Source organism: Larimichthys crocea, chromosome XXI, assembly GCF_000972845.2.
Source record: "Larimichthys crocea isolate SSNF chromosome XXI, L_crocea_2.0, whole genome shotgun sequence".
NCBI classification, from domain to species: Eukaryota; Metazoa; Chordata; class Actinopteri; family Sciaenidae; genus Larimichthys; species Larimichthys crocea.
This window is the reverse complement of record NC_040031.1, coordinates 974,598-1,044,980: the sequence shown is the minus strand read 5'-3', so window position 1 is coordinate 1,044,980 and position 70,383 is coordinate 974,598. Positions and strand designations below refer to the sequence as shown.

Here is a 70,383-nt window from a genome sequence, read left to right as displayed (position 1 = left end):
ATGCTTCAGGGTGGGAACCACACATGCAGAATCTAAAATATACATTTTTTTTTGTTTGTTTACATTTTTCTGTTTACCACATTATTCTTTGTGTTATTTCACAGTTTGGATGTCATCAGTGTGAATCTACAATGTAGACAATGATACAGATGAAGAAAAACCATTGAATGAGAAGGTGCGTGGAAACCTTTGACTGGTACCGACTGTTTTAATTGGAAGGAAACTATTTATGGCACGGAACATGAATCAGATTATTCTTTTGAAGCTAATTATTTTAAGAGGCACACTTCACTAGTAATGTTTGATTCTGGTTAAAACGAGGTTCAAGAAGCTAAATGTTACCATTGAACTTAGAACTTGTATCATCAAAAACAGATGGTATTCTTAGCATGAACCATATTAGTTCAATAGATACTTTTGTTCTGAATTAATTTACTAGCAGACAAGTTTCCATAAGTAAACTCAAAAGAAGTGTTTAAACGTTTCACCGCATAACAATTTTGGAACAGAGCTGAGCAAGTGCTACTGAAGGACAGAACTCTGACCATAAAGATCATGCAGATCATCAAAGTGGTGTCAGCACAACATCTGTTTTTAATTATTTTTTATTTTTATTTTTATTTTTTATTTCATGGGCAGCCTCAGTGAGAATCAGTTGTATAGGACCGTTAGGACAACCTTCAACATTGAGTCATCACGTGAGCGATGTGGTAGGAGTGGAAACTAAAAGTGTGGTGCCTTCATTTGAAGTCGTCTTGTGACCGTACGGTGACATTTGCACACTTCGTATGACTAACTTCTCTCGATATGTTGTAAAATGTTGAATATTTTTTGATGTTTTATTTTGAGCAAAAAAAGTATGAACATGACATTTGTGTATAGTGGTCCTTGCTGTAATATATTTGCTAGTCATTATGGTACAGTACCGGTGTTTTACTAATGCAGGTAGTGATGAGATGGAAAAGAGGATATATTTCTCCACAGATGTTTTAACACTCATATGAGGCACTGAAGTATCAGCATATTTTAATAGTTTATCCCTTGTTGTAAGTGCTCCAAGTCAAAAGTCATCATATCAAACTGAATAGGTTTTCTAACCTGTTCTCTCAGGTGATTTCTCAGTGGCCCAGAATGTTCTCAATGAATATGATATTCAGAAATGTGAAGCGATGTGTTTCTCATGTCATGTTTCTTAAGTCAGATATAATTTGTACTGTTGAAATATTAAAGAAAAGGATGTGCTAAACTGGTGTTGACATAGCAAATGAATCATGTTTGAAGCAGTAAAAGTACAAGGCAGATTACTCAAAATGGTGTTTCAAGGTCTTTTTAAAGAGTTTGGGCCAGTTCGAACAGCTTTTATATTATTTCATTGATGACAAAGTAAATCCACACAGATCTTTTAGAGTTGAACTTTGACACGTGAATTTGGACTATTGACCAACTCAGAAAACATCTTGATGGTGCTGACTTTTGAGGAAACAAAAAATAGAGTTAAAAAAAGACAAAGCCATTACATTAGATAAATGAATGATGAATTTGACTCTGCCAGAGTACAAACTGCTTAAAAAAAACCCTGCATGATTTACAGTCCATCATGGGACAGGTCGTTTTTTCCATTTCTGTCCACCTTCCTATTTTAATGAATTCATCTATCTGCACAGGCTGTAGACTGGCTCACATTTCACTCATACTGTATGTGACCTCAGCCATATTTTTACCCTTCAAATCTGTTTTGGTTTGTTTTAGGACACAGTCACATGCAAGGCATAGTCAGAACACTAGAGACTGTTATTGGAATGAATCAAATTATTATTGTGGAACGTGTCATTTTGCGGGGGGTTGTGACGCTCCAAAAGTTTTATCCACCGCCTTACGTGTAAAGTGAATGGTAAAAATGTGTGCATGTGTGACTGTGTCCGTACACACTTGAGTACAGTTACTGTGTGTTGGGCTCTGAGGGCTGCCAAGACACTCTGCTGACTGGCCCTGCAAGCCATCACCACGTCGTCAAACTACAGCACCACCTGTTTCTAAACAATGTGCTAATGAATTTTGCCGTGCTATGTTCTGGTCTGACTGAGCAAAGCAAGTACTTGTCGAATCATCAAAAGCTGTGTAAAATCTCCGCCTCCGTTTAACATTTCTGACATCAGAATTTGGGTCAAATTTGTCCAAATTTACCAAATCAATCAGCTAAACAATCCCATTTCACTCAGGGATTGACCCGGTGGACAATAGGCAGGTAATTGTGAGATTTCTTTCAAAATACATTAAATATTTTGGAAAATAGTTGCTGAAAATGTGAAAAGACTGAACGATAAATTACTGAAATGTGGAGTTAGAGGTTAAAACAGTTTTTCACCAGTTTTCAGTCCAGGATTTTGTGGGCGGTCCTAAAAAGTGGCTTGATGACACACCGAGGCCACCCTGAGCATACCCTGTAACCCTAGCAAAGAGATCATCTCGCTCAGTGTTTCGAAGTTAGTCATGTCTTTTACTGAACTCATCTGACACGTTTCAGTCGCATTATTATTCTTACTTTAGACAGACTTTAAGAAATTAAGTGAGCCTGGTTATCCTAATCTGAACATTTATTCTCTAAATCTAATGGCAGGCTTTTTACTCTGTCTTTGAGTGTATGTGAAAGAGACAGCACTTTATTTTACAGATTACAGCTGAGGTGTTTGTCTAGGGCGATGCTACTGCAGTGACTTGATTGGATGAACTGCAAGTTGTATTGTATTAGAAGTTATGGCTACAAGTTAGAAATGGATTTTCCCTGAGTTTGATATGTGGAACGGTCACAGGACCCTCAGTGTTTATTGCTATGGAAAACACTGCAGCCAGTTCTGTGAAATCAGCTGTATCAGCTGTGCTGTAGAGTTCTGCTCATATAGTCATCACTATAATTTGCCATCGACTTCATTAGGTGACGTCTATTCTTTCTATTTCGGTCGCGTGCTCTCACCACATATGTGAGACTTGGTGGATTTAGTCCTGGGCAGCAAGGTGAAAAAGCTTGTATAACTACTATACATTTTTACATAAGGCCAAACAATTGCCCCCCCAAAAACATAAATACCATGTAGCAACTGCCTATGATGACCTATCATCCAACTAGCTACTGCAACTTGAGCAACAGAGCAACACCTAATACTGGTAAACTAGCTTCACACTAGCTACCATTTTTAAAAGCCCTAGGTAATGTGTACACAATGTCACCCCCGTCCTCCAGAACCTCCACTGGCTCCCGGTCCCACAGACCTGGCCCCCTTCTACACCTTCCTGCAACCTCTGCTACTCTGATGCTAACCTCCTGACTCCACCACACAGAACCAAGCACTGAACCTGGGGACGCCAGAGTCTTCTCCGTAGCTGCTCCCTCCCTCTGAAACTCTCTCCTCCTGGCACCGACCTACCCACCTTCAAGTCCCTGACACAAACACTCCTTTTTAAAACAGCTTTTAATGTTTGCCTATGCATTTTTGGTGTATTGTTGTGATGATTCTAGCAAAAACAGATTGCTGATTCGAGCACTATAAGGACACATGAGATTCAGACAAGTCTTTAGAATATAATCAGCTTTATGATGTTATATTTATTTTGTATTAAAGCTTTATCTTGTATTAAAGCTGATGGAGTAATAGTCGCGTTTTGTGGTTTAGTGGTCTTAAAAGTGTTGTTCTTTCTTTATATTAATTATGAGTTTGTGGCTTTGCATGCTGCATTTTGTCCGTCACCAGCAGCTGTGACTGAATGCTCCCCCACCCCCATTCAGTTTGAGTCACCCTTCTCATAGAGAAACACTGGACCAAATGCTTTTCTGCTTTTACGGCTGTCAGAAATACTTCAGTGACAGAAGTGTCTTTCTTCTGTATTGTTTTTAATATCTCCTGCTCGCTTGTGCATTTTTACTCAAATATTTGTCATGCATTTATCTTTTATCTAAAAAAAAATACTTTTTTTTAATATAATGAATGTATTTACGACTTAGTTTTGGCAGACAGTGTATGTCAGTCACTTGGCAGCTATTAGGTAACTTAACGTTACCTAAGCTGTGAAAATCAGGCTAACTTTGGTGCTGCACTAAGTGATTGGCCAACGTCGCTAACGGTTATGTGAGACACTGAGGTGATTATCAGAATAATCAAGAACACTATATACAAAAAGACACAGTAAATACTAAAAACTATATTTATAGTGACAACTGTAAAAACAATTAAGTCACAAACTTAAGCATGAAAACACACTGAGCTGATAAGGCTGAAGGCGAAGGTAACATTACTGTAGAGTTGACAAAGTAGACAAGTCTACGAACCTGATGTTCATAAAATGGATAAGTCAGACTACATTGTGCATGTAGAATACAACATGACTGCAATGGCCTTGCTGCTTGGAGCTCAGAAATATGGTATGCAAACAGATATTTATCATCAGTATAATGAGTAAAATTTTTTGTTCTCAAATATCTTCTTTCGTTCTACCCTTTCCTGTTTTTCTTTCTGCACAGAAGACCCTGTGTGGTCTTAGTTCAGAAAGTCTTCACTCTTCTCACTTTCCTTCTCACTGACCCTCTCATGTTAACAGCTTCTTAATAGCATCCACTTAGCGTGTCTTAAATGTCTGTCTTGAAACTCCACTGTGACTTTTTCTACCCTCCCACCTGCTGTCCCCTCAACTTTCCTCACTGCTGTTCCTTTCATCGAAAAGCTCCCTCAGTCTCAGCTCAGAATTGTTTTATAAAGTGAGCCTAGCAGTGTTCATATATAATATGTATTTAAATAATCTGTTTATAGAGGCGTACAGTATCATGACGATTTGCCTCCTTTCTCCTCTCTGCTTTCCCTTCAGCAGCTTCCTTTTGGGAGTCGGGGGGCTCGGAGAGGGGGAATATTGTAATCAGTGAAACAATCTAGAAGGAAGGGGTTATTTATAATGGTCAGATAGGGAGGAGATTTGAGGGTGAAGGGGGGGTCAGATATACTGTTTCAGGTGCTGGTGAGCCCATTGGTCTGTGAGAAAATTGACTTCCATAAAGAGAAAGATGGGGTTTCCTTTGCCTTTGGGGAATGCAATATATACCAACAGATAATGCCAAAACTGAGCCGCTTCCCAAATCTGTTGCTCCATCCTGTTTCCAGCTTCGACTAAAAGGTAAGAAACCTTATTCTTTTTTCTGCTTTTGGTTGTTTTCTCTTGTCAAAACACATCTGTGGTTCTAAAACAAACCAGTGCATGCGGACCTGTTGTTGAACAGTGCTGCTGTTGACTGAGGTGTTTTTGGATGTTAATATGGTTCATTTTGGGGGTGAAGCGGTCTGTGCTGCAGGTGTGAAGTGCAATGTGATGATGTGTGTTGGTGTGTATAGACTCTAGAGATGGAAAGTGATAGCTCCAGTGTTTATTGCTGAGTCATCCCAAGCTGTTAGATAGATTGAACGAGTCAGAGCTCTGATCTGGTATTTAACCTGACAGCTTTGTTTAAGAAAATTGTCTTCATGACTTCATGTGTGATTCGGTTATATTCACAAAATCTAAGAAAATACAAAAGGCAATAAATAAAAAAAGCAGAAAGCTCACTATGTTCCAATACAGTTATTTTATAAATACATACACATACACACAGTACACACATAACATTGTTAATAAAGTAAATATAGTTAGGATCTACATGTGAGCTCCTGGTCAAGGTATAACAGGACATTGTTATTTTTTGGCAGTTTCTCTCCACCACCAACCTTTCAATGTAATAAAATATCTTAGATGCATTTTGCATATGGAAAACATGCATATGTGTAAATAGATTTAAATTTGACTGATGACTGAAATTAACAGTAGATTATGTATTTGTTTGATACTTGCTAAACAACATTTAGGATGTCACAGAAATATATATTAATGTTTTGGATTATATTTAAGGCCTGGAGATGCCATCAAACTAAGATTTCCTGACTGTTGGGTCTGTAGCTGCGGTCAGGACAGGAACAACTAAGCTGGAGTGGTATCAGATATTGAGTAAAATGTTCATATGGTGATTTACAGATTTATTAGTCAATTTTCAATATGTTGTAATGAAAGTTTTTATGTGATTGCCAAAGATTTGTGAGAAGGTCAGAGGAGATTATCTCTGATTTCAGATCTGACCTGTTAAAAAGTGCTGTAGAAATTACAAATGTCATATGCTGATGATACTCTGCTTTACATTAATAATATTTTATTTTAATAAGTTTATGTTTCTCAGCAAAACCTGCTTATGGCTATTTCTATGTATTATGTATATTGTGTGTTGTGTGTGTAGCAATTGTGCATAAAAATTGTGAAAAAAGTCTTTTTGTAAAACAGTATCTGCTTGCTGCTGCAGTATCTATTCCCCGGCTTTGTTGTTGGTAATTTGGACAATGCACATACTGTATTTATTTTAATTTAAAGATACATACACTGGTTTTGTTACATTGAGTGTGAATATTCCATTTTTTATTGCTTATGTTTTTTTTAAATGCCATCATGGACTGAATTTCAAAAATGTCAGTTGGGGAATTGTGGAATTTAGAGGCTGTGAAAAACAACAACTGATGTTTGACTGATGTGTTTGTACATAGGGGTGTCCATAGTTGTTCTGCAGAATTTTGATCAGTGCCGATTTTTTATTTTTTTTTATTTTTTTGCAGTATCAGTTTGCTGAAGCCAGATCCATTTCTGATCCTTTTCTGATCCTTTTTTGTTTTTTATTCTTTAATAGTGTAGATCCACACAACATCTTAGAGAAATATTAGATCAGAAGAAAAACAGGATTGCAGTACCCTTTAAAAATATGTATATATATATATATATATATATATATATATTATATATTCACAAGTCTCTATCCCATTATTGTGACATCTTTGGCAATAGGGGAGAGCCTTTAATGCTTTGTACTTAGTTTGGATGCAGTGATTGTTGATCTAGATTATTCTACGCGGTCTCTATTTTCAGAGGAGATGGATATCGTCTCTATCATCATGTCAGAGATGTTTGTTACACCAGAGGAGGTATCAAATGTTTCCTGATAATCTTCCAGAAGACAGATCTTTCATGAGAAGGATGCCCAGGGGGGGACAACTGGACCCCAGATCCTTGTCTTAAATTTAGACTAGAGATTTTTCCTCAAGGCAAATCACTGATGCACCCAGTTGGTGTCATGTTTCCTTTAAGTGGATTTATTATTTCGGAAAGACTGAGCAGAAGTATTTCAGTCCTATTTCTCCTCAGCCTGATCTTGCCTCCACATTGTTACCTATGTTCACTGTACACCACACAGTTAATAACTTTCTGTGCTTGTAAATTACTTTTCTGAATAATAGCCAGAACGTTTGACAGCTATTATGTCTGTGTGCCTTAAACCTAACCCCTTCATTATTTCAAAATGGAAAATTATGTTTTTCTGCAGGTCTGAAGCCAAACAAACGCCAAGATGTCAGAGTGAGTCATTCATTCATGTATATTTCATTTTGGACCCATAAATTGAAGACAAACTTCAAAATGTCAAACTTTTGAAATTACTATATAATATCTAATTGGAAGAACCATATATTGTATGTAAAACATGACTCTCCATATAGAAGTGTTACAAGAATTGAGATTTGTTCAAATGCACATAAAGAAATCTCCCAGTTAGTGAGTCCTACAACAAAATCTTTCGGAAAATAATTCAAAAGAACAGAACAATTTTCTTTTTCATATTTCCAATAAACAGTAATTCATTTTCTAGAATGACAATTTTCTTTACATAGTGGTTAAGTTATAGTTTATTTTTTCTAAATCAGAGATTTGTTGTAACAAATTGTTTCCACAAACCCTTCAGGAAAAAAATGTCTTCGAGTCGCAAGCATCATCTGAAGGTAAAAAAATTCCTTTCATGTTTTACAGTGCATGAAGCAAACTGAGTAGTAAACTGAGTGGTAATTTGACTAAAGCGGTGACGAGAGATAACTTTTACTGCTCATTGTTCAATACAAATGTTCATTGTGCATCAGTATGTGATGTTATGTGACTGTTGTGTGGCAGAGCTTGATGCTGTCCATCGCCAAAGGTTTACTGGAGGAGGAAGAGAGGGAGCAAGAGGAGGAGAGGATTAGGTACATGGATGAGAACTGTCCCCCAGTGTCCATGCCTAGGAGTATGCAGGAGCTGCAGGTATGTCCTGTATTGCAGTTTGTAGTTCAATATTGATATTGACTGTTGTGACATATTACTGATGTATATGTGTGTGTGTGTGTGTGTGTTCAGGCACTGTGCAGAGAAATCCACCACAAGATCGATGTGACTGATGAAGAGAGATATGACCTGGAGATGAAAGTCAATAAATCCAACAAGGAGGTAGGACTTTTTAACGACTTAACCCCTCCACTGGGTCTGTTGACAGAAACTTGTGTTGTGCTCTAAAACATTGTTCAAATTCACATTATTTTAAAATCTAGTGGCAGTGTGTCATGTTGAATTTTGGGGAAATATCTAAACAATTCAAAATACTTATCATACTTCAAAATATCACCCTATAACCTTCTTCTACTCCCACCCCTAGGACACTGGACACTCATAGCTCCATTTCTAGATAAATTGACTCTTTCAGTGGCTTCTCTCATGTCACTGACATAATCTTAGGCTATGTTTAAAAATGACTAAAATTCATATAAAAACTTGTCCAGTCTAAAATGGTTGAGTGATATTTAGCATTTTTGATTGATTTTGCTAGGCCCTAGTATGTTAGAAATATCATTTCCCTGATGACATCCCATCAGAGGTTCAGTAAGCATACTGTTTGTTGTAAATCCAGAATTTTCCATTGTGGCTTCTGATTTCCAGATTGACGACCTAAAGATCAAAGTTCAAGACCTGATGGGAAAATTCAAGAAGCCCGTCCTGAAGAAAGTGCGTATGTCTGCTGACGCCATGCTGAAGGCTCTGCTGGGCTCCAAACATACAGTCAACCTGGATCTGAGGGCCAACCTGAAGCAGGTCAAGAAGGAGGTCAAAGAGGAGGTAAAGAAACAGAATCTTATTTTTTTTTAAAACTGGTTTGTAGGGACACATATTTTTTGACAGAAGCAGCTGGGTTAGCAGACCACCATATGAGGATCGAGTGGAGCTCTCTTAATGACGTCATCTCGTTGTCGTGTCCTCTTCTTCTGTTCTGACACCTAACTAGTGAATTGGGTCCATGAACCAACATGAAAACATCCATATTAGATTATTTGTTGAAATCCAAGGCTCTTGTAATGCCATACATCCTGGGCTCATTTTTGGGAATAAAATCTACATACTGTAGAGTGGAAGACATAATAGTTTTCATGCCGTTAACCAGCTCTGATTTTTGCTCGTCTTGGTTTTTCAGGATAAGGAACTGCGTGACGTTGGTGACTGGCGTAAAAACATTGAAGACAAATCTGGCATGGACGGGAGGAAGAAGATGTTTGAGGCCGAGGCTTAGATCAGTATTTTATCTGCCAAAAACTGCATTTGCTCTTAACAAACCCGCAGTATTTTTACTTCCTGTTTTTCATTGGTGGTTTAACCAAAAAGCCATTTAGATAGCACAAATTCACTTTTTAAATTACCTTGTAAGCTGTGGGAACAGCAGTTTTACTGACAAAATAAAGAGACCAGATCTGCTGAAGGAGCCATTTTGTCTTGCTTACTTGAAATTTCATTGGCTCTTTGTCTTCAGAACCAGGGCAATGCTAACTTAATTAGTTACTGTACTGCTCTGTCAACAACTCCAAAGCCTCCATACCACCATGTCACATACTTCACACATGTAGAAATAGAAAGAATAGAAGGTAAATTTACTACTACTATCAAATTGTTAAACAAAATACATGAGCTGTTTTAAATTTTAAAAATGTATTAGTAATTATCAAAAGTTACATGTCATCCCAGCCCTAATAAATTTAACTGAGATACAATGCAAATCGACGTCTATTTAGCTTGTAAGAATGTTAAAAGCAACACAAGCAACATAATTCAACATTGAGCTACAGACCGAGTCTTGTTTCTTGGTTGTTACTGTTTTATGATGTGTAAAGCCTCTGATGGTGTCAGACTAACCACATCTTAAAACTTAATGGAGACGTATTTTGAGACAGAGAGAAATATGATACCAAGGAATTTGCCCCCTTGATTTAACTCTGTTAAGTATATTTATTGTCTTACTGGTGACTTTTAGTGTCAGACATGTAAATTGAAGCACAGATCTCTTTCTTAGTGAGTTTTCCATTTCATCTGAAAACGGATCTGAGGTGAGTGAAGTCTTTTTAAAATGATGTATTGTCTTAATTTAAGTTTGTTTATGTGGTCTAGTGTATGCATATAAGTAAGTATATACGTGACAGATGGTTAATAACATGCTATAATGTGGTTGTAAGCAGATATGAGTGTGCAGAATGGTTTATTAAAGGCATATAAATAGGATATTTATTAGCACTTGTCCTATATATCAGTTTAAACCACATTTCAGGCATTATAGACTGTGTTAAACCTTACACCTTTAAAATAAACCATTGATGTGTTTTTGGCGTTTATCAAACTCATCAAGTTTACAAGTAGGTACAAACTGTAATCCAAATATGAAGAAAAGATTCACTCCTTTATCAAAATCTAGAAGTTTGGTAGCTACCCTCTATCACATCAACTCCAATGAGTGATGTAGGTCAAGTAAGCATAATGAACTATATACATTATCAAGCTCACAAAGTCATTTAGAAGAGCAAAAACATCTTTTGCCATCATTGAAAAAAACCTTCAGTGTTGTTCTTTGCTCTTCTTTCAATGAAAAAATTCTCTCAGATTTTGCTAGCATCATCTATGCTAACCTTTTTAGCAGCTGCCATTGTTGTTTTTTCAGTGACCAGTCTCACCTGGTGTTAGACCACACCTGTAGCTCATGCTGCATCTGCAATTAGTTCCTCATCGAATGGTCACTGGTCTGACCCACGGTGGTTTGGACACATAGCTTGATTCTTGCATGATCTCTTGGCTTCATTTTCTCCAGAGCTCACCTCCCTCCCAAGGTTAGTCTACAGTTACTTTTATAGAGCTACAAAACACACCAAACACAGACCCTCCAGGAATTCGCAATGTTGTGATTTGCAACTTCAACTTCAGTGAATCTCAGGTATTCATGGTATTGCAATTTTAACCAATCACTGCGATTTTTCCGCAACTTTGACCAATCATTGGCTTGAGCTGATGTCACTGAAGTCGGCAAACTGCCTTCCGCTTCACTTCCGTGAACAAAACTGTGATAGGGAAGAGCCTAGCACCGAATCCCCATCTGACAGCCGCATTTCTTCCACGGCAGTGCACTGGGTCCGCTTGGAAAGGCTCCACCTCCTCCAGCTTTAAATTTTAAAACATGACGATTCTGCCCTCCAGATTTTTAAGATGATGTTACTACTTCATACATTCAGCTGTTAATACTCCTGTACTTTTACCTAAGTGAAATCTTGAATGTTTATTTTTACACAGCAATATTGCTGCTAAGTACTTCTTCCACCATTGATATCCTCACAGAAAAAAACTTTCTCACATTCTCCTTGGAGTGTGACTTTTGAGATCACAGCCAATGCCCAAAAGCTTCTTCTTGTGCTATTATTAATGCCTCCATGTCTCCTAGAAATATGTTTATATGCAACTAATATGTTTTTATATTTACCTTCAAGAGCATGGAACATGTACAAAGTCGATGACAGAAAGATGTTGGTCAATTACTATTATTACTGATCAAAAAATTGCAAGTGACAACTTTGCTAACAGCCAAACATCAAGTGCAACAACACAAGACATAGCAGCCGGCTAATATTACTCACTAGTCCGACAACAAGAAGCCCAGTTCGGCATCTGTCCAGATCTCACCAACGACTAAAAGTCAAATTTACTCTTGTGACTTTTGACATTTTGTTTGGTCACACTCTTCTTCTCCATCAACATTCTTTTTGGCCTCTTCCCCATTAGCTATGTTTATAGAAGCTCCTGGATCCGGTTATATTGCCTTCTCAGTTGGCTCTGGTTCTGTACCGTTCTCCTAACCCCCCCAACAGTCCAAAGCTCCACAGATCCTCAAGTGCTCTGAGCACTCAGTCCAGGCAGTAATGTTATATAACTTGCATTAGCTACAGAGTTGCACGATACCCATGGTACCCACGGTACCCCACAGTGCCAAATCATAACGGTTCCTACTATACTAGAAATTCTACACAATGGTACTACCATGGATTACTATACTACCGGTGCCAGTTCTCACTGCATGCTACTCCCTTGTAAACAAACCCACAATGCAACTACTGCAACCGAACTACATTGGCTACATTGGCTTGCCTGTTACTGGTGATGTCCAGGGATATGATAGGCTGATTGGCTGTCATGCCCAGACGCACGCACGGCTTACAGTCACAAACATGAGACAACATACTCACCATGGTAGAAGCACCAGGCCCGAGCGGCGAGTCTGCCGCGGCGTCATCGTCAGTGGAAACACTAATTTTGCTCAGAAAACCAAACTCGTGGTTTCAAACTTGTTTCAGTCTAATTTTTACTTCACCAGTATTATGTTTATCATGCACCAAACAACATTATAAGTAATTAATAAGTATTTATAACTTGTACAAATACATTGCAGTTCATAAAAATAATAATAATAATAAAAGGCTGCAGTATCGTGATAATATCCGGAACCATGATACTTTATCTGGTATAGTATCGTGGTTACTCATTTAGGTATTGTGACAACTCTAATTAGCTAACAGCAACTACAATTAGCAGCAGGTTAATTTGATGTCCATCAGCATACTAATCACATAGAGTTGATGTGGAGTAGCCAGAGTAAAGACCAGTAAACATCCATAAAATATGACTTCCTTTCCCGAATCTTTACAAATGTGGCAGTATTTCTCCTGTTCATGCTGGATATTAAGAGACTTCCTCTTAAAGCAATTTACATGCAGTCTTTGGTATTTTGGTGCATAATGGTCACAGTAAACATGGTTAAGTAGAAAAGAAAAAAATATATACATGATGAAATACAGAAAATGAAAAATGTGCAGTTACTCCGATGAATATATACAGTGTGCTAAAATGGAAAAAAAGAAAAGAAAGAAAACCAGGCAGCATTGCGTCTCTCACAAAATGTGCTGTTGCATATAAACAGTATTTCCAGAAGACACGGTTGGATTAATGATGACAAATTGATGTTTTTGAATGTACACAAAATTAATAATCATACTGAGACAACAGGAAATTCAAAAAACTAAATATCAGTTGTATGAGTCTGTTGTGATCAAACAATATTCTAAAAACATTGTTTTAATGTGAATATGGCACTAAGAACTAACAGATTTTGAAAAGCTTGAATAAAATATTGGATCTGGTGGAAACAGTCCATCAGTGAAGAGCTCTAAATTTGAACTAGAAAAATATAAATAAATATTGTGGAAAGATTGTAATTTTCTGTAAATCGATATACCTATAAATCATTTTAGTTCACATGAAAAGTTTATTAGTCTTCGCTGTATCTATCATCAGTGTAGTGACACAGATTTCATCCAGAAGCATGTCAGTGTGTTTTCCTACCATATCAAATCTATAAATGATTTCTATGTATTTCTAAATATTAACAGTTGATTACTAAATGCCTCTGTGGGTTAATCACTTTCCTGCATTCTGTATTCTCAGTGGCAGAAGATAATACAAATAACAATCTTAAAGGGTGGGTTATTTATAATGAGGCGAGCCGAGGAAGGGGGCAGATGACACTGTACTGTATTTCATGACCTTGCCAGCTCATTGGTTTGACCAGTAATCCACTTCCATAAAGAGAAAGTGGAGGATTTAGAGGGCTATCACAGATTGCAATATATACCTTCTTAACACTTCGCCTGACCGGGACTCAGTCTGTATCTCTGTGACTCAAGCTGACACCTCTGCTCGGTTAAAGTAAGAACTCTTTCTCTGCTTGTTGATTTTGTTTTTGTAGATGAAGTCTAAAAGCATGGAATATTCAGGTTGTTTACATGCACATTCTTTGCATGGCAGCAGTTGTAGGTACTTTGTCTTGTCGGTACGGTTGCTAGGAACTTCTGTTTTGTTTGTTCGTAAATAAATGATTGTTAGAGGAAGGTTATAGAAAAAGTTGAAATCTTTGGTGCCTTTTGAACTTTTGCAGAATATCTGACATTTACTCACATGGTCATGCGACATTGTGGCGTGTGACAGGATGGTTGGCGTTCAACCAAGGTGTCAGTTTGATCAGTTTGTAGCGACAGTTCAAGTTTTTTTTGATGGTTTGGGGAGTTATTTATTAGGAATGAAGTGTTTTAGCAATTTACGCACTTTGTGGTTGATGTTTAATTGGTATTAGATTACTTTAATAATGTTGCATAAGGTTCAATTGTACAGAAAATGTGTTTCCTGTCAAGTTTCTTTAATTATGACAACTTACTCTTGTAGTTTTAAAAAATTTATAAGGTTAAGGTGTTAGCAACGCTTGAACATGTCTTCCATCTGCTGCGGTAGCAAACTGGTGATCTACAATCTGGTGACGTGGCACACTGAAAGCCAACACCACTACAAGGTTTTAACTTGTAAATCGATCCCTCAGTGTTTATCCTCCTGTCAGCACCAAGGGGTTCGGAGGAGAACCTGGTGTAATCTGTTGCGGCTGCCAACTTCAGTCTCTGTGTTCACTTTACACTTCACTCTAATCCCCACACACCAAATTTAGCCTGTATTCATCCCCTACATTTAAATGTTAAAGCAGCATTAAAGGTTTATTTCCTCTTTTACTAAACACGATTCCAACAATTGATGCACTTTTATGTCAGGATTTGTTTCAGTTGTGTGGATGCTTTTGTAGAAGTTTTTTATTTAAGCAACAGTGACGTTTATTGAGCTTTCACGACAGATTTTCAGTTTTTTGGCCCTTTTTTGGTTTTCAGTAATTTTGCGGACCTGAAAAAGAAGATTTTTTTTAAGATATACTTTTAGTTGCATCTTTTTGCATTGGATTTAGATGCTCTTGTACCTTCTTGTCTGTATTTCTGTCAGTGTGAAGCAGATGAACAGTACATGCATCTGAGGTCAGCCCAACAACGAGTTATTTTTGCGCTATGCTCTAACATCTTGTCCGTCCGAGGGATGGTCTGTGGTGTTGGGTTACTATGAACCATTCCACCCCCCCTCCAGAGACAATCTACCTATAACATACACACACACTTACTTAAGAGAAGAATCAGGGCCCAAATTTAACCATGAAGATATAATTCCATCTCCAGAGCAACATGCTGTTATGTCCTCAGAGTTTCAAGTTTCCTAAAATATATTGACACCCCTGGAGATACCCCGTTGCCTATTATTGGTTTACAGATGACAGCCATTTGTTCCTGGGCCAGCTATGTGTTTAAGGATGCCTACAGTGGTTGTTAGACGTCTTTTCTTTCAAGACGTACCCGCTGTCATCTTTTTTTCTCCATAATGAAGATGTTAGGAACAGCTGTGGCTCCAGGAATAGAGTCTTAATCCGCTGCTCTATCACAGCTCTTAAACAAACAGCTGCAGGCAGCAACTATCTGGCCTCCGAGTAACTCTGGAAGTGGCCTCAAAGTCCTCCAGCTGGGTACTTAAAGGCTCATTTACCCAGTCTACTAGTATCTATAGTACATTTACATTTAGTACTATGCTTAAATTTTGCACTTTACTTGAGTATTTCCATTTTATTCTACTTTACAGTTCCACTACATTTGACATTATTGTACTTTTTACTTTGTACTTTTTTTGTATAGTTACTTGGTGCAAGTTTATATTTAAAAACATATAATACATATATTAATTAAAATCCATTAGAGATTAAATTAGTGGTTATTAACCTCGTCTTGTGACCACTGAAAAACTGTCGAGTTCTGTTTAGGATGTTAACCACTGGACGAAACATGATGTATATGAAGATGATGAAACCTGTTCCACCCCAAGCAGCGACAGTAAAATTATGCACTGATGTATCCGTATTAATGGTTCTCTATGTAACGTTCAGAAACACCAAAGGTGTCATCATTCTTGGCATCAGCCACAGCCAGTAAACCCCAACTTAACTTTGGTTAGTCAGTTTTGCCAGTAGAAAGTAATGGCTAATTATGCCTTTGCTTTGTATTGTTACATCATTTATTCTTGTCTAAATACATAACTTAGTATCATGGATCACTTCAGCTCGTGAAGTTATTTGGCTTTAAATAACTGATAGTAGTACACATAGTACAAATACTATTCTGCTAGTGATAGCATAAGCTAGTAATTTGTGTGCTTTAGCAAGGAAGCTAACATTAAAGGTCAGCAAAACCACAATATCACAATATATTTTATATGCTTTGCAGTAAAGTTTGCTTTGACTTTGGACTTGGTGTTTTAGTGGGTGCCAGTTGTTGATATTAGCAGATCCCATTAGCAAGCTACCATTAACTAGTGTTGGACACTGTTGACGCATAGGCCATGCATATTCAATGCATAGACTGTTAGGCAACAGACAATATCGTTGGAGGTCTCAATTTTTAAGTTACCTTATAACCTATTCACAAATTAGCAATAATACATGAGGGTGTGAAATGCTCCAGAATCTTATGTGGCACATTTAACGATCTAATGTCACAGGAGGCAGTTTACTTAAGAACAAGTACTTTCACTTTGTACATTCAGCTACTTACTTATACTTACTTAGTACTAGAATTTGAATGCAGGACCTGCATGGACTTGTCAATGCTTATTTACATTGTTGTATAGATCGTATACTTTTACTTCTGGGACATGTTTTCTGTCACTGGCAGATGCTAATCTGCTAGGCTATTTTTACCTCCATCACAATGCGATGGTGGTGGATGGAATTTCCTTTGTGTTGCTCAACCCAATACAAAGGTACATTTGTGTCTCCACATTACACTTGTGTGCCTGTGAGTGTCTAACTGTGATGTGGACAGAGTATCTTTGCTCTCAGGAAACAAGCTGAATTGATTTCTTTGTTAAACATATTCAAAGCTGACTACTGGTATGAGGACAGGGCTGTGTGTAAATGAGACACAGTGGTTGTACCTCTTAAACTACTTTCATACTACTACAAATAAATGAATCAAAATCAAAATCCAAAGAAAGTTGCAACAAGATAAAATGTAAGCAGCAGTAGTAGAAGTAGAAATACAATTTAGTCACATTAGCTTGTTAGCATTCTAAAAATGCTAAATTTAGCATGTGAACTTAGCATGTTGTCATGCTAATTTCAACTTGCTAGAATATTTCATGATAACATTAAGCATATTAGCATGCATGCATGCAAGCATGTTATGTTAGCGTTGGACTCAAAGTACTGCTGAGCCTGACAGGCCTCCAGGCAGTTAGCGTCATATCATGAAGTTTTGGACATATGTAGATTTTAACCTAGTAATAACATGTTACACTAAAATGCTAAAATTTGACATTTAATATGAAGTATTCAACTTGCTAAAATGCCAATTGCATGGAACATTTAGGTGTAGCTGTATGTATGTCTGTGTATGATAAGAACTGCATGCTACCATGCTACTATTAGGATGTTAGCATTAGCCTTTAGTTTTTCCTGTCATGAAGTGAAATGTTGGACAGTTATCATTTTTGACCTGTTGGTGGCGCTAAAAGAACAGCCAGAGGATCCCCAAAGTCATCATGACTTTCATGGCAATCTATCCAATAGCTGAGATATTTATCTGCATCACAGTGTTGGACCACTATCCCCAGAGCCATGCTGCTAAAAATAGCTGTCTGGTCCTTTAAGGCATTAACACAGCCTGGGTTACAAAGTTCCGTTCCAAGAAATTTCATGGAAATAACATGATGTCTTAAGATAGAATTAGCATGAGCCAAACATGAAATGTGAGACAGATGAGTATCTACAGCAGCAAGGAATTAGGAGGAGATGTGACCTCAAACATGAACTAGTTTGACACAGAAACAGAACAGTTGAAAATAAAGATGTGGAGTTTTACCTTTTCACATGTAGCTTTTTGTAAAACAATATGAGCTACTCCAAGTAGAGGGACAGACGTTAGACAAAGACTATCAAGAATTTCCAGATATTTGTATTTTCTCACTCAGCAGAAAAGCGCCCTAAAATTCAATGTGTCTGTTAGACTGACGTCACATGTGAAAGTGTCTCAAATCACAATTAAAATGTCAGATTCACTTGGTCCTCCAAAGTTTACAGGCTTGTTACGCCCAAACCCCACTGGGCCCGTCCACGGTCCGTTTTATGAGCCATTCCAACCTAGTCAATGTATCAAACCCCAGATGGGTCCCAGAAGCACCTCTACGCTCTGCTACGCCTGAATTACACGTCTGCTCTATTTTTGACACTTGACGCAAGCAGCACACGTCAATTTACACAGAGGCACAGAAAAAGCAAAGAGAATCCGGTGGATTTTCAAAATGAAATACCTTGTGCAAACTGTAAAAAAAGACAAAAGCGAAACTAATAAACCTTGTGCAAACTGTAAAAAAAGACAAAAGCGAAACTAATAAACTATGTAACATATTTACACATGTAGAAGTATATCTAGAAGCACATACACCGGTAAAATTGCCAAATATGAGCAAGTTAACAAAGTCTGGCGGCTAAGCGCTCGCTTCTGAAATGCTGGTCGCATGCAGGACGGACGACAACCACGGTGCGTACGCAATGTGCCAGAGACGTGTGCAGTGGGGTTTCAGTGTTCGTGGGGAAGCCTCTTGTTGTTGCTGGTCAGAAAGAAAATTTTTCCTTCCTCATTAATGTTAGTTTTGTTAGGTTAGGTTTGTGTGTGTCACAGAGTTGGCATAAAATGCTCCAGAAACACACGTTTTAACACACATCAAATGGTACAGATGTGATTTTAATGCAGTCTTTTATGTTTTTCTACCAGATACCACCAGGATCCTGCAGCCAAGATGGGTGACGAGTAAGTAAACAGTTTGAAATGTATCAATATGCTGATTGTTGTTCTGTTTGTGAGAAAGCATACACAGTTTTCATTACTTAAGAACAAATTTCAACATTTGCTGAAAATTTAGAGCAGATCATGGAATTTTTTAAAGGATAAAATATTATTTTGGAAATGTTATATCATCTTAGTATCTGCAGCACTGAACTGAACATGAAATATCTGCATGTATCCCAAAATCATTGTTTTGCTGACAGTAGTGATAATATCTGCTAACTAGAAATTATATGTAGTAAGGTGGGGCTGCAACAAATGATTTGCTGCTTTAATGATTATCATTTTTGAATAATCTGTCCGACATTCAAGGAAATGTTCATCTTTGTTACCGAAAGCCCACAGATGTGTTGTTTGGTCCACAACCCCAAAGATATTTGGTTAACTGTCATTTGGGAATAAAGAAAATGTTTTAGAAGCTGAAATCAGAGAATTTTGGAATGATTTATGTTTTGTGTTTTCCTCTGCAGGCATAAACTCTCTGCGAGGCGTAAGCATACTCTGAAGGTAAGGAATAGGCACATTTTTACTCTCTATGAAGAGATGCTGCTTTGTAGCTGAAATGTTGCATGATGATGTCGTTCACAGAGTAGTATGCTGGTGGTGGCGAATAATTTGTTGGAGGCTGAAGCAAACGTGAAGGCTGGAGAGAGGGAGAAGTTCCTGGCAGAGAAACATCCTCCTCTGGAGCTGCCCCGCTCCAAGGAGGAGCTTGAGGTGAGACAGAAACAAGACCAACTGTCCCAGGTCAATCTGGAATAAACTGCTGTCTGGGTTATTTTTGTGTGTTGGAGTCAGCTTTATATGATGAGTTCATATACAGCATATAACATTCATACTGGTATGAAGTTACTTAGATCAAATTTGTCTGCTTTAGTTTTGTCAAGTTGTTGAATCACTTTGCAGTTTCGACAACTTGACAAAACTCTAAAATATTGTTTTCTTTTCAGGAACTTTGCCAGAAACTCCATGAGCAGATTGACATCAGTGAAGACGAGAGATACAGCTTAGAGTTCAAACTGAACATGGTCCTCCGTGAGGTGAGATACTTTTCCAGGCCTGTTCACTATGCTGATGTAAGAAACAACAAACACTATGCTGTTTGTAAGCCATAAACGGAGAAAATGCAATATATGAATGCATATTCATCCTGAGATAACGGGATAATCTTGTCACGATCTTTAGATAACAAGATTTTGTTTTCCTCATGTTAACCTTTACTGCTCAGCTGCTGGTCGAGCAGCACAGGGAATGATGGAGATGTTGTCCCGACTTTAGGGTTAACCCCCTTTCACTTCCCACAGCAGTGACATGACACACAGGAGTCTCAGTGTTGACTTTGAGACACAGGAGCCTTTTATTTAGTCGTGTACTGCCACATACACTGTGCATTTCTTTCTAACTAAACTCCTACCGCTAACCTGCTCTGTTACTCAAGCTTAGGGCTTCCATAGATTTGACCTGTAATAAAAGTTGTAATTGTTCCTTCTGTCCTGAATCGTCCTTAAGGTCAGAGACCTCAACATAAAGATTGTGGATCTGAGAGGAAAGTTCAAGAGACCCCGTCTGAAGAAAGTGCGTATGTCTGCTGATGCCATGCTGAAAGCTCTTCTGGGCTCCAAGCACACGGTCAACATGGACCTGAGAGCCAACCTGAAGCAGGTCAAGAAGGAGGTCAAAGAGGAGGTGAGCTGATATATGATTCATTTTGGATACTTCCATTATTACACTTTTACCTTTTACATTAGTAAACTTTTATGTAGTACACATCATAGTCAGATTGAGGATATTGTCTCAATTCGAGTATGGCTGTTCACTTTCTTTGCACTTACCCGTAACTATAATGACAAAGTTTTACTGACTTTTCTTCTTTTTCGCTGAAGTTTAACCAGGTAGAGCATTAGCGCCAACATTTGACTGTCAAAATATAAATATAAATCATATGTAAAACTTACATTTGTACTGTATATTGCAGATGTGTCTGGTACATAACCAAAATGGCAACCACTGACCATTGAGGAATATCCAGCAATTCGCACCTAACTTTTTGACTGTTATGAGTGCACAGTACATGACTGTTTTTGATACCAAAAGTATTAATGTTTGATACACAGAGCTACCCCCACGTTAGTCAAACTTATTTGAAAGAGAAAAAAGGTGAACAGTAAAATTCAATGTACTGTAGTTGTGTAAACTCAACTTTTCCTAATCAAGTATGAAGATGTTTCTGTTTCAGTTTCACCACCGAATAAGCTGGTTTAGACAATCTGGATAGAACAGTGGTTTGATTACAACCTGACTGTTCAACTTGAGAAAAGTTGCCGTGACCCCAGATCAGAGCAATTACTTCAATAGTTCATTAGTAAAATCAGAACCCCTAGAGGCAATGACCAAACTAATGACCAATTTGTAATAAACTGGATTTATCCTTGGCAATATTAGTGGCCCTGTTCATTTGACCATCCTGTTTCACAGTTTTATGACTACTGACTAAAGAATAGGGCTTTTGTGATGTGGTGCAAAATATTTTTATATGCTGTTGCTTCTCTACATATTTTTAATATTCATCATTTGTTTTTTTTATGTGAACTGAATGAAATATTGTCTGTGTTCACAGGACAAGCAGCTGCGCGATGTTGGTGACTGGCGTAAGAACATTGAAGACAAGTCTGATAGGAAGAAGATGTTTGATAGTTAAATGTGATCTATCATTGATTGTTGGACCTTTCAGAACAGAATTCAGGTCTAATCGACGTCATTGTAACTTAAGAGTTTTATTTCAAACTGCTGCATACCCACTGTAAACCTGCCTTTACCTTATTTGATAAGACATCAGACAGACTGTTGTGAAAGTTATACTGATAAACAGCATGAAGAAGTGTTTTTAAGTTTATAGTGTGGTCTAGTAGGTGATGAATGGACTCGATCTTTTCAGTTGCTTCACAGGATTTTAAAAGCGATGATAGATGTACAAACATATAAACATTATATGAAAAATATTCATCCATTATCCTTGTATGCTTGCTTCAAAACCTCATATAACCCCCAATACCCCAAATCATTAATTGAATTACATAGTTTTTATTTTCCAAATGAAGGAAATCTGTAACGTGAGCTGAGGTAGATATAGCAGAGTTTGGGTAGGTTTTGGACATCTTACTTTGAAACAAAACTCTTCAGTTGAATATTAACTGTCATCTGCTTTGCCTGTATTGACACTGTATTGTGATATATTTGCACCCTATGTACCAATGTCAGTGCATTCAAACCTGCTTTTCTTGTGAGCAGGCTGACTTATGCTTCTGCATTAAAATACTGCTGCACCTGCAATATAACATCTTCAAGTTTACACTGTAGGTGTCTGTGTTTTCTCTTCAGACATGCAGACAGCTGCACTGTAGCTGATACATTTTTTAGAGCAAACTTTTAATCTTATCTGTTGACTGATCTGGTTGTTTTGAAATATAATTTTTAAAATAAACAATCTTACTCTGACTGCGACAATTGTTTACTTTCATGTGAGGCGCAGTAGCCAATGCGTTGCGTTAGCTTGGTAGCTAACGGTCAGTAATGGATAAAATAAAGAAAAAACAACTGCCACATTGCTAGGAAAATGTACTCTATTGCAGAAGTATGATTTAGCCTACTGTCTGTACTAAACATCATGTTATCTTTTCTAAACTGTTCAGAAATGTGATGTACTTGTCTTGTTGCTGTTATATTAAATACAAAAGCTTGATGTTCATCTTGTTCATAGTCTTGTTGAATTTGTAAATTGTCCAGAACACTCAAGTTCATTCTCAAATGCTGTAAATTTCTATATCTTAATGTTAAACTGTATGTGTTCAGTGAAATAGAGAACAGGACTAGAGGATTGGACAGTAGTTTACGTTAGCATTACGCTTGAAGTGAGAAAATGACTTTTAGCAGGTGGAAGACATTTAAACCTGTTAGGAAGATGTGTGTGTGTGGTGTGTGATGGACTTTTTAAAGGTTAATATACTTCAGGTTACACTCATGGGTTACAAACTGTAATGAACTGAACTGACCTAGCTAACGTTACTGGTAAACGCTAGCATAAACAACAGACAGTGCTATCTAAAACAGAAATTTTGGTGCCAATGTTTATTAAAACTTGGTAACTTTTTATAAATATAAAGACCTGTTAAGTATTAATTTAACCTTAACAGAAATACAAATTTTAAGTTTATTTTGTTTTTTACAGTTCTTAAAAATTGTATGTCGTTCATTTGAAGAAATAACCATAATATTTCATTTGTCTGCTGGTTTATACAGCAATTCGCTTTTTTTTCTTGAATTGATTCAAGCCTTCTTGTTCAACATTACAAATAATGTTGTCCTTTTTCCAGTTGGAGCAGATAAGGTGAGTTATTGAGTCATATTTCATTGATTGTGGATCTTAAAGTCAAGTTTCTTTCAAAATAAGTGCTTTATTTCCTCTTCTTCCTTTGCAGATTAAGTTAAATGTCACGTGGTGTGATTTGCAGAGGTAGGTTCATTCGGACTCCTGTTGCTGGCAGATAAACCCTGTCTTCCTGATCATATGCTGACATTGGGCCATAAATCTGAAACCCTTCTTGTGGTTTGACAGCCAGTAAAATAAAAAGGCAATAAAACAAGCATAACAATGCTGTAGTTATTTATGTATAGGCAGCAGGGGTTGTTGGTTTCAGTTTCAGCTGCTGTCTCAGAGGTGCAGTTGATCCCAGCTCCAGAAGTAAAAATGTTATGTTGACCCGTCACAGAACAAAACCAGGATTACATGGTCATGGTGGCCGCAGGAAATAAAAGGTTTTAAAGCCTTTTTAAATTACGTGGCTTCTGCACTGAACCTCCCTCACCTGTAAGCTCCCTATCTGGTTTCATCCTGTGAGATTAGGCTGAGCAAACAGTCATACATCATATATATGGTGGTGTCTGAAGAATATGAAGCAGGCTTGTCAGACATTTAGTCTAGAGGCTTGTTTTTCCTGACCCCTCATATTCCAAACATACAATGTTACAGCACTTGAGTCCCATAATAATCCTGATCACGTCAGCCTCTGATCGGCACTGACAGTTAACTTTGACAAAAAAAAAAGCAGCTCTACTTTATGGATGCACCTGGTGGGTATAATATCGTTGATGAGATGTTGATAATGTGCACGGCTTACTTTACTCATTCTGTACATCTCTCTAACCTTTGCACCAACACTTGTCAGCCTCAACAATGTCTTGTGTTTGGCATCTCATTCCTCAGAGTTACTGCAGGTTATATTTGACCTCTGCTGACGGCTGTATCATATCCTCAGATAACAGCTGCTTCTTCACTTAGACTTAGACACCGTCCAGAATTAGAAATGAGTGAACAGAGCAGGAGACCCACAACAGTTTGCATTTTACATGTGTCCATGGTGCTACTGGAATATCAATAACACTGTGGAAGAATCTCACAAAAGCATCAATTGCTGAATGAAATGATCTGCTAATGTTCTCTTTTCAGGAGGGAAGTAAAGTGTTATCCCTGTCCTGCTCAGAGCTGTGAACATGAGTCTTCAGGACCTACAGGTAAGAAACAGCTGGCAGGTTTAAGGTCATGTTAGGTTCTCACACACAAATAAACAAAAAGCCATCACCATCTTTGTTGCTCAGTTGAAGAACTACAAAAGTGAACTGAGAGTGTCTTGTGGGCAAATAGACCATATCAGATTATCAAGAAAGCGTCTGATCCCTGCTTGTATCCCACTTCTACATTGTAGTGGTCAATAACAAGCTGATAGCTTGTCACAGATGCGTCTGTGTCAGCCTATAAGAAAATAGAAACAGTGTCTCTATTACATAGTTGGTCCACCAAAGAATATTAACAAGTTTATTTTAACTTTAAAATGTCAAGCTCTGGGCTGGTTGGTAGTGTAGTGTGTTGTGCAGGCCGTGTGCTGAGGCTACAGTCCTCGCTGCAGTTGGCACCGGTTTGAATCCTGCATCGGACGGCCCTTTACTGCGTGTCTGCGTGTCTGCGGGATGCGTTATCTTCTATTATAGTAAATCTGGATGGTACCGCCATCATGAAAGATGTTAAGAAACAGCTGTGTAGGCTGTGGAAAAGGGATTCTCCTGATCTGCACTTTGCCATTCAAATATTTAGGTTTAGAGTCATGATTGCAGTAAACCATTCATTTTACCTCTGTATACTATCTTGCTGTCACATTTTAGCTCTTAACCAATCAGGGACATATGTGCATGTGTACAAAAACGTGACGATGTAACAGGCTGATATTGAAGAAAATATTGCAGGTAATGCAAAAGGTGTTTTAAATTTTCTTCCAGAAATCTCAGAGTTTATGTTCATTTGAAAATTTTGTAGTATTTTGATGGTATGATATGTTTTTAAATCAATTTATATCAGAGTATCCACCACATCCAACCTGCAGGTTTCTGCTCCAGTCAAACAATGCAGCATTTCACTGATTAGTTCTTCCTCCCTAAATAAAGGTTGTTAATCAGTGAAGTCATCTTCTCTCAATGTCACATCTTTTAGTACTTCTCAATTAAACAAGATGTTGCACCAAGTGTTAAAGCGTTACATTACAGTTTTGGATTAAACTTTTAATTACAGTCAAATGTGAGAAATACTCGTTTGACGTTGTGTTCACTGTTAGACCACAAACATTTTATTACATTTGTTTCCATGTCAACGTTCATTCATTTTCAAGACTTTCAGTTTGAAATACAGTATGCGTGACTTGGAGTTGTTCATGCCTGAGACGTTTAGGTGTCATAAACTTAGCTCAGCTCAGGAGCTGAAGGTCATGTTCATGTTGTGTTTACATTTCAGTGTATAATGTATATCCTCCCTTTCCAGTCGCCTTGCTGTCCCTTGGCTGACTCGACTGACCTTATGAAAGCCAACCTGATGTGGCGGATGAAGAAGGTTAAAAATGAGGTGAGCCTCCTTTGTTGAAGATGGAAACCGACACTGGACTCATGCTGGGAGACTCTTGATACCCTGCTGAGTGAATTTTCTCGTCCAATCCAAGTATCATGTTTGTTTGCTGACGGGTATTAAGAGGACGCTGGTGTCAAGTATTATAGCATATATATATATATATATATATATATATCCATTGGTTTTATTTTCTCTCATTTTTTTGTGTTTTACATAAATAACCAACAATACTAAAAATGTATCAACAAGCAGCAGCTGTCATGGCTCAATCAGTCACTGTTCAAAGTCATTGTCAGCTGCAGGTCCTTAAATGGCCACTAGATGCTGCCCCAAACAATGTGACAACAACTTTACCTTTTAGATTTGATTCTCATAAGATAAGTTCAACTTTTCTAATGTTGTCGAATATTATTTTTTTTGTCATACATATATACAAATCAGATATTTTGACATCAATACGGAAAAGCTCTGTGGTTAGTGTTAGCATTGCAGGTGACTGTAAAGTAAATGAATAGATGCTATGGATGTATCTCTCATAAGTCTCTCATAAGTCTAGATAATGTTTAAAAACAAGCTGGTACATGTTGAGTGGTGAGTTGAATCAGCCCATTCGAAAATTTAAGTAGAAACAAAATTCCAAATGAATGATTACCAGCTAATTGTATTTTAAAAAAAATAGTTACTGAAGCTTTTGTTTTTTTATATGAGGAGTTTTGTTTACTTAAAACACATCTGCCATATTGTTATAAATATATTCTCACTGCAAAAACCTTTGTGACAGACCAACCCTGCGGGGTAGGGACCCATACGCTTCATCCACGCCACAATTAAAACCAGATGGTGGATGGATCGAAACAAACTTCTATTACTCCATCAGGAGTATGAATCAAACCCTATGTAAACATACACATCTAGTTATAAATGCTTTCACATAGTGAGGAAAGGCCACACGCTTATTTCGCATTTCTCAACTTCTGACTTGCCGTACAGAACATTCCTGAGGCTCGAGTTGTAGGTCGGACATCTTGGTAGAAAGCACCTTCCCGTCTCCCTGACAGAACCCTAAACCTGACCCCCAGCATCACCCTCCACTGCTACATTCCCAGCATGACTTCATCATCTCCGCTGTCTGCGCCTCACTCTTACTTGTCACCGCCTTTACCCCTCAGCCTTCGGTCCTATAGTCTGACCTGCTAAATGCTTATATCTCCGCCGAAACGCTGTGATCACTGCTAAAGTAGGAGATTAATTACTCCAGTGCTTTTGTGAATGTGGACAGTTTTAGCTTTGCTGCTTTTTCATGTTTCATGGATCTCTGCAACTATTTCAGTCACGGACAGTAAGTATCAGTTCCCTTAAAACAGCATTTTTAAATTTGCCCTGGTACTTAATCCAAAGACTTCTCGATTTATGAGACCTCTGTAAGGACTAAAGGAACAAATAAAATAAACTGACTTTTTCTGACGTTAACGGTACGCCAATCCCTGCTGTAGTTACTTGTTTATGTGAAGCAATAACGTAACTTAGTTAAATGTTGGTTCAATGGAAGATGATGAGGCTGTGTGGAACACGAAAACAACTATTGTTCATTTTAGACTAGAGCAAATGAGAAATAAATCATATTTATGAATAGTGGGTACATACGAGATGCAGTATTGGGGGGAAAAAATAAAGTTTGAATATAATGTTAGGCAGTGGGAAGAACTGGTTTTATTATTACCTGATTCATTCACGGGAATTACACTGTAAATTGCAGGCTTTATTATACGTGTATATAAGGGTTACCATTCATCTGTTTGTTCATCCATCTTCTTGTTTTCTGTTGCTTACCTGAGCGGGTTCACATCTTTTCTGCACATCAGCAGCACAACAGCAGCTGCAACTTCAGACCTTCATCAGCTGCTCTGAGAAGTGTTTTGACAGAACTTCATGCACATAATTCCAAAGAAAATAAACTTGAAGCCTGAAAAGATGCTTTAGGTATTAGTCATGAGTATCGTTACTTCAAACTAGATGGGCATGTTGGGCCAAGCCGAGATTGGAACCCGTGTAGTTGTGATTAGTCATCATGACAATCTGTCATAAAAAACAACCAGTGAGATCAGAGAAAGACCTTTACGTTATCAGCACAATTAAATATACAATCAATACAAAAGTGTAAAGGAGAAATCTTTTAAACCAGTAATTTTAAGAGTCATTACCACCCCCTGTCTAATGAATGTAGCTACTGTTAGTGTATAAAGGCTGCAGAATAAGAGCTTAAATTTAAGCAGTTGAGAGGCTGACAGGTATTGTGATTTTTTATTTATTATATTTTTTATTCATTTATTATGCATGTGCATGTTATGACAGCTGCTGGACACCATCTCGAAATTCCAGCTTTCAGAACAGTTTTTTTTAAATGGCAAAATCACAAAATTCTATTGCCTTTGACTGATACAGTTCATGATTAAATCTCTTGATCGACTGGATCATTTTGGTTTGCTCAAATATCTGCTGTTCATTTTTCAGTATGAGTCATGTAATTCATAATCTTAGAGGCTTAAAATTAAAAAACAACGTGTCCATCTACTGGCAAGGGCCACAAGATGAGGTTGAAAAATACAGAAATTTTCCTCTAAATGAATCTTAAGCTTGGAATCTTTAGTCATGTTGAGAATATATCAAATGAAGACTAAAAACAAAGAAAAGAAAGAAAATATTGCTAATATATTAGTTTTGTAGGTATTTGGTCATAAGCCAAAATATTGGACAATTCAATTTTGACAGCACTATAAGAAAAGTCAGAGGGTCGCCAAAGTTACTACAATTCATTCTTAGGGAAACATAAACAAATTTTTCAAGTGAAAACTTTGACTTGCTGGTGGCACTTTCATTTAGATTTATCCTCTGGGGATCATGAATGTCGGTACACATTTTTATAGAGGTGTTTCAGTCTGTTCAGTGTGATGATTTAATATCCTCTGGCAATATATGTAGTCTCATTTTACCGCTTGTTTAAGCTTTAGAACTTTAGAACCGTATTTCATGATGTACAAAATGTGAAAATTGTGTTAACCACATTCAAGTATCTAGTCAAATACCCATTCAAAAAACAGTAGACTTTGAGATGAGGTAACTGAAAATGAGTTTGCAAAATGAGGTAACTGGAAAATTGTGAGCAAAAATTCTATCTGAAAAATCAGAGAGAAAAAGCCAAAAGAAATAATATAAAAAAGGTCTTTAAACAGACGGAATCCTAAACCACCCCCAATTTGCTGTACAAGTACTTTCAGATACTGAAGTACACATTCTTGTTTAGGTAAATTACTTCTGAAAGGAATCCAAAGCAATTAAGTAAGAATGTTTTTATGAGCGTTGTAACGTTATCCTTATGGAAAATCTGCCTACCTGACATCATGCCCACATAGTTTTGTACCGCAAGTGTTAATATGAGAGGACCTTCTGTGACCAGAGAAAGGTCTGGAAGCCTTTCTGAGGGCGGAACCATGACTCGGATCCGCAATCCAAGATGAAACGCTAACCAGGCCAGTCGGTGATTACATGATATTTATAGATGGCAGAAATGTGAGCTTGCTAAGCACTTTATTTAGAGCAAAAAATAAAAGTGACATCAATGTTTCACTGGTGGTTTCTCTCTTTTGAATTTGTTTCGTAACTCACAGGAGTCTGGACGCTACAGGTTTGTCGCCTTTGATTTCTATATTATGGAAAATCCAAGTTGAAATGTTTTTCTTCTGCATAGTTATGTTAAATCATGTTTATTTGTGTTCTGTAAAGTTATCAATGAGGAACCTTTAGTACAGTTTAGAAAATGTTGACGTAATTGAAACGGAGATCGTAGAGGTAAAGAGGTCGTTAGCTGTTGACTTCTAGAACTTTGCATTTACGCTCAGTTGATCACAAAACTTCAGCTGTTTTGGTTCATCTTCCAACTTCAGGTAGTTCTTGTCGGAATTGAACTTGTTTATTTCAGGTATGAAATTTGAACACTCATGGGTAACTTACAATGTCTTTGTTGCTTGTTGTTCTTATTTTGCTGTTGTGGGGCCAAACGTCCCCTAAAAACCTTTATTAAACATTTATTTATAAATCACCTTAATCATCATTTCATCAATTAGTCAATCATCAATCTTTCTAGGCTGTTTTATTACAGCTAAAAATAAGCTAAGTAACCGTAGACATTAAGAACATTTAGGACTTTATTTAAATCTATTGTGGAAGAGTTTGTACACTTTGGAAATGATTGCTTGTCTTGTTTATCAGCTGTTAAAAACTTGACAGCCAACCATCCTGTGTTCAGAGGTGTCAGGCAGCTGTAGAGATGAAAGCTCTGCTCGTTATTTCCTCCAGGAAAATCCTCAGAGTTTAAATTCCACAGCTGACATGTTTGGATTTGAGTTCTTGCCAAATTTAAAGGAGTCCTTCATGAGAAACCTATGTCTAATTAGAGATAAGATGTTGGTGTTTGCGATGTTGACTCAGTTAATAACCCTTAATTCTCTTAACTCCACACAAACAGACATAACAACCTCAGCTGGCTTCTGATTTATGGCTTTTAATTAGAACTTTTCAAAAATAGATTCAAGTATTCTTGGGCTCTCCATAAGTCTGTCCAGTTTTGGCAAGTTAACCAAAGCAGGTTTTGATTCAGATCTAGCTTCTCTGGTTTCATGCAGTCTATGAAAAAAAATACAGTCAGATCATCCTTAAAAGGACCTTATGACTCTATACATGATTCCTAATAGCCATTTGACCAGATTTTCTCTAATTTGTGAACTGGAAGCCAACTCAAGCCTAAAAAAAAAACTCGTTTTTTGCAGTGTAATTATCCATATATTCATCTTATGATCTTTTTCACCATCTTCAGGTATTTCTGATGGGGAATCAATCTGCAAAACACAGAAACTACCACTTCTTCATCCATCCCATCTTCATCTGGTTAAACGTTTGGACTCTGGTGGTTTTATAGTCCTTTTCCTCCCTTTTATAGCATCTTGGTGGCACCAAGCCCTAAAATGATATCAGGCTCCTCCTCAGCGATGCCTGATTTACAGGGTGAACTTGGCAGTGGAAAAAGATATTTCAGGAGCTTGCTGGCCGATTGGTCTGAGTATCCTGTATTTCCATAAACAGGAGCTCCATATCCATATCCAAGACCTCATATATATACCTCAGGGATGATTTCTTCCCACTGCTTCTGGCCACTGCTGTCCTCCTCCTTGACTCTCTGTTTCGTCGTAGGTGAGACCTGTTTCCCTTTCATCCTCCTCTTCCTCATTCTCTCTGTATGCCTGAACAGAGCTGGTAAATGGATACAAAGCAGCTGAGTGGAGTCCATTAAGACACTTTTTGGAGAGACCTGTTGGTAAAGTGCTCAAAGTCCAAAGTGGAGGTAAATGTGATGGAAAAGGCTGAATGCTGCGGGATGTGACCTGAAGATGGTTTAAACAGTGCTGCACAGAGGTTTGACTGGGTTTGGGATGTGAGATCTGTTTGCTTCTGTCTTTTGCTAAATATTCAAATTACTGTATTTATGATCATTGAGTCTAATTTTGGAAGCATCTGGCTGTTCTGGAAACTTTTGATTAATTCCCTGATTGCGATTGAAGTGAGCTCTCTCAGCTCTGGTTTTTGGTTGTTCAACAGGTTTTGTCGTTTTAAAGGAGCATGCTGCAAAAATATGAATGTAAGAATATCATTTGGTGTAAAAGTGAGCCGACAAGACTTTTCTTTTTTCAAAAATCGATGCCTGGTCAGTTTTGAAATTTGACCTTGCACTTGAATGTTTCTGGAGCTTTGATCTGGAAAAAGAAGAAGAATAATAGTTATTGTTTTTAGAATCTTTGCACTACAAATTAATGTTAGCTAAAGTAATTTATTAAATCTTAAATCTGCCTGTGTGGTGAGATTTTCTTGGATGATTCCTGTTGTGTTTCAAGATTCTGACTTAATGGAATGGAAACTTAAACCTTTGAATTATTTATAGTAAAAATAACTCTTGAAATTTGATTCTGGGACTGACTTGTTTAGACTTGTTTAGATTTAGATTTGTTTTTGCAGTGTGTGAGAGTATGTCCATTGACAGGCGGCTGTTGGCAGTTAACTCGCTGCCGCTGCACATTCTGCTTCTCCACGAAAGGAATTGAAGTGTTAACTCCCAGAGGATATTCAGTTTTGAACACCTGTAAAGCAGCTTATTGCAGGCGTCAGCCGGGGGACATTTGAGTCCATAACTCCAAACTTAGCTCTGTCACCACTCAGCTGCCCATCAACTGTTTTAATAGATCACATTTCATACAGAGGATGGTCTTTGATATTTAAGCACAGTGCAGACGACAACATCGTTTATTCTCCCTGGTCTCAATGAGATTCTCTCCTCTTCTGTTTTTCCTGTTTAACAGGTTGTGAAGAAAAGAAACCGCCACCATGTCTGAGTAAGTGTTGCCTCTTGATTATTAATCACTGATTTTTAGTATTGTATTTTTTACTAAAACATCATCTGTCACACAGTCTTCTAATCTAATCTAATCTAATCTAATCTAATCTTCTAATTAGAAGATTAATTTAGTCTAATCTACATCAGGACAAGTTAGAAAAGAAGATAAAGGAAAGGAAAGAAGGAAGGGAAGGCAGATGACAAAATGACAAAAATAGTAAGAGAGGAAGGATGAAAGTACAGAAAGACAAAAGAAGGAGAAAGAAAGATGTAAAGCATGTTATAATGGAGGGGAGCCACTTCAGCTGAAATAAAGACCACCTCCCTTAACATTATGAAACGTGAGAACTTTTATAAAAGAGATTGTTGAACATGTCTTTTATTGAACGTTGACATTTATTAAATTGATCAAAGACTGATGATTGTTGTTTGTCATTCTTACAGGAAGAAGATGACTTCAAGCCGCAGGCATACCCTAAAGGTACGATACATTCTGTTTGAGATTTAATGATTGACAGGGGATACTGATAATAAATTCATATTAAAAAATAAAGCTGCCTATTAGCTCATGATGTTGATACTTTGTTAATATGTTGCTGATATGTTGTTAATATGTTGTGAAAAATAGGAATTCAGGATGTAGAACATATGAAGTGACATCTATAAAGTGGTTATGCGATTATTAGATTAACCCTGCTGTGAGTCAACATATGTCTTTGTTAAAGGGCCAGTCATTTTTAACCACCGCAGGTAAAAACACATCGTTAATCGTTAATGTAAGAAGATCTTATTATTGATTATTGAAGATAAATAGCCAATTGATCAGTAACTAACTGTACATTACAGTTAACAACCAACCGCTTCATTTATGTGTTGGTGTGTGTTGTGTTTATGTTGTTTGTGTTGTGTTTGTGTATGTTTTCAGTGTATATGTTTGTGTGTTGTGATTACGTTACGTGTGTTTATGTTGTGTGTGTTTGTGTACGTTGTGATTGTTTTGTGTGTTTGTGTTGTGTTTATGTTGTGCGTGTTGTGATTGTGTATATTGTTTTTGTGTGTGTTGTGTTTGTGTGTTGTGACTGTGTGTTTTGTGCGGCATTACTGTAAATAATTAGATTTATGATGTAATACTCTGATAGTTGTGATTATTGATTATTTGTGGCAGCACAACAGAGTTCATGACAGTGCAGTGTACAGTTGTGTTTGTTGTTGTTGTTGTTTCGTGTAGTTTTTGTGTTTCAGTCTTCATCATCATCTTGTCATTCACACACACACACATTCATTTAATTTGATTTTAATTGTGTCTGTGTTTAGTTTGAGCGATATGTTGTGTTTTCTTGTGTTTTCCCTGATGAATCTTGTGAACACTACATCTCAGCAGAGGCAGTTTAAAGCTCTAAGGGGCCGCCTGCTGGTGGAAACAGTCTAACGCACAGAAAGCTTTTGGAATTATTTTGATTTAATGTAATTAATTTAATTGAAAGACTTTGACATTTAAAAAGCAGACAGGAAGCTGCTTATGCAGGAAAACGGAATCAAATTGAAAGTTATCAGCGTTGAATAAGTCTGACAAACACAGCTGTCAGTAAGAAGTTTAACATCTTTTCTTTATTCAAACAAGAGGTTTCCTCTTAAATCTCTTCTATAAGAGTAAAAAAAAAGTATTCACCATAAAATTTTAAGGAAAACTTGAAGGCATTAGGTAGATCTTACCTAAAAAAAATTGAATCTTTGCTGTGATTTTCTGGATGATATGTTTGATGATATTTAAATTATTTTCTATCATCATGTTTTATTTATTGTCAGTGATTCAGTGTTTTACCCTCCACTGGAGGGTATTTCTTTTTCATCAACATAAAAGCAGACAGCAGGTGAACTCTGACCTAAGGACAAAGGAATACCTCCATGACCAAAATAAGGACTTAGGAAATAAGGACGTGGTTTTAAATCATTTAAAACAGTGACTTTGCTGAAGATAAAATCTTTACTGTAATGAAATCTTCAAAAAGTCTCTCAAAAAAGTTGCATAAAATCCCACAGAAAAATATAAACCATGTTTTTGGGAGGAAATTATATATATGATACATCTTCACATGTGGAATTACATTTAAAAAACAAGGGTTCACATGTAGAGAAAAAGTTTTTGGTCGGTTTACTGAATGAAACCATTTTTAAAAACCATTAACACAGTTGTTTCCTTCTTTAATTGATTGTTAACTCTGTCTCAATCTGTCCTGCAGAGTCTGATCCTGCAGATTGCAGCAAACTGGATCGAGCAGGAGAAAAAAGAGCTTGTTATCGCCAAGGAGACCTACATGAATGAGAATTGTCCAAAACCCTCTCTGAGCGGAGACCAAGCCACCCTCATGGTGAGAGACGCTATAGCTTCAAACAAAAGTTTCATTTCTACATCAAAAATCACATTAGTTGGTGACTGTGTTTTACTTTATGTTGATGATGTTACATTTTATTTCACTGTGACCATGCTAGCAGCTTTATGAGCAGAGCTAAATGCTAATGTAAGCATGTTTACATGCTCACAATGGAAAACGCTAACAGGCTGGTGTTCAGCAGGTAAAACGTTGACAATTGTGTTAGCATGTTAAGATTGACTAATTAGCACGAAACACAAAGTACAGCTGATGGCGATGGGAATGTCCTTCGTTTTGCAGATATTTGGGCATAAAATACAATATTGGACAAATTATTTTGGACTGATGATGGCACTAGATTAAATTGAAGGGTTTATCAAAGTTATTAAAGTTCATCCATCGTTGTCTGAACCAAATTACATGGCCATCTAAGCTATAGTTGAAAGATATTTCAGTCAAAATCATAAATGTGAATGTCATGGTTTTGCTAGAGGAAAGGTCAGAGGACCAAAGTCAATAAGATTCATCCTCTGGGAACCATCAATCCCTTTACAGAATTTCATTGAGCAAAGCAGTCACTGCCATCCTCAGAGCATCTGTTTGAAGTATGATATTGATCAGTGAATGATCTTGATCAGTAAGTAAACATCATACATCTGTGTCTCTAGGAAACCTGCAAAAAGCTGCATGCCCTCTTAGACAAAGTGGATGAAGAAAGGTACGACATGGAGGCCAAAGTGGCCAAGACTGACAAAGAGGTACGTTTCAGATTTAATGTCATTTCAACTTGATCATTTGGTCCTACATTGTGCTCATGCTGATTGCCTGCTGATTCTAACAATTCATACCTGGTGTCATGGTGACTTTCAGTCAACACAAGATCTGTGATAGTGGTTATTAAAGTTTGTCTTTAAGTCAACTTTAAGTGATTTCCTTCCAAGGTAACACTGTCATACATATACAAATGCATCACATGGGAGTAAAGAAGGGATTGGTTCTGTATTTTTCTTACTGTCAACAACTCTAATGTAGAGACCAAAATAACTACTATTATGTGACTTCATGCCTGTAATTCTTAGCTCCAAGTCCATTGGTTCCTACTGAAGACAAAAATGTTTAAAAACAGCTCACAAATATATAGTTTTAGTTTCACCAGCTGTTCACTGTAGTTTTTATTTAACAAACCAGAGGAAATTGTGAATTTATTGGGGACTATTTTCAGGAGTGGATTAGTAGCCAGCTATGCTAGCTGAGTGGCTAACTTCACTATTTAAAGATGCCAAGGTGATTATTAAGACGAGAAAAAACACAAAATACAAAACAAACCGTAACAGTATGTGCAAAACTAACTGAGAAGTGAAGTGACTAACTCAGGTATGAACAGAAAGTGTATGTTTACTGTAGAGTTGACAAGAAGTAAAGAGATGTGCAGTTTGTAAAGCTGGAATACATCACACTACATTGCGGCAGCAGGACAGGACTGAGTCGAAATGAACCAAACCATGTTTGTTCATGGTTTGTAGACAAAAATGGCTTGCTGTGGCACAGAGGAAGAAGAAGAATCAGGCTTTGATACGGACACTTGTTAGAATGAATTAATTGTTGGTTTGAGTCTGAACATGAAATTTCATCAGACTCACCCTTTAAACTAACGTGCTTTGTCACTGTTGGCTGGATTTCACCTTTAAACTGCTTGGTTGCTCTTAGATCGATGACCTGAAGATCAAAGTGATCGACCTGGCCGGTGTGAAGAAACCCGCTCTGAAGAAAGTGCGTATGTCTGCTGACGCCATGCTGAAAGCTCTTCTTGGCACCAAACATACAGTCAACATGGAACTGAGGTCCAACCTGAAGCAGGTCAAGAAGGAGGTCAAAGAGGAGGTGAGTCTTTAAAAGAGGGCAGCCAGACAGAACAGAAACAGATCAATGTACCATTGACACTTTTTGACTGAAATGTTTGTGTCTTGCAGCCTGCAGAGGCAGTCGGCGACTGGCGTAAGAACATTGAGGACAAAGCTGACAGGAAGAAGATGTTCGAGGCTTCTTAAAGAATTTAACCGCTCATGTAGTTGCTCTGGGCTGTTAGCACTTTTTATGGAATTTATGGAATTTTTCATTGACTTGAAATACCTTTTGTTTCATTAAATCTGTCAGTGTCAGCTTCGCCTGTTATTGTACATTTGTATACCCAGTCGTTTAGACAAGTAATAACTCCTTAATTTCAATCTAATATCAGACTTTTATTCTTTAGTGTTACTTCCTGTTACTTTCTGTGCTGATATTCACTTTTGACAACTTCCTGCTCTTAGTGTTTTTGTAATAAATGTGTTTTCTTTCCTACATCCGCTGTCATGAGGTATTCTGTCTTCGACTTAGTGACGCACAACACTGCAGACGAAGCGCACGACACACCCTGATCGAGTTGAAATGATCACAAGAAACAAAAGTTCACAAGATCGACGTTTAGTTTGTTTTTCTGCTTGTTTTTGTTCAACGTTAAAGAAAAACCTGCTCGGAAACAGAACTAATGCTTGTTTTTAAGTTCAGTGACCTCAGACACCAACTACAAGTGAAAGTTAATATTTTCTGAAACAAAATTATGTTTTTTTATTAAAATGCAAGCCTTTACAAACCAAAATTATTACTAAAAATTCTGTTTTAGCAGAAGTGTCACTGAACTTTGTGATAACGAGTTCTGTTTGAAGGTGGTTTCAGACTTTAACGAGGTTGTGTTGTGCTCTTTGTAGTGCTGTGCATGTCAGTGAAGGACAAGACACAATATCTATGTTATATATAATATTTTTTATTATATATTTCAGTGTTCAGGGAGCTGTGAAAAGTGAATGTTGACTAGTCTTTTTGTAATTCTTGCTAAATAGATTCAGAGAAATATGTTTTTACTGCTAAATTCAAATGACAAAACAAAACAGTATGTCCAAAATGTCTGTCCAAAAGTTCACTTACTAGCTTTTTGCCAGAGCTTTCAACCCTGTCTTATCTCCTCTTCAGACCAAGGTTTCATATGTAGATCATATATTATTATTATCATATTTATCATATATTGTATAATATACATATATTGACTTTTCTGTATTCTCACTCAAAGTTTCAAACCTTTCTAAGGACAAAAAAATCACTGACTTGTATACAAGTATGGAAGAAATGTGCCTATTCCTAAGTCCCCTCATTTAGCATTATACATTTAATAATTGTCAAAATAATTAGTTATTAAAGTTATTTGATAGTTAATTAGTCAATATAATAGTTATTATATTATATTATTTATTTATTTATTTATTTATTTATTTTATTATTTATTTATTTATTTATTACTTATAACTATGTCATTATTATGTAACAATTATCTTACATTTAATAATTGCTTTATAATACACTACAATGTGTTTACACAGCCTCCACTTATGGGTGTCCACAGAAGGAGCTATAGTTGTTACAGTATAAAGCATTGATTACATGTATGTATAATGCTAAATAGGAGGACTTAAAGTGTCACCCCCTGCATTGCCCACATGGTGTCAGCAGAGGACTTCCTTACTGTCTTCTCACTGTTCAGTATCTGCAAACATCTCAGGCAGCATGATGTTAATGTTGGACAGAAGAAGACAGAAGCCAGCCAGTACAGTCAAATTCTTTAAATCACAACATGGACAGATTGCTGCAGTACAGTACGTTACTACAGTTTTGTGTTGTCAGAGGTGTTCACTGAGGTGTTTTTAATCCTTTTTTTAGTCAGTCAGTTTGATTACTGGTTATTAATAATTTAGTTTATTAGAATATAGTTTATTACTCTTGTGATTACTGACTGACCAGGATGGACACTGAATGACTTTATAATATTTAGAAAGAAGCCATTTCTATGTCTATTTTTTACTAAAAGGTGTCTGTACCTTGTATCTCCATTGATAAAAACATGACTGTTTCCCAATTGATCAATTATTGATCAGAGATCGACACTGCTAAGTCAAACAGAAGGTGAGCAATGTCTTTTAGTCACTAAAAGTCAAGTTGTTTTGTCTTTGTATTAATTGTTTTTCTGTCCCTGTTGTGTTTTCAGTTGCTGTGTCTGAATCCAGCAGGAATATGAGGTATGTCTCTAAACGTCTCTAATAACAAGAAGTTTTTATCTCTATGACATTCTGCGTTGTATTTTGCTATTGTGGTTAAATATATTGAGTTTTCACATTTTAAAAAGTTTATATTTGGACTAATGACACATTTATGTCAAGTATTGCAATTACCTGTTTTTGACTTGTGCATCAACATTCATGTTTTAGCTACAAATAGAAAACTCAAATTATTCTGAGAGTTGCAATATGTCCTACTTGATGCCTGGAAAAGAGACATGGATGTCACATCACTGATTTAATCAATACAATGCAATATTCACTATGCACTGTATTTTTTTAGCCTTCACATGACCCTCTCTTGAGTTGTTCAATTACATGAATACTGGCAAGTCAGGAATATTTCTCTTTTTCTTTTTTATTTCTAATCTATCTCTAACATTAATTTAACACCAATTGAATCATTAAAATCCAAATAACTGTGTTAATGTTCAGCATTGAAATGACCCATGAATAGAACCTGTCAAGTTAGAGACGCTAGATGAACAGAAGCTAGCTACACTTGGTTATAATTTTATAGGACTATTAACATCTTTGTTAGATTCTTTCTAACTGCTTGTGAGTACAAAATAAATAAATAAATAAATAAATAAAAATTTAAACAGCGACAAATTAATCAACATAATTGCAAATGTGCTATTGTTATCCAAAAGGTTAATTTTTAACTGCTAGATTAGCATTTAAAACAACAATAAAACAAACATAAAATCAGAGGAACATTGGTAAAACATTAAGCTGCTAAACAGGATTAAAATCTTAAAGGAGTGAAGCAACACAGGCAAAGTAGGACGCTTACAAAGCAAACAGTTAAAACATATGTTATATTACATAAGCCAGGGGAAACACAATCTGACAAACACGGATAAAACCAAGTTTCAAAATTTAATTAATTTTTATTTATATAGTGCCAAATCATAACAGAAGTTATCTCATGATACTTTCCAAATAGAGCTGATCCAGACAGTGACAAGGAAAAACTTCCTTTAACAGGCAGAAATCATGAGCAGGACCAAGCTCATTAGTGGGTGGCTATGCAAAGGAGCAACACGAACACTATATTGCATGTATTTAATGAAAGATATTCTAAAACTGGAAAGCTCTCACTGTGAAGATTTATCTGGTCAAAAGGTATTTTAGATATCTTAACCAGGACATTATTAAGTTCAGATCTCTTCATGTCGTACTACTGAGGAATGCTGGCCATCTGGGACAGACAAGGTATCAGTAATGAATGATTTACGAGGCAAGTGGTCAAAGAGTCAATATATTTCAGGCCCTCATTGGCCCGGATTGTTAGTGAGTTCCTCATGGCCATAAAGGGTAACATTCAAATTCTTGTCTAAGCCCATATATACCCCCACAGATTTTACTTTTTAGTCTGTGACTCCCTCCCTGTCTTGTCAGTCTCTGCCGTCCTCATCATCGTCACTTTGTGGGTGAGAAACTCCTTTACTCTGTGGGTTTTGTTGTTAAAGTTAAGGTGATGCTCAGTGGGAAAATACATTTTAACTACTACTACTATTTTGACCAGAATGAGTGGTCTTACATTACCTCATGTTTTTCATTTTTATTCAAGTATTAATCATGTATTGACAAATGTGGTGAGGAATATTTTTGAGTTTACAAAAAATGAAAAAAGAAGAGCACCATTAGATTTTTAAAAGGAACTGAAGAAGAAATGAGCTTGGAGTTTTAAGTTATACTTCTAAATTTCTTCTTTCTTTTTTTTTTACTTTTTAAACCAGATGCTCACCAATCTTTGCATAAAATACTCACATGTCTGGATCTTAAAGTCAGACCACTTTTGTAACCTCCTAAAGAAGTTGTGGGTGATATTATAGTCAAATAGTATCAAACTTATAATTTTGCATTTCTAGATTCATTAAGCCAATTTGAAAAAATCAAAAATTAAAGTAAGGCTGAAAAGTCTTTTGAAATATTATATCTGAAAATGTTCAGGTGTTGTACAAAAGTGAGTCAGATAAAATTATAAATATTAATGGAGTTTTGTTTTATATGCAGGATTTTAGTTGATTTTCATACATAACTGAAAACTGGCATTTTTATTTCCCTAACTTCTGCTGTCAGATGATGCAACTGCTCCTTAAGAAATTATCATGAAAGTCATCAATAATCTTGACCCTGAGCCAGGATTAGCATTGACCTGATTGGCTCAGGTCCTCAGTCAGTAACATGGGTACTGACATTTCTATTTATAAAACAGAGGAATTACCTTGGGGCGGTGTTTAGCTCAGTTGGTAGAGCAGCCGTTGATATTTATGCAATTCATCAGCTTAAGTGACTGGAGCACATATAAAGTCTTATTTATTTAATACTGTATTTTATTCAGACAAAGTTCTTGTACATTTGTTTTCTTATAAGACAGTAAACTTAAATGCATTTGAGAAGTTTGAATTGAAGATTTTTGGAGAAAACATGAGTTCATAATTCACCAAAGTGATTTATGGAAATCGATATTGTTTTGGTATTGCAGCCTGAATGGTTTCATATTTGTCTTCTTCTGATTATTTACAGTCTGAAACTAAAAAGAAGCCAAGATGTCTGAGTAAGTATGAGATTAGTCTGTGTGAGATATTGAACCCTAAAAAGGAAGAAACATGTAGTTATTAATATCATGTGTTCATTAATTAAAGGGGAAAGAAGATGACATCGAGCCGCAGGCATCACCTCAAGGTAAAATTTAACACATGACAACTTGACTTTACATTCAGCTGTCTGCTGATCAAATCATTTGCTAATGTGATAGGATCACAGTCAGCCCTGTGGAGTGATTGTCACTGAGTGTTAGCTTTTGCAAAAACAAGAAACATTTTAGTTTCACTGGAATGACTTCAGAGTCTGTGTGTTCTTGTCCTGCAGAGTTTGATCCTCCAGATCGCTGCTAACTGGCTTGAGAAGGAAACTTCTGAAATCGCAGCTTCCAAAGAAGCTTACATGGCTGAAAATTGCCCCACCCCTGACATGAGTGGAGACCAGGCTGCTCTGATGGTAAAACACACAAATAAACCTTTGAGTCCTGAAGAGAAGAGGAACAGAGGCTGTGAGAAGCTCATTTGGTGCTAAAAAATGTCTCCTTTTTCATATTAACAGGAAATCTGCAAAAAACTGCACCAGGCCAGCGACAAGATCGATGAAGACAGATACGACTTAGAGGCCAAAGTTGTAAAGGCAGACAAAGAGGTACAGTTTCTTATAGGTGCTTTAATGTAAGGAGTATATACACTGCCTGGGTTAGATTAAAGAGTAATTCAACTTAGATGGATGGATGTAGCTCTTGAATTAGTGTCTTGGACATCCAACTTGACACAGATGCCATAAAAATATCAGAGACCTGTTTATATAAACAGGGAGGAAATTACCTGATGACAGAAAGGTCAGAAAACACCACACCAACTCTGTATAACAATTTGTAATCTGGCTCAGGCTGATGATATGAGCCTACTATTAGTCGCATCTTGTGAACAGCATTCTTCCCTCCCTCCACTATCTGCATGCTACTGTTTTCAAACTCCAAAACAACATCAGCCTTTGGGCCAACAGCCTAAATGTTGAATATAGCAAGTTATCTTAAACCCTAACCTGGTCACTAATGGTACAAATGTAATGAAGCTAGCTTTTATTTTGTGAGAATTTAGTCATTTTAATGTCAGGACTCGACTCTAAGTGATATACAGTACTATTGGACTTTGCTCCACCCAAGATTATTGTGGTTGTTTTAGAGCAGGGATAAGAGGTGAGGGGCTATTTAATTAACAAACAGCAATAATATCAAATATCATGATAAAATGAATAAATATTAGGACTGTTGATGTGGTAGAATAAATTTAAACTTGTAAAATTTAGCATGCTTTGACTCTTGATGGCGCCTGATGTTAGAATCGTGCATGCAGCAGTCATTTGGCAAGTACATCCATTCGTCCTCACTCACAAGTGTGGTTGTGTCAGCGAGCTTTAATTTTTGAGCCTCTGTCTGTGTTTCTAGATTGAAGAGCTGAAGCTGAAGGTGGTCGAGCTGGCTGGAGTGAAGAAACCCGCCCTGAAGAAAGTACGTATGTCTGCTGACAGCATGCTGCAGGCTCTGCTGGGAGGAAAACACAAGGTGACCATGGACCTGAGAGCCAACCTGAAGCAGGTCAAGAAGGAAGTCAAAGAGGAGGTGAGTCACTGTTTCAGATTCATTTTAGACATTATTCACTGTCACGCACATTAGCCACATCACTGTGTTGAATGTCTTTGTCCATCAGGCCGGCGATGGGGTCGGCGACTGGCGTAAGAACATTGAGGACAAAGCTGACAGGAAGAAGATGTTCGAGACTTCCTAAAGACTTTCACTTCACCTGTTACATCTGACCGTTTTTGTTGAATTGGAAAAACTCGTGCCATTAAATATTTTTTTTTTCAATAAGGCAACGCTGTCGTACTGCAGTTTTTCCAGATTATCTTTGAAACTTCAACACAAAAGGGTAATTTTTTCATTGGTTGGGTTTTTCGTCACTCGTCATTTGAGTGATCTAAAATAACTTTATGTTCCTGTACTTCTGCTTGGTGTTGATCTGAATCTGAGATTTATTTTCTTACAAATACAGTAACAAAGATTACAAATAGCTGTTTCCAGAGTTGAGAAGTCAATTTAACTTAAACTAATAACAAATGTAGATTTGTCCTCTAGTTAATTGAGCATGAGCTCACAATGAACCACCAGATGTCAGCAGAGAGCCTTCCACTCCATCATTTCTCTGCTGGATCTTCCTGCACATCGTCTCTCTTTAGTCTCTGTCAAACACGGCTACTTGCCAAATATTTTAATCAGATCACACTTCTGCTTCTCCATCACAAACAAATCTGGATCATCATGAAGTTCTACAAATGGTGAGTAACCTCCTTTTGCTCTTTATATATTTTTTACTAACTAACATTAAGGGGAGACACTACAGGGGAACAGGGTAAAAAATCACTTATAGATATCACCAAGAAACTTTGTGCTGCCCTGATGATGACTTACATTATGACAATTGATTTTTGTATTATAGGTTTCAGTTTAAATATGCAAATGAGACATTATCTAATGCAAACGTGAAATTAATTAAAAAGATAAAATACATGACACATGACATATGAAAAACAGAAGAAATAATTTAACCAATTCTGAAATTCAAACAAAGTGAGTGAAATCAGTCAGTTGAAACTTTATCATGTTAGTCTATGTTTACATCAGGTCAGTTTCATTCAGCAATGACAAAAAGTTACACCAACCTGACTAACAAGTAAAACATCATTATGGAAGATGACTGGATTTTAAGGGCAATTCAGTCATCTTCTATAATATTTAGTGTTTATCTCTTCTCATGTGATTTTTACAGTTATTTATTTAAGGTTCATTCAGTGAAGCTTATTTTACATTTGTGGCTTGAATCTTGAAGTTTAAATCTGAGTTATTTCCAAATATTCTAAAATCAGTTTCTTCAGACAAACCTCATTCATGTTTTCTTGTACTTTCGTGGTTCCAATGTTAAAGCTTAATTTTAAATTAAACAATTTTATTTAGTGTGTAAACTCTAATTAAAGTCATATTAGTGTTGCATCACCTGATATTTAAACTGCTCAGCTTTTTTTTTTTTAGGTTAGTGATGTTAGTTATTTGCATTCATATTTGTCTTAGTTTACTTTCTGTATGAAGCCCCCAAAATCCTGAATGATGTTTCTTTACCATCGTCTATTTTACAATATTAATACAATGATATGTACATTAAACAGTTATTGTTTGTTCCTCCTGGTTGTTCTGAAATAATAAATCCCTTCTTCCTGCTGTATTACACTATCTCTGGGTGTTAATATGAACCTTCAGCAGAAACTTTCAGATTAAAATGTTGTATCTTTGGAACATATTCACTTGATTTGTCTTCACTTAGACTGCTGAAGCTTCACATTAACTCGCTTCACACTGTTCTCACCACTGTCCCGTTAAACTGCTGGTATAAAGCAAACTGAATCTGTGAGCATTAATCATGTCACCGCACTGCCCGTCTGTTGTGTAACAATTGCTTCATCCTTTAACTTGTCTCTGTGGGGGGGAACCTGATAGCGTCCCTTCAGCCTTTGGTTCAGGGAGGCAACTTCCTGCAGCAGAAATTTATGAGGTTCCTCGGATAGTTGTGGTGGTATTTCTGGAGCCTGCCGGCCCATTGGTCTGAGTTGGCTCTGCTACCATAAAGAGGGCTGACTTTACTGCTGAGCAAGCACTTCACACCCTATATACCCTGTTTAATCTTTACTGTTTAGGACTTGGCAAGTGTCTCCCCCCCTTCTTCGTCTTCCTCCTCCTCGTCACGTTCAGTAGGTAAGAGTCTCTGCGGTTCGGCTACGTTCACTCTGTTAGGAAACAATACAGAGACTCACGCTGAGGTCTGGTCTGCAGGTGGGCATGGCGGTTATTCTGCACAGGTGATACTATCTGTTTTTCAAAGGTGCTGCTGCTGTTGCAGGCGTGACCTTTGACCTCTGAGGCTGCGTTGAGATGTTTGGAGGTAGAAAGAAAGAGCTGTTATGCAGCAGCTCAGACTGATTGGACGTATTGAAGGACACTGTAGGACATTGAGCTGAATGGTGAAGCAACTTCAGGACATTCAGGTTAAAGCGAAACTGAAAAGAATTCGTCATTTTGTTGTTTTATTTTGATCCAGGTCGTCGTTAAATGTAAAACCACTCACCACGGATTGATAGTTCTTGGATTGAGATTTGAATCTTGCATGGTGTTGGTAAAATATTAAAAAGTGAATGTTAGTTTGGCCGGCTTGGTTGGTAAATCTTTGAAGCCTTACACGTTCGTATTTTATAATAGTTTTCTGCCAAAATGTAATTTGGCACAAATGATAAACAAATGTTTTATTTAAACACATAAATAATGATTATTCATTGATTAACTTGCTGTGCAGTGACTAATAGACTCACTAATTGTTTGGAAATTATTAATTAGAACTAATTGAAGACTGTATTTTCCTTATATACAGCACTACTACATATTTCTGTGAAATGTCTCTGGGAATTTTATGTATATTAATATATAATAATGTATATTTCCATTTGGATGTAGTTGGATGCTTTGTTGTGGCTCAGTTTGACTGGAGTGGTTAAAAATATAAAAATCTGAAGATTTGAGTTACATCTTGGTGTAAAAGTCCACGGTTGATTTAAAACTGAGAATCTGAATTATACTGGATCTCTATCTATCTATCTATACTATACTTGCACAAAAATACATGTTCTTTTATGTCTGGATCTGTGTTTCATAGTTTCTGATTGTTTAAATTTTTATGGGAATCATTTCTAGACACATCTCAGTGTCAACCGGTGGTTTGCGTGCTTGCAGGATGTTGGCATTGGTGTTTACGGCTCTCACTGCGTGCTTCGCACCACATTTGGTTCCTCTGCTAGTGACATTTCGTGCCCAGATCACTGACTCACTGTAAGAAGTTAAATTCCAGGCAGAATATCTTCCGAGGGGGCAACTGTTCAGCTCAAGGACCCGGCATCTGACCCCACCCATCCAAAATTAGCTGGTTTGTGATCGCTGGCAGCCGGTTTTCCATCATAGTAAACTGTATCATGTTTCGTGCTGGAGGTCAATGGGTCAGTGATCGATAACAGGGAGGCAACAAGAGCTGTTCAGCTCAGTTGTGGAAGGAGTCAGTGTGCTTTATGTAACCTGATTAACTAATGAGTGTTTTCTGTCTCTGAACAGGGTGTGAAGATCACAAACCACCAAAATGTCTGAGTGAGTACACATCTTCTTCTTCTTCTTCTTCTTCTTCTTCTTCTTCTTCTTCTTCTTCTTCTTCTTAGCTGTTGGGGAAACATTTTATTTAGTTACAGGTCTATACAGTAAATTCCTGATAATCTCCACGGAAGTTTTGGATTTAAACACCAGATAGTGTGTCATAATATGATGTTTCTAATTCAAATGATGAGCAGTCAGACAGAAGCCTTTTGTAGCACCGTAGTCAATTTAGAGTTCATGCCACGGTGAAAAAAAACATGGTCATTTAGTTGTAACTAGATAAATTCATTTGAATTCAAATGTACTTTTTATTTATTTTACTTTATAAGAACTTGTTAGTAGAAAAGTCTGTTATGCTTGAACTGTGTTTGTGAAATAGGTTGAATTGTGTGCTGCCATCTAGGGTTTGTTTGTTTACACAAACAGTTAATTAGAATTAACTAATTGGGTGTGTACTAATTGAACACCACCCATATTTAATAATTAGGTCTAAATTAGTAATATTAGCAAACTGTTCTCTCTGTCAACCTGTGATTTCCTGTAAAATAATGTGCTATCAGACTAAATTTAGACTAAGACTAAGCTGTGCTTTCAGCTGTAGTTTGCCATTTTTGCCGTTTTCATCTTTGTGTCAGATGTTTTCACATTTACACACTTGGAGGGTAACATTTAATGACATTAGAAATCATCAGAACCTAAAAAAATAGAAAAACAAGGTAGACCTACATGAAATACTAACCATGTTACCACTAAGCTTAGAATAGAGAGTAGAGTCTAATAATTGTTGAGATGTTTTAACTCAAACATCCATGAAGCTTCTGATGTCTGAAATGTGTCTAAAGAGATGTGAACACATGTGATCAATTTGAAGGTCAGCCTGCTGTCAGGTTCGGATGACAGCAGCTGTACATGTTGCTGGTAGCATGTTACAACAGGCAGAATAGACCTGCAATAGGCTCTCTCTAATGTGGCCAATTGTTGTTTTTAAGACATGATGTATTAATTAGTTACTCAAACCAGCCAAGACATTATGTCAGTCCTGATAACGTCTGCTCTCACAGGGGAAAGAAAATGACGTCCAGCCGCAGGCATCATCTGAAGGTGAGAATAAACATTTTGTCTGCGCTATTTAAATGTCAGTGGAACATTATTGTTAACTTTTGTATTAATATTTCACACATTCATTCTTCCTCCTCCCTGCAGAGTTTGATGCTTCAGATCGCTGCCAATTGGATTGAGCAGGAGAGGAAGGACATTGAAGCTGCAAAGGAGGCCTACATGGCCGAGAACTGCCCCGACCCCGACCTCAGTGGAGACCAGGCCGCCCTAATGGTGAGACGATGATGCTCAACATTTAACATTACTTCATATTTGTCTTTATGGTGGAACAGATTTTAGAATATCACGTAACACTGAAACGACTGCTGAAGCAAATGTAGTGTTAGTGTAGTTATTATGAGCTCAACTGATCAAAGTCATTTGGCATGATTTAAGATTTAGATTGTATCAGTGGTTGGATAAGTTTACTTAAAGGATCAAAGTAAGGTTTTGTGACATCTAGTGGTGAGGCTACAGATTGCAACCAACTTGTGTCACTCTGTAATGGAGTATTACAATGTGGTATTTCTATTTTTACTTAAAGGTCCAGTGTGTCAGATATGGGGGGCTCTATTTACAAAATAAGGCAGAAATGGAACTATGTTTTCAAGTGTTTAATTACCTAAAAATATCATTATGTTTTTTTCAAATGAGCCTTTTATATCTACACAAAATGTGGGTCTTCTTCTACAGGGTCTGCCATGTTGAGTAGCCCAGAGTACCCAGCATAGTTTCTCCTAAACCCTAGGAAGGAGAGGGTGAGGCAAGGAAGTTTAAATCAGCAATTTCAACGCTAGATACCGCTAAATCTTACATACTGGACCTTTGAGTACATTTTGACGCTAATATTTTTTGTCCTTTTACTTTAAATGCAGCATTTTTTTTATTACTTTTACTTCACCTTAAGGTTTTTGGATAATATTTGTCTGGATTTAAGTTTTACCTTTAGATTTGTACTCTCATCGGGTCATCAGTCATTCAAGTTTCTGCCCCAAATTTTAATATTTCAGCACAAAATACACTTTAATTTGCAATCAAACATAAATATTATTCTTATTTGGACCTATAGATTTATAATTATTTTATGTTATAGTTACAGTTAAGAGAACAATATAGAACATCTACTGTAATTCACATCAAGTGTTGTGTGTTGTAACTTCTGAATTGTATTGACTAAAGAAGTCTTGATCAGTTTTCAGATGATCCCATCAGCAGAGCTCAGTTTAGATTTGTTCATAATTAAATCACAGCATGATGCTGACAGCTGAAGAAACATGTTAACAAGTAGTTGTTGTTTTTTCTCGAAAGGAAATCTGCAAGAAGCTCCAGGCCGCCATCGACAAGATTGACGACGTAAGGTACGACGCTGAGGCCAAGGTCCAGAAGGCCGACAAAGAGGTGAGAGACAGAATGACCTGACATGATGTCCTCAGGTGAGCAATGATGCTAGATAGTGTCGAGTCTGAATTATGCTTTTCAGCCAATGAGCTGATGTCCAAAAATATCTCTGATTCAAGACTTTCCTTGAGTCTTTATTTACACGAGGAGAGCAGCTTTTTTTTGTCTCTCTGTTTTCATTGAATCACTCGTTTTTTAAGATTCCAGGAACAAACAGGGAAAGATGATTGTTAATGATTATGATTCAAAGAAATTAAATTATCAATCAAATCGCGAAAAACCCACACTCCTGTTCAAAGCGACTTACCTGTCTCACTGTGAAACAGGTGTTCATGTGTAATAATAATTTCTGGCCTTGTTTGATTGGTCGCCTCTCAGCAGATTCTTCAAAAGTATTTGAGGAGATTGAATGACGACTCCTGAATATTTTAGCCTGGGCCTGTTGCCAAGGAGGTTTATTTCTGATGTCTTTATTGTCGTTACATTAATCCTCATATTTCATGGCCATGGTAGTCAGACCAGGTGTAGATTATATGGTCATGTATGTATATGTCTATTTAGGTTTGGTAGGATGTAATCTCTTCATATGCAGAACTTTTATCTGCATATGAAAGTAGAATCTATAGGCAAGAAACCAAGTTTCTGGCATCGGAAACATTCTTGTTTCCATTTGTACATTCCACAACATGTGGACTGACTTGGTACTGTTTGTCTGCCTCCAGATTGAGGATCTGAAACTGAAGGTGGTTGAGCTGGCTGGAGTGAAGAAACCCGCCCTGAAGAAAGTGCGTATGTCTGCTGACGCCATGCTGCAGGCTCTGCTGGGAGGAAAACACAAGGTGACCATGGACCTGAGAGCCAACCTGAAGCAGGTCAAGAAGGAGGTCAAAGAGGAGGTGAGGAAGGAGTCCAAACCTATCACAGATATTTCAGTAGAAGCTTGAAATGAGTTGTTAATACAGATGTCACGTTTTTCACCATGAGACCTGTTATGTGTTAGGTGTCACGCTCAAAATCATGCAGCTTGATTGGAAACCCGACAGTAAGGATTTTGTGTTAATAAGTTCATGTTGCTCTTGTCTACAGTCGACAGAGGCAGTGGGCGACTGGCGTAAAAACATTGAGGATAAGGCTGACAGGAAGAAGATGTTTGAGACTTCCTAAATCCTTTCTGAAGTGGCGAGGACGACAGCAGGGGGGACGTTTCCGCCGAGGTCTGAGTGACTGAATGTGTCTCTGTGTTCCAGCAGGACACACAGGGACAAGAGTTTAGACACTTTTTTGTTGTTTTGTTGGTTGTCTTGGTGATACCGTAGCCACCGTAAGAGACTGAACTCAGACAAAGTAACGTCACCATGTACACAATTCAAACGTCAAACATTCAAAATGTACAGGTTTTCATTAGAAATAAATGTTTTGAAATAAGGACTGATTTGTTTGTTACATTTATCTACATATTAAACATTTTTCATTCACATCAAACTGACACTTAAATAGTAAATTACACATTGAGATATTTCGTGTTTTAGATAAAATAAACTTTAAATTCTTTTAATTTTAATTCTTTTAATTGTCTTCAAACACCTGGGAAACAATTAATCGACTAATCAATCAATCAGTCAATTAAATCAGTTAGCCAACAAAGAACAACTTCGGACATCGAAATGACTCTCTTTACTAAGTTAAATATAAAATACAATTCTGTTCTTGGAAATTTCAGCGTTTTCTTCGATATTGATCAATCTTATGAAGGAACTTTTATCCTGTCATATATGTTATTGAATCCTAAAAGTCTGAGACTTCAGAAAGCTATCATTCGAAGTTCAGAAATAACCTACAACAGTTTTTGATTTTAGATGGAACTATTTTTTGGGCAAATTATCTTACTAGTCTTTGTGCTAAGCTAAGCTAATTACTTCCCACTTACCTCAACTCCATACTTCATGCAAAGTCATGTGATTCATATTTATCTTCTTGTCTCACTTTATATTTCCCAAAAGTGTTAAACTTTTTCTCTTAAAGAGAAAATGAGGACAACCTCTGCACAAGAATCTGAAAAGGCGTCTTTTGATTCCAGAGAATTCTTCAAACGATTGATTTGTTTGTATATTTAATGTCATAGAGGGAGCCTGCATTAACCTGTTTAATCAAAATGCCAGGCAGAAACACAGAACTTTATTTTTAGTTTTCAAACATATAAACTGTATAAAGTCAAGAGCAAGACAGCTGTCTGCCATCAAGTGTTTCCATTTAACGGTAAGCGAGATGAGATTGATATTGTTTCAAAAAACAACATTAAAGCTACTCAAGACACCTTTTTGCGGGGAAATCAGAAAGAAGAGAACATTTCAAAGCCATTTGAGGACTTTAAAGTTTTAGTTTAGAGAACCCTGAAGGTTAAAAAGTGTCACAATGGCCTCAGTTTGTTGTTTGTGGTCTTTTATATTTAACTTAACTGCATCTTGAAGCCTTAAGATCAGCTTGAAGTCATCTCACAGGGAGGGAGGTTTGCAGAGCGGGGCTGGGTCGGGTGTATTTCAGGAGCTCGTCGGCCCATTGGTCTGCCCGGGAATCCATTTCCATAAAGAGGATCTGGGCATTTTGCTGAGGCATCGCAACCCACCATATATACCCTATTTCATTTTTCACTGTCTGTGGCTTTGGCAGTGTCTTTCTTCCACCAAGTGTGTCTTGTCCTCTTCTTCTTCCTCCTCTCAATAGGTGAGAAATCTTCTGTATTTTGTCTCTTTATTTTTACTCCAGCCTCTTTGAGCATCTCTGAGAGCAACATCTTTTATTTTAACAGAGGAAAAAATAGTGCAGCCACATAACAGCCAAGATCATAGCTGTACTCCACCTTTGACCTCCTGACATCCTGAGCTTGCTTTCTACATATTTGTTGCAGACATTTGACCTTTTCCTGACATAACTAAATTTATGAGACTTGTTCTGCTGCACTGTGCTGTGTTTTACGGTCCTGAAGCTGTTTCCAGCTCAGTCTTAGAAAGTCACTGCAACTCGATAAAGACTTGAAACTGTCGCACTCAGACAGTTAAAATACCATCCTGTCACTATGTTACCTGAAGAGTTGTTGGGATGCTTTAAGAGTCTGAAGTGAGGGAAGTGTCATGATTCTATTTTTTAATACAGTTTGTTTAAAATTTTTTGACACAGATCAAATTTATTTATTTGAATCATGCTTAGATTTGTGCAATTTTGTGTTACAAAAAACGTGAAAATGTCATTTGTTTCAAGCTCATTGGTTGTAAACTGCTGGACGGCCTTAATGATGCTTAATAACTTTCATTTTGTTTATTAACTGTTTCATTAATATAGATATTAGGCTGATGATATTATTCATGGTCATTTCTTTTATTCATAGCATCATAGTTTCTAAATTTGTCAGATTTGACAGTGTCTTGATGAGAGAAACAGCTTTTAAAGATGATAAATTTGGGTCTGTCTGACAAGTCACTGTGAAACTTTAAAACCAAAAGATAACTTAAAGAAATATTAGAGCAAATCAAAAGGCTAAATTTAGAATGGGATTTTATTGGATCATCAAAAGATCATTTCACCTGATTTGGATCAAAATTTCTGGAAGTTAAAATATAGTCCGCTGGAAAAAAAATTCAAATTTTCAAAATTAACTCTTCGATCTGTTCATAAACGGTTGAGATGTGACACACGAGCTGGTCCGTCCCAGTTTAGTTCAGTCGACGTTGCTGCTCTTCAGCTGTGGCCTCAGATCACGTTACAGTGCAAATATTCCCGTACCATCTATCGCTATCAGAACATGCTGATCTCAGAGAACCTCACACTGACATCCTGATCTGAACGTCTATGGCGTTCAGCACAGGTCAGAAATACTCAAATGTTTAGTGTGCTCTTCATGTGTGTTTTCATGCAGGTTGTGAACCGCAAAACTCGCCAAGATGTCAGAGTAAGTCTGAACGCCATCCTACCTTCAAAAGCATCCTTGTTTACATGCACATAACTTGATAATTATGCCAATTCTATTTTTCTAAATAATTTACATTATTATCTTGAAATTTGAAAAGAAATTTGCATTATTTTAGATAATTAGTAAACATTTGAACCAGCAAAACTGCAATGGAGAAGCATAATTATCAGGGCAGCTGTGGTTTCATTCCCAGCTCTGCCAGTCAAAGTGTCCTAGAGCAGGATACTGAACCCTGATGAATGGCTGTGACATTAGTGTGTAAGTGTGTGTGTAGGCTTAGTGCCATTGGATAGGAAGTGCTGTACGGCTCCTGATGAGCAACTGGCACCTTGCATGGCCTCTGCCAGTGTATAAATGTGTGTGTGTGAATGGGTGAAGTGGTTTGAGTGGTCAGTAGATCAGACTATAAGTACATTTACTGTCTTTCATCAAGAAGAAATGCATGATTTTAAGAGTGAATCTGATGTGGAAGATATTCATGTCAATGAGTTTATAATGATCTGACACGAACTCACCCCCAAACAGGAAAAAGATGACTTCCAGCCGCAGGCATCACCTTAAGGTAAACCAGACACTTTTCCTGTAAATTTTACCTATAAAACCATTAGTGTTGCGTTTGAAGTCACTTTGTCAACACAATTGTATAGTAAGTAAGTTACAGTTAAGTTATTCTGCAGGTTGTTGTTTTTTTATCGTCAACAAAATCCATAAAAAGACCAAAACCTTGATCAGTTTATCTCTCAGTACTGTCTGACTTCCTCTCATAGTTCTCAGCTCCAATGCCATTGGTTCCAACTGGAGACATGAATCTTGAAAATCACAAATTCTTAAAACAGCTCGCTACTCTATTTTTTTAAAGAAAAGTAGTGCATTTGATGAGGACTATTTTCAGCAGCGGATTAATCCACATTTAGTGTTTCATTATATTGTGACACTGAGTTGAGTTCACAGCAACAAATGTATGTGTGCTTTCCATAGAAAACAATAAAAATTAGCCTACATGAAGTTTCTTCTTCTTTTTTTTAATCTTGCAGAGCCTGATCCTCCAGATCGCTCAGAACTGGCTCGATCAGGAGATAAAGGAGGCCGATGCAGCTAAGGAGGCCTACATGGCCGAGAACTGTCCTCCCCCAGATTTGAGTGGAGACCAGAATGCCCTGATGGTGAGAGGAGAGATGAGAAGATATTAGCTTTCATCTTTGCAGCACAGAGATATTATAGAGATAGTATATAGTATAGCAGTATACAGTAGTATAGAGATTGAACCAGGACCTGTTTAGCCTACCTCACCACAAACAGTGAAAACTCTAACAAAGGTTTATATTAAAGCATTATACATACAGATTTATACATAAAGCAGCATTTTCAGAGGCAGGGTCATAGTGGCGCTATTAGCAGTTACTGTGCAAAGCTAACAACACTTCAGGTGGCATTTAAAAATGATTATAGCTTTTTTCTCATTAGGGTTAGGGGCTGTGTGATGAACGGAAATAAGCTGTGTTAGCTTTGCCATTTGTTGCAGTGACCCGTTCGTCATCATCTCATGTCTTCACATTTTAGAGGCAAAAGTGTGTTTGAGAAATGTTTATCTCAAAATGAACAGACTTTGCTCTTCTTTTAGGGTTTGACATGTACAAAGCTACACAGGGCAAATTTGATATCATAAACTTTACTGTAGTTTTCACTTTTCGACTTCAGTCTCAGAACATCACAGTTTGTATTTGTCACATTTCATTGTACCTGTACCAACGTGTAACATTTCTGTAACATGAGAACTGTGTATGTTTGCATGACGACAGGAATACTGCAAGAAGCTCCATGGTCTTATTGACAAGCTTGATGAGGAGAGGTACGACATTGAGGCCAAAGTGCAGAAGACCGACAAAGAGGTAAACTGACCCCCGAGAGAATCACATCAAAAAGTTCCTTTTTAAGGACAGTAAACTAAAATAAAAACCTTTCTCTTCTCATAGATTGAGGACCTGAGGATCAAGGTTGTGGACCTGAGAGGTGTGAAGAAACCCGCTCTGAAGAAAGTGCGTATGTCTGCTGACACCATGCTGAAAGCTCTTCTTGGCACCAAACATACAGTCAACATGGAACTGAGGTCCAACCTGAAGCAGGTCAAGAAGGAGGTCAAAGAGGAGGTGAGTTTACCATATGTTTTACTGTTGTTATCATTTAGCTAATGTTATGTCCTTACAGTAAATTACATTTTCTCCCTTGTGAAAATGAATCTTAATCAACATGTAAAGAAAGGTTTGACAAATATTATTTAAGCTCTGAGCTTTTATATATAAGCTCTTAAGCTCTTTGTTTGTTCAGGATTCAAGTCAAGTAAATTTATTTAATTTAAAGGTCCAGTGTGTCAGATTTTGGGGCTCTATTTACAGAATATGGCAGAAATTGAATACAATATCCATAATTATGTTTTCATTAGTGTATAATTGTTGTTAGATTCTTTATGTTTCCTTAGAATTAGCCTTTTATATCTACAGGTCCTCATCCACAGAGTCCGCCATGTTAAACCAGCATGTTTCTACAGTAGCCCAGAACGGCCAAATTAAACACTCGAGATAGTGTCTTTTATGTTTTTCATAAATTTTGCGGCCACCCTAGCTTCTCCCTAACACCTGACACTTTAAAACACCTGTTTGTTTTCTGTCTTCTGCAGCCAACAGAAGCTGTGGGTGACTGGCGTAAGAACATTGAGGACAAGGCTGACAGGAAGAAGATGTTCGAGAGCGCCTAAATGTATCGCTGCTGTTTGTGTTACTGTTTATATGAACTCCACGTGTCTTATATGTGTTGTTGGAACCAGATGATTGTTTTATGTTTCAGTTAAGTCTCACAGGGCTAAGCAGCAGGTTAGCATGAGAGGGGTCACTGCAGGAAATTTAAAGTGTTAGAGGATTTCTTTTTTTTTCTCTCTCTCTTTTTTTTTTTGGCACTTTGTCTCGAGGGAGGAAGAGGAGTGTGGAGAGTTTCTGCAGATTCACACACAACACCAAGTCTTAAACTCCACACCTTCGGGGAAACATTCACACAAACTGAACTCTGCTGAATAGAAACAATAAAGTCAAATGTGGAAGAAAATAAGTGTGGATTTGTTTCTTTGTGCCTTCAATTGCCTCATTTCTATTTATAGGACTGCAGAGTTCAGAAATAAATAAACAAATAAGAGCTGTAGAATAAAATAAACAATTTTGTGATAATTGAAAGGTCCCGTGTGTCAGATTAAGGGGCTCTATTTACAGAATATGGCAAAATCAGGTATACATAATTTCATGTTTTCACTAGTGTATAGTCACCTGAAAATAAAAATTGTTTTTCTTACCTTAGAATGAGCCTTTCCTGTCTATAGACGGGGGTCCTCTTTCACAAGTCCACCATGTTTCTACAGTAGCCCAGAATGGACAAACCAAACTTTGGCTCTAGATAGGACCTTTTACATTCTTCACATGTTTTGTGGGGCACTGTAGTTTCTTGTTTATTTTAGGAAGGAGAATGTGAGATGAGGGGGTTGCAATCAGCAACCACACCGCTAGATGCCACTAAATATTGGTCAGGACACGCTGGACTTTTGACTTTCCTTTTGTGTGTGTGTATGTGTGTGTGTCAAGTCAATGTGTCAAGTCATATATATATATGATATATGATATGATATAGATATATATATATATATTATGTCACATGACTTGACACAGTTTTTAATCTTAGATTTCTTTTTGTGCTTTTAATTGGATGTTTTGTCCTGATGGTGGCGCTAAAGAAAAAAGACTTGGGGTAGCTATGGAAATCGTACTGATGAGTCTGAACTGGACAGACACATTTTAGTGACATTTAATGTTAAGGGAGATGATCCGTGATGCAATAAGTTCCTTCCTCTAGTTCTTAAATGATTCAACTCACTGCTGATTTCAGATATGCAGCTGCCCTACACACAGACATACACACACACACACTGACGCTCTCACACTCCTTGTATGGTGCTCTGAGCTCTGCCTCCGGCCTGCTGGGGGCCCGAGGCTCCAGGGCCTCTAAAGTTTCCTCAGCAGCTAACTTTATCCTGTCGTCCTGTGAGGAGACGCCTCAGGAGTTATATTTGGATTATGTGACTTCACCAAGACTCCCTTAAAAAAAAACGCTGTGTTTTCTCTCGTCACCAGTCTTCTGGGCTCATTCTTTGGTAGGGTTAGTTAAAATTGTTAAAACAGCTTGTAATTTGGCTGCATTTCCCATAGCATCTATATCTGGCATTATAATGATGATATCTTTAGCTGTTTTCTTATGTAAGAACGCAAAAATGTGATAAACACAAGATAGTAAGACAATTAGTTCCATTTAGTGCAGCAGAGACTTTCCAGTGAGCCACATGCAGCACAGCAGCACTCTGACTCTGTTTGACCTGAATGGAATGGGACCTTAATCAGTATCATTAGTAACACCTGTGTATACCTACTATTTCATGTCAAAATGGCTGCTGTGAAGAAGGTCTAAACTGTGGTTAATTCTAGTCTGTTACTGCAGTATATATTTTTCAAAATATGCTAAATGAATGAACATATGTCCACAAGTCTTCATTCAAATGCTTCAAATATTATACTAGATATGATGAATGGTGTTTAGATATTTTAAACCACCGCCACAGTGACATTCAACAAAGAGACAAAAATAAATTGTGTAAAATAAAAGAAAGAATTCAATGGAATGGAAAAGTGTTTGTTTCTGTATATCCAGTTTTCCACTGTCTGTCTGTCATAAACTGACCATTGTTCATCTTCCACTTACAATATGTAGTATGGAAATTAAACTGAAAACCACAAAGTCCGGCTCTCAGTAACTAGTTTACTATTGTTAGCTCGTTCACACCATAGTATCCATGCTCTTTAATCAAACATCAGCTCGTCCCCTCTAACGTTGGATAAAAAATGACGTTCTTACCTGTTTAATTCATATCAGTTGTGGCCCAAAGAAATCTCAAACTGAGGCAGAGGCTATAGCTCGAACGAGGTTGTTCTTTGTTGTGTTTTCTGATTTCATGTGGCTCTTGGTTGACTCACTCATACTTGATAGTTCAAACTCTTTAGAAGAAATGTACACAATGCACAATGAGAGTTGAGCCAATCAATATGTAAACACCAATTTCCAGCCATGCTTGATTAAATTTACATTTCCATGGCGTTTTTTGGCTTTTGGTAATGGTCTCATTATGACGGGGAAGAAAAGATGAAACACTGGTCAAAATTAAAGACAGTGTTATATGGTTCATTTGAATTTCAACAACTTTTTTTTTGGCAATTTGTATAAAAAGGGGCTACACCTCAAAATTACTAATCTTGTGCCACCAACTCCTTAGAGAGATATAGTGGATTTATCAGGGCCAGTTTAAAAGGCAGATCAGTGGGTGGGCACGCGGGCAGGTAAACGGGTCCAAAACAGCAAGGACCTGATGGGTTTTTGACTCGGTTGGTGTTCATTTTAATGTTTCATTAATGATGTCATGGTGTCCTGATGTGTTCTGCTTTATTTCAGCAGATGTGGGAGCAGCTGGCTAACAGCACCCACAGAGGAGCGTTTATTAACCTCAGCTATAGCCTTTAAGACCGAGCTCCAGCATATTAAAAAAGATCGTAAAAATAGTAATGCTTTCACAGGTACATGTGGATGGCAGGTCACATTTGCACATGTTAAACATATTTCAGATCTATTATGCTGCAGAGAGCAGATTTATGATGATTTACGACTCAAGAAACTAAGAAAAGTGTCTTTTACATTCCGGTTACAGGGTTGTATTTAATATTCAAATGACAAAGAAAAGAACTAGTAAACCAATAAAGTAAAGTGAGTACTGATACAAAACACAGAGATGTCTGTGATGGACTGTCCATTTGTTGCTGCATAGCTTGTTAAAGTGAGTAAAAACACAGTGTACATGTACACAAAACTACATTTACAGATACAGTATGAACTTAAATGTACAAGGTCTGGTCATGAATGGCTGGTACAGGAAGTGAAAGAGTGAAGTGGGTCTCTTTGGAACAAGTTGGAACAAGCTATTTAAAAGTTGAAGCCATAAAAGGACCATCAAATGTCTGTCAGTTATATGTTAAAAACATTGCGACAAAACGGGGAAAACGTTTGGTTCGCTTCCAGACAGTGCTGCAGTGAAGTCCCTGGTCCTCATGAAGTCAACCAAGCTTGAGAAGATGAATACATTTAAATATTAAATGTCTTATTAAACTAACATTGTGCTTGTTAATTAACTAGCAAAGAGCTGAATATTTGATGACTGCAGTGTCATACATGTTATATAGTCTTGGGTGTTTACAGTGGTCATTTACATGTTCTAATATATTTTCCTCACAACAAAATACTGAAAATGGTGAGTGCCTAGTCATTTTGGAAAACCACTAGGCACAGTGGCTGGTAAGGAAGAAAAAAAAAAGTCCTGATTCTAATGATCAGAGATCATGTGCTTTTAAGAGGCAATGCTGTTCTTTTAAAATATCAACACATTAGCTCACAGATATGAAAGACATCTTAGGATGTGACTTTCAGTCCTGCTGGGTTTCATTCTTGCTGCTTAATTAGGTACCAATTTATAGTCAGGTGACATAAACTTAAACCAACAAACTGATAACAGGATGTTAAAGAGCTTAAATGACTACTAACAGAAAAAAATAACATTTACTTTTCTGTTTAGTCAACATCGTCACGCAGAGTGATTTGTAATGAGCAGAATACAGTAAGAACCACAGCTACATATGTGTCATGACTCAGAGAGGTCAGAGGTCAGAGGTGTCCCCCTTGACCAACACGCTACTCTGAAAACTGATACTGGTTATTTTTGGATTAAAGCTGCTGGAAGATGATATTTTATGCTGGTGGTCAGTGACCATATAAAAATAACCCAAATAAAGACAATAAATAAATATTTCATATTACAATTTAGAGATTTTCAGTCCCGTCATCATCAACATCAGATACGTCAAAGGTCACATGTCAAACAGGGAGGCTAAAACACAAAAATACAAATACCAAAATAAAAGTCTCACTCCTGTCACTTGGAAGAAGAGATACATGATGTTCAGGAGTTCCTGTTCAGAACTGAAACCAACCTTGGATCAGCTGTTCGGTCGTCCTGAGGATGTGGATGAAGGTTTGCGGCCAGTAGGGGGCGTGTTTGTCCTGTTTTTCTGCAGCAGCACAACAGTTTGAATCCCAGCTGAGGCTGAGTTTAGATGATTATTTACAAGTAATAAAATATTTGTATTTATACATTCATGTGTATTTAACTCCCCCCATTCCAAATTTGTGTTCTTTGTATTTTTTCTACATGATGAATATTTTGACTCAGTTGTAAATGCAGTGCACAGTATGATAGAAACAGGAGAAGTATGTATAGCACTTCGTAGTCACATGAGGGGAACAGGTGGTGAAAATGTCAAGTGAAAAGTTGGTGCTGTCGCTTTTTGTGGAAATGGTTTGGTGGAAAGATTGGCCACGAGCCAAAGAACAAGTATTTAATGCAAGTCCAAGACTTGTTTATTAAATAATTTATTAGAACAATCTTAAACATTGTCACTTTTTTCAGAAACTGTACTTGAATTGAAAAAAGCTGTCACACAAATCCAACAATTTTCTCTCATGATGGATATTTTGATGTCAATCTGGAGATTTTCAGAAAAGTATCTCAAACATTTTATTATTAAAATAACAAATGCAGAGGATTGTGTGGTCTTTGTAAGTATGAACTTTCTTATTGTTTTCTCGTTTTCATTTTCTTGTTCCAAAGCCCTCTCTCTCAAACATCCACCACTTTATATTGCTGTTTTTTTCAGATACAGTCTCTTCGTTCCCCTCAGCGGTCAGTCCTACATGATGAAAATCGCTCAGCTCATTTTCCATCTCCTCACTCTGCTGAATCAGATATATACCGCTCTGCAGTCCTTTCCCTCCGTCATGTCGTCTCCCTGCAGACCTCATGACTGTAACCTAAGCACATCCTAATAACTGACCCAGGCTGTAAAGTCATTTAGGGTTAATATGTCCAGCCTGCCGGCGGTCATCGTAAAAGTTCAAGGAGTGCCATTACATTTAGTGCCTGCTCAAAATCTCATTAACTCTCCCTCTGTTTGTCCCGACTTCCATATGGTTTCACTTTTAGCATACACTCAGGTGGGGAGGCAGCAGTTCTTTGTTTCCTCCCAAAGCTAGATTGTTGAACTCAGGAATCACACACACTCTGCATGCTTGTTGTCACCTCTGGATGGATGGTGATTTATTTCTTTTTTAATTCAGCCTTCCACCGGGCGCCTGCTTACCAAGACTCTGGCAGGGTCTTCAGCGCAGGCCAACCTGGCGTCCATCTGGTTTCTGCAGGCTTTACATCAGTCAGAGAGCGGACAGGACCTGGTTTATCTGATTTCATACCTTCCAGAGAACTGCAGCTGCACATACAGAACATTTCTAAAACTCATAAAAAAGACTTGAAGCAACATTAAATTGAAATTGGTATAGTTATTATTTTAGCGCACTCAGTTTCAGAGTGTGTTATAAATATGGACAGCTATACACATTTGATTACATTACTTTTGATCAAAAACTAGCGAGTCACAACTTTGCTAACATCATGCCAAACATCAAGCAAGGTCAACAACACAAGATATAGCAGTCAGCTAATATTACTTACTAGTCCAGCAGAAAGAAGCCCAGCTCAGTGTTCATCTTTCAGCCTTTGATTACACAAGGTCTCACCAACAACTAAAAGTCAGCCCCAAATTTACTTTTGTCCAGCAGCTTCTTGCTCAGTCACTCTCTCCTTTCTCTTCTCAATGTTTCCTTCGGGCCCACGCCTGAAAACCACCTCTCATAGTCCAGGCAACCTGGCTAACAAACTGAGCTAACAGCAGCTAACAGCAGCTACAGTTCGCAGGAAGCTCTGTAAATCACATTGACACGAAGGACATCAAAAAACATTTTCTCCAAAAAATATGATCCAGTTTCACCAAAATCAGTGAAATAGCTGTTGGTATGTGATTTAGTACCTTAAATTGTTATGCACTTCTTGCAGGTACCGAGAGCACAAAGCTACATAGTGCAAGAACAGACATACCGGTGGGAGACTGGAAATAGCATAAGCCTGATTACAAGTCAGTGTAGCTTTAAAATGATTTAAAGTCTCATTTATGGTGGGAAAGTTACACAGTGTTGCTTTTATAGCGTGCCTGGATGAACCTGTTTGGAGGTCCTGGGGCAAAACATGCCTCTTCTTCCTACAAGTGCGTGCAGTTTATCTATGAATTTTATCTGATGAAAGACTGAGCACCGTGACATGACTAATAAAGGGAGGACAAGTGAACACAGTGTGCAGGAATCTTTGGTTTCTCTATTGTATCAAAGAAAAGAAAGTAAATTCTGTATCTTTTAAAAACAACAAAACCAAGCTATGACTTTATTGAGCTGTCTTTGTTTATGAGACAGCAGTCAGAGAGTTCAAACATTATTCAACTACATTTATTCAACAGCAGAAAATGTTCTGTATTAGGATCCACATCTGCATCAAAATACACATAATAACTAATGTTTCCTTGTTAAAGGCTGATCCAGTTACATGCACAATAATTATGATCTTCAACCACTAATGGCTCCACTAATCCAACAAAATAACTGCTGAGCCTCTCCAGGCCGCAAAGAGCAGCTTGAGGCCTGTGGTCTGGCTGTGTGAGGCTTACAAATCAGGTAGGTGTGTGTAATTTAAGTAATTGTGTTGCCTCCAGATGACAGCTGTGAGTAAATATCTGTAGAGTCTTAGTTGAAGGATTTTTTTTTTGGGACTCAATCTGCTACCAGAATAATTCTGCCTGTGAATGATGTGACCGCGTTGACCTTACAGACGAGAAAAAGTTGAATCAAAGGAGCTGAGGCTGCATCCTGCTCTCCAAAACAAATGTTTTAAGGCTTTAAATATATTAAAGTGGGATAAAACAGGTGAACAAATATTTAGAGGAATTTTTGAATTGGATTGTGTCCTTTGACATTTAGCAGGGGAGGGGGAGTCGGCAAGTGGATTGTGGGAATTCACCACTGCTTTGTGTGTGTGTGTGTGTGCGTGTGTGTGTGTGTGTGTGTGTGTGTGTGTGTGTGTGTGTGTGTGTGTGTGTGTGTGTGTGTGTGTGGAGGCCTTATTTCATAATTCCCTATCTGCTCATCTTTTCTTGTTACTTTATGACTCCTGTATCCAGTAACCATACATGTTACTTGCATACAATTTAATTTAACTTTTAAATACTTCAGTGCCATACACAGTCTGTGTACAGCAGTGCGTCCATTGTAATCAACTGAAGCTGGAAACATGGAGTCGGTGTAGCGTGAAAAAAACCTGCTCCACCCCGCCTATGCGATGCGCCACGTCTCATGTATTTCAGCGATTCTACAAGCTGTACAACGCCAGAGACAGGTTGTGATAAAGAAAAGGAAAAGAAGGTGTGAAAAAATGTCATAAATCTGCAGAAATATGGGAAAGTTGTGATTGCAGGAGGAAACTGGGAGAGGGCAATGAGAAAAGGGAGTCTTAGTAGTGTTGGCAAGTATAGCCGTGCGTGCTGCGGAAGATGATTTTGAAACTGTTATTAAATTCTCCTCCCACATTTCTGTTCTTTGCAGTTTATCACAGTCTTTCTGCAGACTGCTTTCAGCTACACGTTCCTCCACATTTTGTGGTGCTCCAACAAAAACTATAAAAACTACGAAGGTGTGACACCTTTCATGTTTAAAAGTTACAGATTTGAGTTTTAGATGTGTAGTAAAGGACAAAGTCACTTTGTTGTCATGGTAACAAGAATAAACATGTGGTTAACATAGGATTGTGTTTTGGTTTAGACACTATCTACTACCTGGTTAGGTTTCGGAAAAACATCCTATTACGTACGTTAAATACAATACCTGAACATCAGTCATCAACAGGCGTGAATTAACCAGGTTATTCGCACGCTAGTTGGTGATACCATGCTGATATTTCATGTGTTAGATCCATGATGCGTGGTCAGTTTGAACTCTGTGTGAAGGTACAATGTGTAAGAACTGACTATAGACTAGTCTCCACTCATCAGGTCATAAATGCTGCTAACTGCTAGTTCGCTCATTTAGCAGTGTGACTAATTTAGTGGTCTCATTAGCTGATTGAATCTGGATAGGGCACCGTGAGATGGGCAAAAACGCAATTCAGCCGCCCTCAGCAGTCTCCCAATGAACAAGCCAGACCAGGACCGAGCACAGCATCCAAGACCGACAGAGACCAATTGGCAACAGGGAACAAAGTATAGTACGGAAACAGGGTGTGAAGCAAGAATATTTTCACTTCTAACTCAATGTATTGAGGGTTTAGTTCAACCAAGAGTTGATGATTTTTGGAACAGGAAAGACAAATCACGGTTGAAAACATTGAAAACTCATCGCTCAGGGATGGTTGGGGTGATTCCACCGGGCACGGCAATGATGTGTTCCAGAGCATGCAACCACCAGAGTTAATCAAGAGCCATTCCTTCATCGTGGCCACAAAGTAGGGTTAGCAGCAGGCTAACTTGCAACACAACACATAGAGCTAGCAAAACATCAAAACTGTTCTTAATATTCTGTTGAATGTTTTAAACTGCTGAATCTCTTCAGTTTTTACAAATTGCACCTTTGCCGTGGTTTGTACTGTAGTCTGTGTTGTTTGAACTCTGTGGTCACTTATTTGACCGTAGTTTGTGATTAAATCTTATTTGCACATATTTTCTGTTGTTTCGAGGTTCGGTGCTATCTCCTCTCTGTCTTCCTGGTCTACCTCACTCAGCAGGAATGCATCGTTCCTACTCTCTGGTGCTTTAATGAGGCAGCATTCCTCCATTTGAACATGGAACCACCACTGCATTACTCCATCAGTACACCCAGCATGTCTCCTACATGCTGTAAAGCTCTTGGTGGGGGCTGTAAAATAACTACACTGCCATAAAAGCCATCCTGACTAAAGCTCATAAAAATCTGGACTCAACGACTGAACAGAGAATGATATGCAAACACTGTTTTAGTTTATTGTTCTCCGTCCTTCAGGTAGGTGTATATTCCCCAGACTTAGTCAGGTTCTCTGAAACATGATCACCAATTCCAAGACAGAAGTGGATTCTTCTGTTGGTCTTAAACAAATCGTACAGGTTTAATGACATTTTCTCAAGAACAGTGGAACAGGACAGGAAAAGGATCTACATGTTGTGAATGAATTAAGTAAACGAAATAAAATATCAGCAGCATTTGCTGTTCTTTTCATTTAGTTTAAGATTTACATGCAGTATTTTCTGCATGTTGGCCACAGTTGGAATTGCAGATCACATGATTCTCCATACACAAAAGTAACAGCAGTAAAACCAAAATTTTTTGAAAAAAAAACTAACTGAATTATGATAAGTGCATGTTTCAGTCACTAAAAGTTGAATTGTGTCTGTTTAGGTGTGCACGCAGAGGGCCTGAGCTGTGGTGAAAAATAAGAAAGACAGTGGTTAAGGCAACAGTGTGCATAAAGTTGCAAATACATTTACATACTTGGTGGATGGTTTTCAGATGCAGGCTGACTGCTCTTTAGTGTAGAGAAAGTAAAAGGTGCTCTGCTACTATTTCACAAACATAGTATCACATTATCTCCACACTTTGTTTTAGCGCTGCAGCATTACAACTATCATCCCCTTCTTCTTTAGATTGCTCAGACTAGATGCCACGATGGTGTATTGTATCATTCATCATTCAGGAACCAGTATCAAATTCATGGAATCATACTGGTATGTTTTGAACACTACCCAGCTGGGGTTTTTTTTCTATTTCTTGTCCTGTGTTTGACCCATTCATTCATTCATAGCCACTAGCAGAGTCAGGATGGATCAGTCTGTTGACTCTGTGTGGTCCACTTTCACCTCACTGCAGGCAAACAAACATGTTGCTTACCAACTGATTACAAAAACACTGTCTGTGGTTTCAGAAGTAAACACAGTTTTAATCTAAGGGTTTCATCCTGTTCAGTATTCACATGTAACCAAACCCCTGCAGCCCTGTCTGCACTCTGTCTCGGAGTATAATTTATTGAAAGGGTGTGGGAGATGCAATGTATAATTTTACCTTAAGCAAATCAGGGCTTGTTAGAAACTATATTAGTGCAAAACATGTATTTTTTGTAACACAAAAAATAGAGCTTAATATTGCATAAACTAAACTTGAACTCTACTTTTGCATTTGTGAATGAATACATAACTTTGATGGAGGGAATGAAATTTTTCTGGGTTATATGAGCGATGAAACAGCACATAATACTCTCTTTGTTGGACTGAATGAACAAACTACTGATGATGGTGTCATGTCACAAATTCACTCTTTAACAGCGACACACTCTTATGTTTAGAGGATTACAAGGAGGAGAGATTACAGTAACAAGCATTATTAAAGAGAAAAAGTAGAATTCTTTCTACAAACGAGAAGAGTGAGTTTAATTATGAGCCAGGAGTGTGATACCGTCTATCAGCAGTGCACACTTGTGTTCAATGGACCTGCTCACACAGGTGTATTTTGTTCAAACACAGCACTGGTGAACTCAGCTCAGCTGGAAAATCTGCCCTGAAAACGAACAGAAGCTGCTGTCACTATGTTACATCATGTACGGAACTACAGGGGTGGCTGGAGTATGAAGAGACCATAAACTGAGCTTGTGCCCATTCATTTAGTTTCACGTCTGCCATTGAGCTGATTATAATGTTCAGAGGCTTAGAGAGGTGGAGGTTCCTTCTTCTGCAGATACTCTCAAGGTTAGTAAATCAGGGAGCTCAAATGAATTAGATTTGCTGTGTCCAATTCATTCAAAACACTTTCCAGGAAATTAAATTAACACAACTCTTGTGTTTTTAAAATATATATATATGTATATATAAATTAATGTTCACCATTTATGGGTTTTAGCGTGATGTAAAATAATGCAAATACAGATTCATATTCACGATACTTTGACCTGCTGTCACAAACTGTCTGTAAAGATGAGATTGAATGTTGATGACAGAAACTCAGTTAAGTTTCTTTCATCATCAAACTTATTTGACAATAAGTGAAAGTGAGCATGTGTTGGTCACGTTAGCTAGCAGTTTAACTTAGCAAAAAATATTTTTAGCTCATTCGAGTCACTGAAAGTTACTATGAAAGAGTTTGGTTAATATTATCTGATAGTAAAGTTCACCTAACACTTCATTCTCATTTTGGCTCTTCATGTATTGCCACTAACATTTATTTGAACTATAGGACCAACTAGTTTAATATAATATGGTTTGTATTACTGCCAGTTTAAATTCATCAACAAAATCTGATGTAAAATACTTTTCCTTTTTTCCACAGTGATAAAGTGAAAAAACAAATTCACAACTACCAATATTACAGTATTCACAACCAATAAACTAAATGATACAAACTTGATCTATTATCAGAAGCTGATTTAGTCTTTGTCACACTTTATTAAGGTTGTGTCTCCAACAGATTTGTGGATTTATGGCTTCAAACCATGAAAATCAGCTGGAACAAACGACCATGAATAAAAGGAGCCCAATGCCAGCATTTCTAAGAAGGTAAGCTAACGTTAAAATGTTTTGAATGTTGGCATTATCAAACATTTTAGCTCCTCATTTTGTGTCTTTTTTGAAGTGTCAGCATGTAGTAGCCTGCTGTTTATATAGTTGCACTAACATTACAGTTCGTCAGCCCTAAACATCGTTATTTCTAGCATTCGTTGCAAGTGAAGTCTTTCCTATTTTGCTTTTTCTAAATAGAAGCAGGCACATCTCTAAACATTTACTGCTATGAATGCAGAATCTGTAGGCAAATCACCAAGATTTTGGCATAGGAGAGTTTTGGTTTCTGTTTGTAGTCCGGTTGACCAACAGGTCACCCGCAGGTTTCTGAAGAGCCGTTTTGATGTTCAAAATCTGGCTCAATCAAGGCAACCATGCTGTTAATTATGCATAATTCAAGTTAAAAAAAAAAAACAAACAAAACAAAAAAAAACGACTGTAAACATGTTTATTTTGCTGTGAAGTTAGACACTTTAACGTGGGGGCTTATTGAGGTTGACTTGCTCTTGTAGCCAGCCTCAAGTGGACGGTTGAGGAACAACAGTTTTTGACACTTATGCATTGGCTTCACACTCTGTGTGGAGCGCAAGAGACACGAACACACTGAATCTCAGGACCCATCAGCTATCACTGACCGCTCTGGACCAAGGCTGATTGAAGTTGATCCCGACACTAAGGAGATGCTGAAGCTGCTGGTAAGTTTACAGAGTACAGTACTCAAGTACTTTAATGTTACGCTGTGTTACACTTCAACCAATCTGACAGGCTGCAATGATCTTTTCATTCTAGTTTTTTAGCTCTTTTTTTTATTTAGTGATCTGCATTCATACGCAGATATCTGTTTATAGAGTTAGCAGAAATTCTTGTTGTTCTCATGTATTAAGTTCCTAATTGCCTGCAGAGGATGTTTGCCTGGATATCATTATCTATATGGCTACACCAGAAGTCCAGAAACCCTAAAGGCTCATACAAGCTTTTTGTTGGAAAAATCACCTACTAACATTCAATATGCACTCAAAAATCTGTGCCTAATGTTCAGTGGGTCACAAAATAAAAAATAAAAAATGATTTTGGGATTTTAAAACAAAAATCACCCTCAAATTAAATCTACAAAGTACAAAGGATTTCTGGGCCATACCCAGTTGCAGAAACTGTGTTTACAGTGAGATTAGTAATCATTTTTTGTCTGAGAAAGGTTTTTTATAAGCTGGGTGTCAGCAGATCTGTGCTGGCATGGAAACCACCACAAAATGAAAAAAAACAAGCGATCCTGTTCTCGAAGAAAAGCCCTGAAGGGATGTCAGCAGCATAAAATACACGTTGATGTCATTGTGTTCAGGGTGGTGCAGCGTTCCCCTCGCACAAACAGTTTACATACACAGCCGGTTTAATCCAGCAGCAGACATTCACTCTGTCATCTTCAGCCTCAGATCTTTGTCTTCGGATCATCTTTCTTCTTGTCGGCTTTAATCATCTGAAGAATCTGAAACTCAATCCCTCTACAGTATTCACATGGGCACAATGAGGCTCTGTGGCTGCTTAATAATGTGCTCTGCTGCTCAGTCATAGAGCAAGGCATTTCCTGTGCCAGGGTCGGAGGTTCAATTCCTACTGAGATGTGTGCGTTACAAGTACTCTAGGGCAGTTTGGTCTTGGTGACAATAAACCAGGAATACATAAGTGAGATTGTCATTATTAAAGATGAAATTAATTAAAACTCTCACGTTTTGTTCTCAGACACTCATTTCTGTAGTAACAAGCTGTGGTGGAAAAAGTACTCCTAATACTGGTGGTTTCGGTAGATACCAGTTTTGTTTTTGTGTGTTGTTTTTGTTTATTTGATTTGCTGAATATTTTGTAATAATAATCTGAGGTTGGAGGTGGCACAGTGGTGCAGTGGTTAGCACTGTCACTTTATAACGGTTCAAATCCCCCAGCCCACCAGGCCTCTCTGTGTGGAGTTTGCTTCTGTGTGGTTTTCTCAGGGCAGTCCAGTTTCCTCCCACAATCCAAAGACATGCACTTAACAGGTTAAATGGTGACTCTAAACTGCCCATAGGTGTGAATATGAGTGAATAGTTGTTTATGTGTCAGCTCTGTGCTGAACTGGGGATTTGTCCAGGTTGCCTCACACATCTCCTCACCAACCTGATAAAGAGGTATGTAAGAGGTTGTATTTAGAGTGTTGATCATCATTGTTTTGGCTACTGGTCTTCCCTCCTCATTAAGTCCATGATGTCTTTCAGCCTCCTGTCTAGTTATGTAGTAACAGTAATCTGAATTAACACATACCAGCACATGAATGCAAAATCTAATGCAAAACAGTCCGAGTGCAGAGCCAAAGCGAGGAGACCTTTGCCAAAATGCAATGTTGGAACCCATCAATTATTACATTCATGTGCAGATATGTGTCTTCCTCCACATTCTCACTAATCATGTTGCTAAGACGGCTGTTACCTGACCTAAATTGTCGTCAGAAGTTGCCTCCACAGCAGAGCTTCAACTAACAATTTTTTTATCACTGGTTAATTGATGTGGTCTATAAAACATCTGACAACATTTGGATTTTCT

The 70,383-nt window shown here is 37.5% G+C and overlaps 6 protein-coding genes and 1 long non-coding RNA gene across 16 annotated transcripts; all 7 read left to right on the top strand.

The window, feature by feature from the left end:
• The first annotated feature begins 5,016 nt into the window (after positions 1-5,016).
• On the top strand, positions 5,017-9,713 carry LOC104930617 (troponin I, fast skeletal muscle). The gene is made up of 7 exons (XM_010745454.3): positions 5,017-5,157; positions 7,433-7,464; positions 7,847-7,883; positions 8,050-8,178; positions 8,272-8,361; positions 8,848-9,024; positions 9,377-9,713. Exons 2-7 carry the CDS (start codon positions 7,457-7,459, stop codon positions 9,470-9,472), a joined length of 537 nt encoding a protein of 178 aa, XP_010743756.1. The 5' UTR covers positions 5,017-5,157; positions 7,433-7,456; the 3' UTR covers positions 9,473-9,713.
• Positions 9,714-13,877: 4,164 nt separating this feature from the next.
• On the top strand, positions 13,878-22,534 carry LOC104930618 (troponin I, fast skeletal muscle). The gene is made up of 7 exons (XM_010745455.3): positions 13,878-13,971; positions 18,948-18,983; positions 19,490-19,526; positions 19,608-19,736; positions 19,970-20,059; positions 20,529-20,705; positions 21,637-22,534. Exons 2-7 carry the CDS (start codon positions 18,973-18,975, stop codon positions 21,715-21,717), a joined length of 525 nt encoding a protein of 174 aa, XP_010743757.1. The 5' UTR covers positions 13,878-13,971; positions 18,948-18,972; the 3' UTR covers positions 21,718-22,534.
• A 770-nt stretch (positions 22,535-23,304) lies between these two features.
• Positions 23,305-25,964, top strand: LOC113744176 (uncharacterized). Its single transcript, XR_003461322.1, has 4 exons — positions 23,305-23,403; positions 23,495-23,529; positions 24,523-24,587; positions 25,882-25,964. It is a non-coding gene; the product is annotated as an uncharacterized LOC113744176 (long non-coding RNA).
• A 5,167-nt stretch (positions 25,965-31,131) lies between these two features.
• On the top strand, positions 31,132-36,939 carry LOC104930619 (troponin I, fast skeletal muscle). 2 transcript variants are annotated; one of them, XM_010745456.2, is made up of 7 exons: positions 31,132-31,209; positions 32,370-32,402; positions 32,849-32,885; positions 34,645-34,773; positions 35,445-35,534; positions 36,484-36,657; positions 36,747-36,939. In XM_010745456.2, exons 2-7 carry the CDS (start codon positions 32,395-32,397, stop codon positions 36,822-36,824), a joined length of 516 nt encoding a protein of 171 aa, XP_010743758.1. In that variant the 5' UTR covers positions 31,132-31,209; positions 32,370-32,394; the 3' UTR covers positions 36,825-36,939. The 2 variants fall into 2 exon arrangements, with proteins under 2 accessions (XP_010743758.1, XP_019123202.1); XM_019267657.2 differs by lacking the exon at positions 31,132-31,209 and adding an exon at positions 31,287-31,360.
• A 1,177-nt stretch (positions 36,940-38,116) lies between these two features.
• Positions 38,117-43,352, top strand: LOC104930620 (troponin I, fast skeletal muscle). Of its 4 annotated transcripts, XM_019267655.2 has the most exons (8): positions 38,117-38,769; positions 38,852-38,882; positions 41,457-41,487; positions 41,576-41,615; positions 41,802-41,930; positions 42,033-42,122; positions 42,925-43,098; positions 43,187-43,352. In XM_019267655.2, the coding sequence occupies exons 3-8, from the start codon at positions 41,480-41,482 to the stop codon at positions 43,262-43,264; spliced, it is 519 nt and encodes a 172-aa protein (XP_019123200.1). In that variant the 5' UTR covers positions 38,117-38,769; positions 38,852-38,882; positions 41,457-41,479; the 3' UTR covers positions 43,265-43,352. The 4 variants fall into 4 exon arrangements, with proteins under 4 accessions (XP_019123200.1, XP_019123199.1, XP_027128886.1 ...); XM_019267654.2 differs by having other exon boundaries at positions 38,117-38,882; XM_027273085.1 differs by lacking the exons at positions 38,117-38,769; positions 38,852-38,882 and adding an exon at positions 39,283-40,353.
• A 98-nt stretch (positions 43,353-43,450) lies between these two features.
• LOC104930621 (troponin I, fast skeletal muscle-like) lies at positions 43,451-50,637 on the top strand. 6 transcript variants are annotated; one of them, XM_019267656.2, is made up of 7 exons: positions 43,451-43,811; positions 46,681-46,713; positions 47,778-47,817; positions 47,920-48,048; positions 49,123-49,212; positions 49,935-50,108; positions 50,299-50,637. In XM_019267656.2, exons 2-7 carry the CDS (start codon positions 46,706-46,708, stop codon positions 50,374-50,376), a joined length of 519 nt encoding a protein of 172 aa, XP_019123201.1. In that variant the 5' UTR covers positions 43,451-43,811; positions 46,681-46,705; the 3' UTR covers positions 50,377-50,637. The 6 variants fall into 6 exon arrangements, with proteins under 6 accessions (XP_019123201.1, XP_027128887.1, XP_010743761.1 ...); XM_027273086.1 differs by lacking the exon at positions 43,451-43,811 and adding an exon at positions 44,673-45,275; XM_010745459.3 differs by lacking the exon at positions 43,451-43,811 and adding an exon at positions 44,674-45,279.
• A 1,093-nt stretch (positions 50,638-51,730) lies between these two features.
• Positions 51,731-56,272, top strand: LOC104930622 (troponin I, fast skeletal muscle-like). The gene is made up of 7 exons (XM_010745464.3): positions 51,731-51,933; positions 53,123-53,155; positions 53,702-53,738; positions 54,211-54,339; positions 54,976-55,065; positions 55,150-55,323; positions 55,851-56,272. Exons 2-7 carry the CDS (start codon positions 53,148-53,150, stop codon positions 55,926-55,928), a joined length of 516 nt encoding a protein of 171 aa, XP_010743766.1. The 5' UTR covers positions 51,731-51,933; positions 53,123-53,147; the 3' UTR covers positions 55,929-56,272.
• Positions 56,273-70,383: the final 14,111 nt, after the last annotated feature.

Excerpts from the sequence above, each read along its gene's own strand:
- LOC104930618 (XM_010745455.3), top strand. Across the intron at positions 19,527-19,607 it reads GGCGTAAGCATACTCTGAAG|AGTAGTATGCTGGTGGTGGC; the intron begins GTAAGGAATAGG and ends TGTCGTTCACAG. Across the intron at positions 20,060-20,528 it reads TGAACATGGTCCTCCGTGAG|GTCAGAGACCTCAACATAAA; the intron begins GTGAGATACTTT and ends ATCGTCCTTAAG.
- LOC104930622 (XM_010745464.3), top strand. Across the intron at positions 54,340-54,975 it reads GAGACCAGAATGCCCTGATG|GAATACTGCAAGAAGCTCCA; the intron begins GTGAGAGGAGAG and ends GCATGACGACAG. Across the intron at positions 55,066-55,149 it reads TGCAGAAGACCGACAAAGAG|ATTGAGGACCTGAGGATCAA; the intron begins GTAAACTGACCC and ends CTCTTCTCATAG.
- LOC104930621 (XM_019267656.2), top strand. Across the intron at positions 48,049-49,122 it reads GAGACCAGGCCGCCCTAATG|GAAATCTGCAAGAAGCTCCA; the intron begins GTGAGACGATGA and ends TTTTCTCGAAAG. Across the intron at positions 50,109-50,298 it reads AGAAGGAGGTCAAAGAGGAG|TCGACAGAGGCAGTGGGCGA; the intron begins GTGAGGAAGGAG and ends TCTTGTCTACAG.
- LOC104930617 (XM_010745454.3), top strand. Across the intron at positions 7,884-8,049 it reads GTCGCAAGCATCATCTGAAG|AGCTTGATGCTGTCCATCGC; the intron begins GTAAAAAAATTC and ends GTTGTGTGGCAG. Across the intron at positions 8,362-8,847 it reads TCAATAAATCCAACAAGGAG|ATTGACGACCTAAAGATCAA; the intron begins GTAGGACTTTTT and ends TCTGATTTCCAG.
- LOC104930619 (XM_010745456.2), top strand. Across the intron at positions 32,886-34,644 it reads GCCGCAGGCATACCCTAAAG|AGTCTGATCCTGCAGATTGC; the intron begins GTACGATACATT and ends TCTGTCCTGCAG. Across the intron at positions 34,774-35,444 it reads GAGACCAAGCCACCCTCATG|GAAACCTGCAAAAAGCTGCA; the intron begins GTGAGAGACGCT and ends CTGTGTCTCTAG.
- LOC104930620 (XM_019267655.2), top strand. Across the intron at positions 42,123-42,924 it reads TTGTAAAGGCAGACAAAGAG|ATTGAAGAGCTGAAGCTGAA; the intron begins GTACAGTTTCTT and ends CTGTGTTTCTAG. Across the intron at positions 43,099-43,186 it reads AGAAGGAAGTCAAAGAGGAG|GCCGGCGATGGGGTCGGCGA; the intron begins GTGAGTCACTGT and ends TTTGTCCATCAG.